The following is a 72,089-nucleotide window of genomic DNA, read 5'->3' as shown; positions in this document are numbered from 1 at the left end:
GGCCAGCACAGGCCCCAAAAATTAGCCCACAGGCATGCACCTGACAGCAAACAACTTTGTATTCTGTGGCTGGAGGTACATTAGGCATTCAGAGGATACAGAGGTAAGTGTCAGCCAGTACAGGCCCCAAAAATTAGCCCACAGGCATTGTATTCTGTGGCTGGAGGTTGCTGTGTGGAACAGGGACAGACTGTAGCAATTAGGCATTCAACGGGCATAAAAGGCCTTTTATGCCGCTGTATTTACCTAAGACAGGGACCATGAATTGTTATGGGTGGTGGAGGATATTTGTGGCCTGTCATGAGGAATTTGAATCAAACATGGTCTACTGATCACATGTGTTGAATTCCTCCGAGATCCATGCCTCATTCTTTTTTAGAAATGTGAGGTAGTCAACACTGTCGTGAGCTAGGCGAGTGAGCTTATCGGTCATGATCCCCCCTGCTGCGCTGAACGTCCTTTCGGACAGGACACTGGATGAGGGGCAAGCCAACAGTTCCATTGCAAATTGTGCAAGCTCTGGCCAGAGGTAAAGCCTGCCCACCCAGTAGTCCAGGGGTTCATCGCTTCTCAGAGCGTCCACATCGGCCATTAACCCAATGTAGTCAGACACCTGTCTGTCTATGCGTTCCCTGATGCTGGAGCCTTTGCAGTCAATGCATAAGTCGCTGTAAGCCCAACACTCACCTAGGGATGATCCGCTGGATGGATGGAAAATAGGGTTTCCATCCGTCCAGATTTGATGGATCAGATCGGATGTCAGCGGACATGTCTCCACTGACATCCGATGCCCCATAGACATGCATGGGGGGACTGTTCAGATCCGCCAAAAAACAGACAGGGGGATCTGAACGGTCCGCCTGTGTGAAAGGGGCCTAAGAAGGCACCTGGACTCCAATCACCGAGCCCAGTGGGAGCAACGCCGTCCGAACCCACAAAGCCACACTCCAGGCTTTCACCATCTAGCCTCTTCTCCTCTCTCCTCACGATTGTCCTCCACTCCACCTTCCATCATGCCGCCCTCAAGTTTTTCTAGAAAAAGGCAGGCTTCCGTGGCCCAAATGTTCGAGCATAAAAAAATGATGACGGCAGATAACCCTCTTGCCCAACGGTTGACCGCTGGCTTGTCGGAACTGATAGCCCGCCAACTACTGCCATATCAACTGGTGGACTCAGAGGCCTTTCGAAAATTTGTGGCCTTTGGAAACCACTATGGAAGGTCCCAGGGCGGAAATATTTCTCGCAGAAGAGCATCCCAGAGCTATATGGCCATGTTCAGCAGCAAGCGAATGTATCTCTGGCACACAGTGTCGGTGCCAAGATACATCTGACCACAGACACTTGGTCTAGCAAAGACGGGCAGGGAAGATATATAACTTTTACTGCCCACTGGGTGAACCTTCTGACGGCCGTCAAGCATGTAACCCGTGGCACCCGTGTAGATTTGCCTTTACCGCCAGGAATTGCATGCAGGCCTGTCTCTTCTTCTCCTCCTCCTACTCCATCCTCCCTCTCCTCCTCGGCTGACTCCTCCTTTTCCGCTGCTACCGCCTCTTCCACTGTGCCGCCCAAGATTCCCCAGAACCTATTCGGCATACCAGGAGAGATGTTGCCATGCTGTGCGGCGTCTGTTGTGCCTGGAAGCCAAGAGCCACACTGGTCCTGCACTCCTTTCAGTTTTGCATTCACAGGCAGATCAGTGGCTAACACCGCTCAATTTGACAGTTGGTATGGTAAAGTGGTGTGCGACAACCTTGCCAATCTGCTGAGCGCGCTGAAACAGGGCAAAATTACACACGTGCCATGCATGGCACACGTTCTGAACTTGGTCGTGCAGCGAGTCATTGTCAAATACCCTGGGGTCCAGGATGTCTTGGGGCAGGCCAGGAAAATCTCGGGCCATTTCAGAAGATCTTACACAGCCATGGCTCGCCTTGCTGACATTCAGACGTCTTATTTGTGACTGCCCGACGCGATGGAACTCAACCTTGTATATGCTTGATAGGCTGCTCCAGCAGAAACGTGCAGTTAACTACTACCTGTACGAACTCTGCGGCAGGACAAGTTCTGGGGAGCTTGGGTTTTTTTCACCGCGCCAGTGGCTGCTCATGCGCGACCCATGCAGACTACTGCGGCCATTTGATAAGATCACCAAACTGGTCAGTCGCAGCCAGGGCGCCATCAGTGACATCGTACCTTATGCCTTCTTCTGAAGCGTGCATTGCTTCGTGTCATTGATCAAGTGCCGGTTCACACTGATGCGATCACAGAGATCGCATGCAATTAGGAGCGCACTGCTCCTAAAATTACACGCGATATCTGTGCGGTGCAAATTCAGCCATACAGTTTGTATGGCTGAATTCGCACTGCAATCGCAGTGAACACGCACAGGACCCTTTTTTTTTGGTCTGCAGCAGAATCGGATCGCATGGTGGTTTACACCAGTGCGATCCGATTCTGTGCGAACTGTCAGCTCGCAATGCAATATGCGATCTGAGCTGGGGGTGTCGTTAACTTTGAATTGACACCCGTATCGCATATGGCAGTGTGAGCTGCCTGTGCTGAGGATGCGATGCGGGAACACGCAGATATATTCACAGTGTTTCCGCATCGCATCAGCGTGAACCGTTACTGACAGTCTGTCCCTGCTCCCCACAGAAAACCTCTCCCTACACCGACAAAAGACAGAATATAGACAGTACACCTATACCAGTTCTTAAAAGGACTTTTGTTGACCTATTACCAAGCAATCTGTGTACACTGACAATCTGTCCCTGCTCCCCACAGCAACCTCTCCCTACACTGAAAAAAGACAGAATATAGACACTTAGACAGTACACCTATACCAGTCCTTAAAAGGACTTTTGTGGACCTATTACCGAGCGATTTGTGTCACTGACAATCTGTCCCTGCTCCACACAGCAAACCTCTCCCTACACTGACAAAAGGCAGAATGTAAAATGGCAGCCAGGTCAGGTCTATTTATAAGGTAGGGGGTATGTCCATGTGCTGATATGTCTCAATTTGCTGTCCTGTACCACCTGATGGATGTGTCATGGGTCAAAATTCTTCACAATGTTAAAGAATATGGCGGCCGTGAACATCGCCATATGTTTGCATGATCAGCGGACAGCGAACGAGCAAAGTTTGCCACGAACCGACCGCCGGGCATCTTTATCTATGGGAATGTTTGACCATTCTTCCAGAAGTGCATTTGTGATGTTAGGCACTGATGTTGGAGAGAAGGCCTGGCTAACAGTCTGCGCTCTAATTCATCCCAAAGGTGTTCTATCGGGTTGAGTTTAGGACTCTGTGCAGGCCAGTCAAGTTCCTCCACCAAAAACTCCCTCATCAATGTCTTTATAGACCTCGGTTTGTGCACATACATATATATATATATATATATATATATATATATATATATATATATATATATATATAGATGTCAGCAACTTTCTGGTGATTTGTTGTGGACACCAGTTAGTTACAGCGCTGAGTGCCTAGGATCCATTTTTCCTCATGTATCTCCAGCTTGAAAACCTGTTGGTGGCAAATAAATAGTACAATTTGTGAAAGCCCAATTGCACTGAAAAGTAATGGACATTTATTGAAATATTTTAAATGCCAACCAAAACTAGATATTTACTTACAATTTTGCACGGTCAAACTGAATCGCATGGTGGTTTCCTAAATCTTAGAAGAATTTCTCTGGCTAGATACCCCATTACAATTTCCTGTTTGAGCCAATTGCTGCCATTGCAAGTGATGATAATGATAGGTGTCACGCTCCCCTGATTATTTTCTGTAATGTAAAATGCACAAATAATTAGGGAATCCAGCTAAGAAAAAAACTACTGGAGGAATTCTCACTATTTGAGTCTCTAAGAAATGCTCGTGAGTGAGTTGACCCACTGGAGTCTATGGAGTCTATGAAGACCTGAAATTTTGGGTGTAATTGATCTTTACATCGGCTAGATATGCCTAATCAAGTTTACACTAACCAACTTTCTCTCAGCTGCACCTCTCCTCAAACCCTTTTAACTCTTTTCTTGAATATCTGCTAAAGCCAGCAGCCATCTCTGCTTCCACTGGCTTACCGTCCTGCAATTCTTTGCCCATTCAACTCATAATGTGCATGGTGTAAACCCCCATATGCACAGACATTGCAGCAGACTCAGCATACAGTTCTTGAAGTATTGTCTGAACCCTGAAGTGAAGTACTCCACCATAGATACAGCATCTCCAAGATTTTGTGTGAGATTGATAGCCTCTGGGGAAGCCAGAAAAAATATACAAATATTGGGCACAGCCAAAGAGGGATTATGAAAGACTGGAGCCCTATGCAAAGTAGCAGCTTTAGCCCCTGATCCCTTTTACAGTGATTGATATGATTGCAATAGGCAAAGAGAAGCTATCTCATTTGCATTGTTTGTACTGACGTAGACTGAGCAACACTAGAAATACATCCTCCCAGGCAGTTGCACAGGTCTGACCAATTTTGTTATCACTCTTGTTTACTACAAATGCATGATGGTTGTATCTGGGCACCCTGGGCATAAACTGGCCCCTAGGCGCCTGAATAGGTCGCCTTGTAGAAAATTTGGCTCCAGGCACGGCACCGTTTTTTCCCACAGAAAAAAGGTCACATGGATAAGATCATGCAACTTCTCCAATTTATTTTATTCAAATTTATGCAGCTTACTTGAATTAGTACTACAGGTATTTTTTTTTTTTTTTAAATAAGAAACATGTCATACATACCTGCTCTGGTTTTGCACAGAACAGCCCAATATCCTCACCTTCTCGGGTTCTCTACCGATGCTCCTGGCTCTTCCCCCTGCTGAGTGCCCCCATAGTAAGCCACTTGCTCATGTGTGCTTGCTCCCAAGCCCCTAGCAAAGGAAGCCAATGGCTCCTGCTGCTGTGTCTGAGCCAATGAGGAGTGAGAGAGCCGCGAGAGCCTCTGCTCTCGTTCACATCGCTGGATCAATATTGGGCTCAGGTAAGTATTAGGGAGGCTGAGAGAGTGCATATTAAAAGGTTTTTCACCTTTATGCTTAGAATGCATGAAGATAAAAAAAACTTCAGCCTCTAGAATAATTTTAAAGCTTACTGTATATCAAGGAAAATAACAAAAACACATATGCAGAACATCTCTGCAATCAGGGCCTTTTTTCAGCTGGAACTTGGTGGAACTCAGTTCCACCACCTCTGGTTCAGAACCTCTGCTCCCTCACCACTATCACTTGTAAACACAGAAGTCCAGCTTCGGTGTTTACAAGTGACAGCTTTTCTCCTAATGGCTCCCCCAGATCTGATCTCCTGAGTGGAGGATGGGGACAGGGGAGATGCAGGTGCCCAGGGTGCATTGTAGATGCCTTCACCTTCACTGGATGATTTCTCAGAGTGTAAGAGAGGCAAAGACAAATACAGTGTGCGGGGAGGTACTAGAGCCAACTGGGTGCTTCAGCTTAATACAGTTCCAAAAGTAAGACATGTGGAAGATAATGGAGGTTTTAAAGATGTGAGGAGAAGATGAGGCAGTGGAGAGGGGGTTGCATGCAGAGGTCATAGCTGAAGAGGGGGTGAAAATGAGATGTGGATGGAAATGCAGAGGTAAGCAGCTGTGGAAGAAGGCTGAACTCTGTATTCTGTGTCTAGTGCACCCCTAAGTCTGCACTCTATATGGAGCACACCTCTAAACTGTGTATTATGTATGTTGCACTTTATTTACAATCATTAACATGCCAAAAGGGAGCAAATAGGATGCGTTCATTGTTAGGGTTTAAATTTTGATATGTCTTTCAAAATGTGTACAAGCATGTTGTTACATTTTATTATTGTAATATATAGAGAGAGATTTGGTATTGAGTTGTTAAAGTGTGCCTGTCTAACGCTTGCCAAACATGTAATGATTTGCGACCAGTGCATCTGAATTTCTGGTGATGGGTTGCTATTGAAAGGAGAATTTTGCTGGAGGGGATTTTCATTTGAGGGAGGGGGAGTTGCTTGGGGTAAAGAGGGTTCCTTTTTAGAAGAAGGGAGGAGAGGCTTTAGTGGGAGGGGGGATATTGTACCTTGTAAATGATATACTTCTCACCGCACAGGAAGGCAAGAAGTGGTTTATGGAGTTGTGTCTTTCAACACAATCCTACAATTTGTTTTATAATGGAAAAATTCTTTTTAATTGACCACAGATAGTCTGCATGTACTGTGAAATATATGAATGCAGCCCCGTTTTGCGAATGGCCTTAATAATGGACAGGCACTTTCTTTGAGGCAAATTCAGCTCCAGCTTCTCCAAAGATTCTGGATACAACAAGTTTCTGACTTGGCTTGTTAGTCCTTGTACACATTGTATGGATATCATCCTAAGAACTGTTTTAATGTTTCCTTGAAGATGATGGACGGAGGTTATAGAAGCATTGCCTAGTGGAAGGATACTGTTATATTTAAAGATAAAATTGTTATCTATGTATACAAAGATACTGACAGCTCTTGAGGAAGTAGAATTTGTCCAGGAAATGTGTCGAGCCACACCATATCAGTACCTTTGGAATGGATACACTTTGATGTTAAAGTCATTTTTTTTTTAAATATGTGGTTTTATCATATTTTGTACAAAAAGTAGAATTTTTCTATATACACTATATTACCAAAAGTATGGGATGCCAGCCTTTACAAGCACATGAACTTTAGTGGCATCCCAGTCTTAGTCCATAGGGTTTAATATTGAGTTGGCCCACCCTTTGCAGCTATAACAGCTTCAACTTTTCTGGGAAGGCTGTCCACAAGGTTTAGGAGTGTGTCTATGGGAATGTCCGCTCTAATTTATCTCAAAGGTGTTCTGTCGGGTTGAGATCAGGATTCTGTGCTGGCCAGTCAAGTTCCTCCACCCCAAATTCGCTTATCTATGTTCTTATGGACTGTGTTTTGTGCACTGGTCCAAATCATTTGGTAGAGGGGGGTATTAGGAGGTGGGGTTGTTTTTCAGGGGTTGGGCTTGGCCCCTTAGTTCCAGTAAAAGCAACTCTTAAGAAGTCAGCATACCAAGACATTTTTGACAATTTCATGCTCCCAACTTTGTGAGAAAAGTTTGGGGATGGCCCCTTCCTGATCCAACATGGCAGCGCGCCAGTGCACAAACAAGATCCATAAAACTATAGATGAGCGAGTTTGGGGTGGAGGAACTTGACTGGCCTCCACAGAGTCCTGATCTCAACACGATAGAACTCCTTTCGGATGAATTAGAGCAGAGACTGACCTCACAAATGCGCTTCTGGAAGAATGGTTAAACATTCCCATAGACACACTCCTAAACCTTGTGGATAGCCTTCCCAGAAGAGTTAAAGCTGTTATAGCTGCAAAGGGTGGGCCAACTCAATATTGATCCCTATGGACTAAGACTGAGATGCCATTAAAGTTCATGTGCGTGTAAAAGCAGGCGCCCCAATACTTTTGGTAATTTCGTGTATATTGAATATAATGGAGTGTGCCAGGTTAAGAATGGTAAAAAGAAGACAAAATTGTGAAGGTATAAACAAGTAAAAAGTACCTTCACTAAGCCCCCGTTCACATTAGGTCGCTCCGGCTTCAGGGGCGACCTGTGAAGTCGCGTGCAGCGCGACTTCGGCGCGACTTGCACGGACTTCACATAATGGAAGTCAATGCAAGTCACCTCCAGGTCGCCCCCCGAAGTAGTACAGGACCCTTTTTCTAAGTCGGATCGACTTGTATCGCTCCTATTAGAACGGGTCCTGTACTACCCAGTGGGAGTGGGAGGACCGCGACTTGTCAGGCTGACAAGACGCCTGACAAGTCGCGGCAGTGTGAATGGACTCTAATACTTTTGGTATAGTAGTGTAAATGCTGTATTTGTAATCAAAAATATCTATTTTATGTCAACATTGTGCCTCAAAAGTCCCATCTATATAACAAGTTTCTAGATTCATACAATTTTAAGGATGTGGCACCTAAGATGGTTTTAGTTTCCTTTTGGTATAAATAATGTTATCAGTATTATATTGTGTTTTTGTGCACTAAATATTAATTAAAGTGTATTTGATTTTTAAAAATTGCATTTGAAAAAACGCTGCTCAAATATTATGTGACAAAAAAATTGCAACAACCACCTTTTTTTTTCTCCAGGGCCTTTGCTTTAAGAAAAAAATATAATGTTTGGGGGTTCTAAGTAGTTATCTAGTAAAAAGAATGATGATTTTACATGTATATGAGAAGTGTCAGAATTGACTTGGTAGTCAAGTGGTCAATGCTTTGCAAAAGTAAAAATCCTCTTTACAATGTGACATTGTTTCTGTTTGGAAACGTAAATAGTAGCTACTGGTGAAGATTATAATAATTTCTTGACACAAACTGAAATATCTAAAAGGGGATTAGAAAACTGTTCTGTCTGCAGCATACAGCATAGCTTTGGATTTTGCATGCCATTTCTGTCAAACAAATGTCACTAAAGGACCTACGCATTGTTCTTAAAAGATGACTCACTGAGCTGGTGACAGGTCAAGAACTCGTGTTCTTTATTTCTCTATATCCTATGCATGTTTTAAAAAAACAACATTTAAACTGAGGATCATTGTAAAAAGTCATAAATTACTCCGAAACGTAAATGAACATTAGTATTTTCTTACTAACCACAAAGCTTTGGGAATAGCTTCTAAAGGAGAAAAATTATCTGTTAGCAGCTATCCAAATATTTTATAAGCTAGACCAGAAAAGCCAGATAAATTCAAAGTTTTGCAGAAGTGGATATACATGAAATGGAAGTGGCAGCCGGTTCACCCTTTGAAAGGTAACAGGTTAAAGAGTACACTCCTGTCAAAATTGAAAATTAAATCTTGAGAATCTTCTAGGGAGAATAGCCTACCTGCTTGTTTCTTCACTTTTTAAATCCTGGCATAGCTGCATTGCACCACTAAGTTCCATTTTCTTCTGTCAATAAACTGGCGATCCAGGAACAGGCAAGTTTAATATGGCGGAACACTCATACTACGGACTTTGCTATTTTTCATAAACAGAAAGTCTAATGTAACATTAAAGTGGTCTTATACTATAAGAGAATTTTTAACCTTAAAACATTAGGCACAAAATAATGAATGATCCCCAGCAAACTATTTGTTTTATACCAGTACTTGCAATCTATATCTTCAAATGCTGCTAGTTATTGCTCTCTAAATGCCTTCCTGAACTTCTGGTCTTCACAGAAAAGCATTAACAATGGGCAGTGCTGTCTCCAATCTGTCTGATAAAATGGAGAAAGTGTGGGAGAGTGAGGAGCAGGAGAGTGCTTTGCTATCCTAGACTACAGGGCTGTGTGTATCTATTGATGCCCATAGTGTCTCTAGCCCTTTCATGCAAGGGTGGTTCCATAGGATGTTGCAAGATAAAGGAGCTGCCCTGAAACTGGAAAAAGGAAAACTGGGTCAGTAGTCATGGCACCAGCTTACATGGGAACATAGGCAAAGATTAAAGGGAAAAAAGGCTGCATACTAAGTAGGTGATTAAATCAGCTGCTGAAAGTGTTTAAAAAATGTATGTTAACCATACACCAGTCAAAAAATAGTTTGAGCGCATTTTCGAAAAACAAACACACGGTTGTGAGAGCAAATGGTATTGACATCATGTAATGAGTGATATTGGAACAATAAATTGTTTTTATTATTGCATTACTTTCGCCTCTATTTTTCTTAATTACATTTTTCAGGGAACATTCACAGAAAAAAAAATGGGTATGTAAAAATTACCTATCTTGATGGTTGTATGTATGTGTGTACTATTGTTAGGCTCTTTTTTTTAGATATGACCTTGACACAAATATTTATTTTCCAGGTAAAAGTTTTTTCACATATGCGCAGTACCAACAGTCTGTTTTTTAATGGACAAGAAACACGTTAACCTTTCAATTTATCCTCTGTTTGGCAGAAGTTTTCCAAACTTTAACCAAAAATTAATAACCGCGCTCGTGAAAAATAGCAGCTGTAGCTTCCAGTGTGACAACACCCAAAGAAATTATTAAACAACAAGCTGCACTAAACAATAAATATGATTAATCATATAAGTGAGTAATCACATAACACTAACTAAATTGTGTAGTACAATCAAGGTGTCAAAATAAATGTGATTATTAAATAATATACACATAAAAAATGTACATATAAATAAAGTGCACTATATAGGTGCAAACAATAAACAAAGTCTCTAAATAGAGTCAATGAAAACTAAAAATGTGACTTGAGTGAAGAACCAAGTAATTGTGCAGTCCACCACGAGTGCTTAATCCTCCACCAATATCAAAACTGCTTACCAGAAAGTAATATACATGGGCCTGTAGAGCACGACTGGAGGTTATCAGGTTTCACAGCAGGATAGAAGAGGATGGCCTGGATTTTGGTATAAATACCGTAGAAGTCACCAAAAAGGCAGCCCGGCTCCACTATCACAATCCACACCAATGGACCACCATCATGCAATGAGAAGCAATAGAGGCTCCATACCGTAAAACCATCACATAAAGTTTATTTATAAAAGACATACACTTAAATAAAAAAGCTGGAATGTGCACAGTGAAAGATCAAAGCAAGCCGCCGGCCGGTCGGCTGCTCTGCCCGTCTTCCTGGATACGAGGGGTGACGTCAGCACAGATGACGTTGTCCAAGGGTACGGGCGGCGTGCTGACACCACCTCATATATATGGAACACATAAGGAAGTACCAAACTTTGCCTTCCTATTTTTCAAACTGATTATCGTTTTTATCCCATTAACTGGACAAAAAACAGACGAACTGTGGAAATGACATATTTTTTGAACGATTTTTCATCTAGTGTATGGGACCATAAGGGTTTAATGTCAGTTCTAAGAAGTTCATCACAGTCACTAGTCAATCTAAAACAATAGAAAATCAGCGCAATATTGAAGAAACTCTGCAAAAATTCTGTGCAAACTAATATTCAGTAGTCCTTAATTGAGGCTTATTGTTAATGCTGCCAACACCTATCAGAGTGTGTCCTCTTGTGACTCTCCAAACCAAAATCAGTACAGGCATACCCCGTTTTAAGTACACTCACTTTACGTACACTCGCGAGTACGGACACAGCCTGGTCAGCTTGGCATGGCATTACTCCCAGTTTTTAACATTGGCGTCTATGGGAAATCTTGGTCAGCTTGACATGGCACTACTCCCAAACCATAAGTGACAGGGATACCAAACTTAGGGAGCAATGTGAGGGGACCCAGGACTACAACATATCCTATTTGTAGCCAGCCAGCTTGCCTATAAAATGAAAAAAGGTATTGCTTCACTTTAAGTACATTTTCGTTTTACATACATGCTCTGGTCCCGTTGTGTACTTAAAAGCGGGGTATGCCTGTATAACATAATCAGTGTAGCACAACCAACATAAAATACAATCAATATTATAATCCAATAAATGAATACAAAAAAGTCCCAGTTTTGTGTATGAATTCTACCGTTGTGCAAATTAAAGTGATAGTTCAAGATAATACTTAAAAAAATAATGTGATTCAGTGAACTCAGGGACCACCACCTCTGGCTGGAATGCTCGTTAACCTCCAAATTATGACCCCACTATCGAGTCCCAATCGCCTGTTAGGATGTCTCTCAGGATGCCACAGGGGTACTCCTCCACAGGATGTCCCTGAACCACGCTGACCTCCTCTTGGGGTCTCAATCAATCATGTCCGGCCATAAAATAATGAGGGGAAACCATAGTGCTCGCTGCTTTGAATATTTATTATAAAAATCTTTACACAGGGATTAAAAATACTCACATAAATGTGTGAAAAACATGCATACCATCAGCTCTCCACACTAACACAAGCGAAAAAATGTCTTGAGTAACAGCTTCTCCCACCTGTACGCGTTACGTCCTTTATGGAGCTTCTTCAGCAGGTCCAACGTTTAAAAAAAGTAGGTGATTTATGGAATAAAGATGTATATGATGCTGCACAGCACATACTCCAAAAATAGATTACACAGCCATCAACGTTTGAGCAAAGCAGTTTCCAAATAATCAAATCAATCGAATGTAATCAATATATTAAAGCCCTAAGCCCCGTACATGGGCTGAAAGTCAGGCAGCATCGGCCGGGTCAATAGAGCATGACCAAAAAGGTCTGCCGATCGACTCTGGATTGGTGCTCCCAGCCACTGGCAGAGACTGCTGACTGGAGTGTCAGAACACAATAGAACAGCAGGGGAGATCACTGTACTAATGTCAGATAGTTAGTACAGTGACTCCGACCTGGGCTGTCAGTTTTTTTCATTCAGTCCGCTGGGTTGAATGAAAAAAATCTACATCTAAAGGATGTTTACAATACTTTCACAACCTGTCTTGGAAGCTTTTGTTCCATTTGATCCTAATTACAGCTACTGTTCAGAGCTGATCCCCATAGACATAGAGTGGACCATAAATAATACTGTGAACTATACCTTTAAGCTTGAAAGGTAAAAGGAAGTAAGAAACATGGTTGCTCCTGGCCAGATAACAGATAGGCAGAATTTATCAAATGATCAGCTATACCCTAGCTAGCTCAAAAGAATCTGGTACAAGCATGAAAAAAGATGCAAAAGCCTCCACAAAAATGATATAAGCCCCACTTGTCCCATTCTTGCCAGGTGCAGGGAGGCAGTACAGAGAGCCCAAGCTTTGGGTTCCTCCTGTGTCTCCTTTGGATTCATTTCAGAACCAGAGTCTACATAATGGCTTATATTCTAGATACGCCTTAGAGCGGGGTTTCTCCACCAGTTCCTCCAGAAGTTGCTAGGGGTGAGCAATTTCATCCTCACAGATAAGTTCCCACTGAGCCCCTGTGTGCTCCCCCGGTCCCCCCCAATGTGCTCCCTTCCCTCTCCTGCCGGCTGCTGCAGGGGATATTTCACAATAGAGAACCAGAAAGGGGTTGGTAAATATGTAATTTACCAGCTCCTTCCTTTTCTGAATGGACAGAGTCATAGTCAGTGACATTGTAAAAAATAAAATAAAATGATAAAAAATAATACAATTAAAATACCAACAAAAACTACTGACACCAGTAGGTCAACATCCAGGACCGAAAAAGGTCACACTTGCGACCTGGGCCCTGGCATTCCACCACCATGGGGAGGCCCCAAGGTGGCAGGAAGGGGGCCCACTGCAGAACTTGTGAAAGGGTCCCGCTGCGGGACCGTAATAAAGGGCCCCGCAATGAGAGTAAAGGGCCCCAGGATCAATGAGAAGAGCCCCAGGCTTGAAGGGAAGGGCCCCCGGCCAGGGATCCGGGGAAGGCCCTTCATGTTTTCTTGCACCGGGGCCCTGAAGGTTCTAGTTACACCTCTGACTGCAAGTGTAAGAATCAATCTTCCCACTGACCATCACACTAATGTATCATGAGTTGTAGATATTGTGATTTTTAGCAGGGGTTCCCCTGAGACCGGAAAGTTATTTTAAGGGTTCCTCTGTGTTGAAAAGGTTGAGAAAGGCTTGGCTATAAGCTTTAGGTACTGCTTAGCTATAAAGTAATAAGAAAATGGCAACAATATACTCCAACCAGATTTAATTTTATACTAATGATAATAGGAAATGTTTTTAAAGTTCAAGATAAAGTTGGTACACTCCAGAATCAGTGAGGTTCTCAGAAAAAGAGAACAGACAGGTTTCAATGCCACCTTGAGAATTTATGTTTCTGTCAGGTACCTGCAGGACTCTTTAAGCCTTTATTCCCAACTTGCACAGCCCTTACATAGCAAAGAAATATTTTTTTCTTTTCAATGCTTGTGATGCCCCCAATCTGAACCCTGCCAAACCAGTTGGTATACCCTCTGGTATTTGTTTTTCCTTAATGCTAGACATTTGAGACAATATTTGAGAACCTTTCAAAAATGTCATGGATTAAACCGTGATTGACAGTGGTTAATAGTATTGAGAGGTTTCACTTCATTGCACTTTCAGCATTTACAACTACCCTCTAGTAATTGTGTCGCTTAAAATAGCAAGAGTCTCTGCACAGGTGACTTTTGGTAGCACAGAGGATAGAGTCTTATTTTATGTATATGCTTAAATAATATCCCACACAGTTTTCCTATAATCAGCCTTTTGAACACAAGATGCCTTATTTATCAAGGCAATAAAAAGAGAAGTGAGGATGAAGAAAGTCATGTAACCTGTAACTTCCAGCAGGTAATGGGTAGCCAGATTGGGTAAATAACAGTTTTTGATTGGTTACTGTGAAGTACTGCATTTGGCAGATGCTAATTTCTGTTTGCATTGCTCTTTTATAAAATCTTTATTACATGCAAATTAATTCATTCACAAAAGGGAAACAATTATCAACAAGCTACATGAGATCATGGTCCAGGTAGTAGCTACCAAAGCTGATCTGATATTGTATAATATCTTAAATATATGAGGGAAGAATCTACAGTATATAATATTACAAATGTTAACTGAGCTATAAATAATAAGGAATATATAAATCCCTAAGAACGCTAATCATTGAAATACAGGGCACAATGTAAATTTAGGTTATTTATTCCAAATCAAAACAGAAAGAGAGAAATTGAGAGAAAGAACAGTGGGATCTGTTGGAATGGTTAAGGAACATTGCTATTCCCATAGGGAAGACAGGATCTGGTACATAGGAGATTGGAGATGAGACATAGGTATGGAGGGAAAAAGGATGGAGAGGAAGGGAGGGTGAAGAAAAAAACAAAGAGAGGGGATGGCTGGGGTGGGAGGGGGGGGGGGCGGGGTCGGAGGGAGGAGAATCTATGTGGTAGTAAATTTCAACATTTCTCTTTCACAATATTTTTTTTTTAATAATAAAGCAACCCTACAAAGCAGTGAATACACACCAAGGCCAGTGACTGAGAGTAGTTCCAGAGTGAAAACATAGACAAATAGTCCTCTTATATGGTATAACCAATGACAACAAGTAAAAACAAAAAGTAAGCAGGTGAGGGTGCCTCAATATCAATACGGTCCATTAGGGTAACAATGATCAGTGCAGCTGATCAAAACCTAGAGAATGAGCTACATATAAACAAATAATGTTTCTGAGATCAGCATGTATAATGCACTAAGCAGTACCTGAGATTGACCCATGTTCATATATACAAATATTGGGTCAAAGAGAGAGAGAAAAAAAAAAACTATCCTATAGGCCACCAGATGTACAAGAGGGCAATGCTCTCACCCAAGAGTGAGAAAACCATACCTGGAAAAAAATTTACACCAAAATTAAAACCAGTGAACAGTAAACAGGCTCAGCATACTGGCTACTGGCGGTAAATAACAAAAAAAAAAAAAAAAAATAGAAAAGGAAAAAAAAGAAAGAAAACGGAAAAAAGAAAGGAACAGGGGAGAGTAGGAGGAGGAAAACAAGGGAAGAGGAGTCACAAAGGAAGAAGAAAGTAAGCCCCACCCCAGGGAATCCAAAGCCATCACAGGTAGACTAGAGTAGAGAGACGTTCTATAGGTCTAAAAAGCGAGAAGGTGGGCTCATCGCTGGAAACTGGTCCAACCAGGTTTGCCAAATTTTGAGAAATGTATCTCTTTTTTTTTTATCTTAAAAAAAAAAGTTTTTATTGAACACAAATAAGATTAGGCAAAAACAGAGTCCAGAGCAAGCAGTCCACATTAAACTGTATCCTTGTTTCTTATTTTTATTTTTGATCAATAAAAAAAAGGACAGTAGCTATTGGTGCAGGGGTAAGTGCACACCTGTTCATAATACTGAATTGCAGTGAAACGCGCTGGTAGGGCCAAACAAGTGACTTCATCACCCACACCAGTGGGAGACCCAAAACGCAGATTGCTGTGTAATGCTGTTTGTATTTTTACCTATCTTGTATGTAATATTGCTCTAATAAACTGAAGCAGTTTTAAAGATTACTGCACCACGGCGGTCCCTTGTTTGCTTTTATCCCCTCTTTCTTGAGCACATCCATCTAGGACACAGGAGCTGGATTTCAAAGGCCAGAGTGTGTGATGTTGTGAGGCTGCAAGGCGCTTTTTGATCTCGATGGGATCAGATTTTATGGTAAGGAGCCTACCTAACACCATTGGTGGAGTGATCTTTTGGCACTTTTTTTTCCCTCTGCACTACGTGTATGTTGTTTTACTCCTGATTCTATTTCGGGGACCTTTTTTCTTAATTTTGGATTTTATTGCACATAAATAATTTTTTGGCTTGTTGATTTATGTATTTATTGCACTTTATTTTTTTTGTTTTCGTGAAACACTGTGAATGTATGTTTATTCATATAATATGAAATTAATATATGAGGCACTTTATGAAATAACATTTTATGAACTTTGGTTTATTTATAAATGATTGATTTTGTTTTATACCGAGCTGCGAGTCTTAAAGGGGTCATGCACCCAATTATTTATATTTATTATGAATTTTATTGATTGTTAATGAATTTATATAATTTTTAGAATATTTATGAAGATTTATGAACTCTTAAAGGGTCAGCGCATCTAATTTTTGGTTTAAATTGTATATGCACATCTTGTATCTAGATTGTGAATTTTCCTTATTTCACTAAGCGAAGGACTATTTTTTTTTATTTTTTTTTTTATTGGTAGTATTTGTAGGAGATAAAAGTCAAACATGGTGGTGGGAGTATCATAGTCTGGGGCTGCATGAGTGCTGCCAGCACGGGGGAGGTACGGTTCATTGAGGAAACCATGAATGCCAACATGTACTGTGACATACTGAAGCAGAGCATGATCCCCTCCCTCTGGAGACTGGGCCGCAGGACAGTATTCCAACAGGATAATGACCCCAAACACACCTCCAAAATGACCACTGCCTTGCTAATGAAGCTGAGGGTAAAGGTGATGGACTGGAAAGCATGTCTACAGACCTAAACCCTATTGAGCATCTGTGGGGCATCCTTAAATGGAAGGTGGAGGAGCGGAAGGTCTCTAACATCCACCAGCTCTGTGATGTTGTCATGGAGGAGTGGAAGAGGACTCCAGTGGCAAACAATGAAGCTCTGGTGAACTTCATGCCCAAGAGGGTTAAGGCAGTGCTGGAAAAAAATGGTGGCCACACAAAATATTGACACTTTGGGCCCCAATTTGTACATTTTCACTTAGGGGTGTACTCACTTTTGTTGCCAGCGTTTTAGACATTAATGGCTGTGTGTTGAGTTATTTTGAGGGCACAGAATATTTACACTATTAAACAAGCTGTACACTCATTACTTTACATTGTAGCAAAGTGTAATTTCTTCAGTGTTGTCACATTAAAAGATATAATAAAATATTTACAAAAGTGTGAGGGGTGTACTCATTTTTGTGAGATACTGTAGGTCAGTAGCTATATCTTTTTTTGGTATAGAAGTAGTGCTTCCCAAAAAAGCATATGAGGGTTTAGGATAATCATCCTGTATTTAAATCATTGCTTTAATAAAGTATGGGGATGTATTATAAAACAATAATTTGTGTGAATCAATCCGAGCCTGGGGCATTACCGCTCTTGGGTTTTTTAACAGCTACCTTGCTTCTGTGATATCTGATATTTTTTACTAATATCTGGTTTCCAAAATAGCTAACATTTGGTCAAAAAAATTCTGATTTTGATTGGGAAGGTATACATTGGGTTCATGCTATAGAGACTAGAGCAAAAGGAAGTGGGTAGAGAAAATAAGAGGAGAAAGATAGGATAGGAAGAGAAGGAGGGCATGAAAGGAGAAAGAGTAAAAAAACTCATGGTGTGGGCGAAGTTAGAAAGAAAAAAAACAGGGGGAGTTGGAAAGGATAGAGAAGTTAGGTAGGACAGAAAAAATATAAAAGGTGGGGGAGTATGGTAAAAAAGAAGTTTAAGAGCAAAAAAAGGGGTAAAACATTGTTTCAACTGGATAAAATATACACGTACAGTATATGTAAAGAAACATGAGATAATAGGGCATTTTGAAAGGAAACTTTTGCAGGAAAGAACAACTGGTAAACCAAAAAATATATATTTTTGCACTGCACTTACTTTGTTCACAAATCATGTCAATATGATAGTAATAAAAAGCTATCCCTTTCCAAGTTGTAAAATGTATTATGAAGAGTATTACTCTACAATTCACCATGTAGTACTTGGTCTTGTAATGATCCATGGCCCTCTTGTGCATTAAAAGCACATTTTTATTTCTGTTTGTCTTTTCCACCCCTGCCTGAAGCCCAATTTGTGGACGTTCCTATGGGGGAGCTACAGCACATCCTTTGGCTGCATCTTTTCTCTTGGGCAAGGGTCAGCAACCCATGGATCTCAATCCACCCATAGATTCCGGGCAGGTGAAGTGTAAATCATGTCCCTATCTTGCATCTCCCGGACCCTGGACAAGAGGGGCAGTGGGGGCGGCATTTACTGGAACCAATCAATCCTCTGTATTTTCCTCCTGTGGCAGTTGAAAGGTGGCTTCTCCTCTTCTCTCTGTCACAGAAGGAAAATACCAGGGATTGGTTCTAATAAATACCCCCCTGCCTCCCCTTCTATCCAGGTTTCCCTTTGTGAAGGAATGTGATGAACACTTGTGAATTAAGCAAAATGTCTATTTTTCTATGTGTATTCTTCTCTACATGTATATATATTTTTCCTCTGTCGTCCTTACTCAAAATGGCCGTTTCTAGATACCTACTCGCCCCCACCCACCGAGATGGAACGTGAAAAGAAAGATGGAACCTTGGCACAGTGCCTTCAAAAGAAGATAACATTCATGAACTCGAAGGGGACCACCTTATAACGGACCTGACTAATCAGAAAGCTGCAAATAATCAGTATTATGCTAATATTATGCTTATGACGTACTAACATATGACACCGCCTACTAACTATATAATATACTGTCCATTAGAAATAAAAGTAGTATCATTTACCTGAACAATATGTGTCAGTCTATGATATCCACGTGCATGCACTCTAATTACCTATTTAATCAGATGCAGCAGCAAGAAATCTATTTTGAACCTGATTGAGGTTCCTTAACCTTTACAAATGGCGCCCAATGTGGGGCTTCAGGTGTTCGTCTGCCGAAAAGCCGCGTAGGAGGTTTGGCGACTGGATGAGACAGACCAAGAGGGACTTGCGCACCCCTGAGAGTACGGTAGGTACTTTTACCTTACCACTGTACGACTTGTTTCTGTCTTATCTTAATCGCAGATCTCAGGTGCTTTTCGAAAGACGTTTCAATAGGTGGGTAATCCTCACCTGGGGCTGTTTTTATTAACCTGCCGTAAGATTTCTGCTGGCTGTATATTGTTTGTTCAGTGTCTGCCATCCTGAGTGAAGTGCGTCTCTGCAGGCTGGAAGGTTGCATTTGTGTGTCACCAAGTGAGCTGTTTTGCCCTTGAATTCAAGTGAGCTGTTTTGCCCTTGAATAAGACGGATATTTGCAACGTACGTCCTTTGAGACGGGATACTCAGAGGTTTGGATCCTCTGAGGGGAAAGCCCAGCTGCAGGTGGATGCCCGACACTAGGGGAGGCAGGAGTAATGTCTTCAGTGTCTGTCGTTTTGCTTGAAGTGTGTCTCAATAGGCTGATACACTAGTTGTAAGCGTGCCTTGGATTCAAGTGAGCTGTCTGCCCTTGAAAAGATGGACCTTACAACATACGTCCTACGGGACGGGTAGGAGGTTGACTGATTCGAAGGATCTCCTGAGGGTTAAACTCAGTTGTTGAGGTCACATGACAAGAGAGAGACGACAGGAGTTATGTTTTGCTCTGTGTGTGTTGTGAAATGAAACGTACATTGTTACACAGATAAATCCAGTCAGGTTTGAAGTTGCTACGGGCAACAGAGAGAGAGACAGAGAGTCCCTGAAAGTTTTTTTTTCCTCTTCTCTCTGAGACTAGCACTGTGTTGTTAGCTGGTACACCCCCACGCGCGCAGCTGGCATACTTTTGTTTCCCTCGTGAGAAAGAGGGAGGGGGTCACTCCTTGCGCGGAGTTTGGTGGACAATAAGCCTCAGCATTACTACATATATGCAATTATTACTTTTTTTTATGGAATTTTTGGAGTTTTGCCATTTAAACATTTGTGTATAAAGTGTAGACACCGTTGAGAACTTACATTTTGCAAATAGGTCCCTATGTAAAAGGCAGCTCTGGGACAAAAATTTTGAAAATTGGCTACTTACCAAGGGGGGGTTCGACTGTGAATATTTTTTGTTCCTGAAATAGTTATATAATTTATTTTTGGACAGAAAGGGTTACTGCAATTAGTGTGACCATTGAACCCTATTGGCACTGAGCCAAAAGTTTCAAATTAGATTAACTCTATATCTGCTTATAATATTTGAGAGATATTTAGGGGGCATCCTCTATTCCAGGAGGGGAACCTCTGATCAGCTCTGGTCATCCCTGGTCTGAGTTTTGAAAATTGGCACACAGCCAAAAGTTTTAAATCAAGTTGAGCGATTGGTTACCAGTACTGACCCCTCCGGCCGTCAGCTGAGACAGCGGCAGGAGAACAGAAAAGAGTAAGAGACCTTGCATTTGAGCTGGGTGGCCCAGAGAGAGGGGGGAGAGGAATATGGGTCAGCATATTAGCAAGCCGGAGAAGGGAATGTTTGCATATGATATTGTGAAGCGTGATGAAGGGAGTGAGGCTGTTAAACATTTATCCAAGATTGCAAAAGTCTGCAAATTAGAAGATCCCGTGGAAAGGCTTCAACCAGAATTCTGGCGTGTACTAATCAGGGATTACAAAGGAATTTTGTGTGATAAGGGCTTGTTGACCGTGGCAACAGCCTGGTATAAAACCGCAAAAGCTTTGCATTCTGAAGGATGGCTTGAGGAGACAATCAAGGTTGGAAACTCTATGATGTATGTATATCATAAAGTAGATCATAGAGACAATAAGCCCCCGCCCTATAATGGCGTCTGGAGAAATAAAGGGGAGGGTCCTTACTCTCCGCCTGCTGCCCATTATCTTCACACCACTCCTACTCAAACGCAACCCACAGGGACAGTTCCTGCGGACGGCCATCTTGGTGCAGCCATGCCTTCACTTCCTGCCCCACCCAGTACAGTTCCTGTAGACGGCCATCTTGGTATACCAGGAAGGCCTAACAAAGGCCTATATCCAATTCTTCCTGTTTTAAACCAGGATGGTTCCTACCACACTCCCATCCTCCCTGGATTACAGGTCCAATATACTAGTGATGAAGACACATCCGACTGGGACGACCAACCACAGGCAACAAGAGCACCCGCTGATTTAACCCCCAATCCAGCCCCGGACTCACAATTCCGAGGGTTTCGTCTACTCTCACCCCAACACCAGTCCCGGTTACCAGAAGGGGCACCAATGAAGTATGTCGCTTTTACCCCATCACAAACAGCGACCTTAATGACAAGTCTGCCTGACCCAGAAACACAGCCAATGCCCCTATACCACAGGATAGTACAGCTACAAGAAATTTACCTAGTCCTCTTACTGAGCCAATCCAAGTGGGGACATTTCCTGACTTGCTTGCCAGATTTGTAGTGTCTTCTACATGCCCCTTAAATCTGCTAGGAGCTGATGTACTGTCCAGACTACAGGCCTCAATCATTTTCACACCAGAAGGAGGAGTGAAGCTACATACTCCCCTATCCTTAGAAGACTCATCTGCCTTATGTTCTCTACCGCTCATGTTGACACTCCATGAAGCGACAACGCCAAGTTCAATCCCACAGGAAGTACTTGACAGGATCTCTGCAGGCCTATGGTCCACGGGACCGGAAGACATTGGTCACTTAAAAGTACCACCAGTCCTGGTACAACTAAAACCTGGGGCACTTCTGCCTAGAAAACCACAGTACCCCTTGAAGCCAGCTCAATCCGCAGCCATCTCAAAACAGGTAGAGACCCTTGTGTCTAATGGAGCTTTGATACCCTGTACTTCTGAATGCAACACACCCTTGTTCCCGGTGAAAAAACGGACCCCAAAAGGAGAACCTGAAAAATACAGAATGGTCCAAGACCTCTGAGCAGTTAATGAAGTGACAGTGTTGGAAACCCCAATTGTGCCAAATCCACATACATTGTTATCAGGTATACCTCCATCAGCTGAGTACTTCACTGTAGTGGACCTGGCAAATGCTTTCTACAGTGTTCCCCTGCATCCTTCCTGCAGGTACCTCTTCGCTTTTTCTCATGAACGGAAACAGTACACCTGGGCAGTTATGCCTCAAGGGGCGCAAAATTCTCCAAGCCAATTTGCCAAAGCCATAACCTCTGTCCTTGATACATGGCAACGGGAACACCCTACAGTAACTCTTCTCATATATGTGGATGACCTTCTCCTTTGTGCAGATGACTACCATGCTGCTGAAGAGAATTCAGAAAGTCTACTATGCTATCTTGCAGAACAAGGCTGTAAGGCCTCCAAAGAGAAAATACAGTGGTGTTCCAAGACTGTCACCTTTTTAGGACACTGCATTTCTAAAGGCACAAGACATATCACATTAGACCGAGTGGCTGCAATCCAGGATATTCTTCCACCAAAAGCAGCTAAACAACTGCATGCCTTTCTTGGACTCATATCTTACTGTAGGGCATGGATCCCTGATGCATCCATCCTCATGCAACCACTCTATGATGCTCTCAAGTCCGTGCCATTTACCCTGTCAAACGAGGCCCTGGACAATTTTATTCTGCTGAAGCAAGCAATATCCACAGCTCCTGCTTTGGGCCTTCCAGATTATGAGAAACTCTTCAAACTGTTTGTGTCGGAGAAGAATGGCCACGCCACAGGGGTCCTGGCTCAGGAACATGGAGGACGGACTAGACCCATTGGTTACTACTCTTGCCGTCTAGACCCCGTGGCTAGAGGTGGTCCTTCCTGTCTAAGGGCTGTCTTTGCTGCCCAAGCACTCCTAGACAAAACTTCAGACCTTGTCTTAGCACACCCCCTGCTTCTTCTGGCACCACATGACATTGCTGCCATCTTAAATCAGGTGCAACTCCGACACCTGTCCACGGCCAGACATCTACGGCTGCAAATCTCCCTCCTACTTCCGGACAACGTGACCCTCCAAAGGTGTCTCACTCTCAACCCGGCCACCCTTCTGCCGTTTTTCGAGGGGGGAGAAGGAGAAGGTGAAGAAGGAGACCCCTATGACACTCCACATGACTGCCTTGAAATGATGTGCTTGGAAACCTCATATCTCCCTACAGTGAGTGAAATTCCTCTGGAAAACCCTGACTACATGCTTTTTGTGGATGGCTCTAGATATGCAGATGAAGGAGGCAAGTACCACACAGGTTATGCTGTGACTTCTGAATTTGAAATCCTACAAGCAGAAGCATTACCACCAACCGTATCTGCCCAGGAAGCAGAGCTTCAAGCCCTCACTGCAGCGTGCAAGATAGCAGAAGGCAATAGAGCCAACATTTACACAGACTCAAGATACGCCCTTGGAGTAGCTCATGATTTTGGTATCATCTGGAGAGCTAGATGGTTCCTTACAGCGGCCGGAACACCGGTGAAACATGGTCCTGCCATCAAAGATTTAACGGATGCACTACTTCTACCGGAACAAGTGGCTGTCTTGAAGGTTAAAACACATGGCAAGCTGAATTCTCAAGAAGCCAGGGGAAACCACTTGGCGGATAAAGCGGCCAAACCAACGAAAAACGGCCGAAGCGGCTGAAGAGCAGAGTGAATCCTCAGTGCAGATGCCTTTGGCAGTGCATCTGCCATCTGACAGACTATACCTAGCTTCTATGCAAAGGCAGCCTACACAGATGAAAAGCTGGAATGGATCGACAAAGGAGAAGAATACGAAAGACGGGGAGGACTGAAAAGACATCGCAGAAACATTTGGAAAAACCCTTACGCAGTCACAAACATGAAAGCTAGAACCACGGCTAAAAAGAAAAAACGACTTAGTGAGATAGTACGTAGATTTGGGGTCCAAGAGGTGATAGAGAGCGATCAGGGCCCAGCTTTCACAGCAACCCTAACAAAAAGAGATTTGGGCAGCACTGGGAGTTCAGTTGGCTTTACGCACCCCATATCACCCTCAAAGTAGTGGGAAGGTAGAAAGGATGAATGGGATTCTAAAGAACAGGATGTTAAAGATGGCCCAAGAGACTAACATGAGTTGACCAGACAGTTTGCCTATTGCCCTGTTCAGTGTCAGACACACCCATTTTGTTTGGTTCAGCCCCCAGACTTGGCTGTTACTCCCCACAGCAGTCGCAGTTACAATCTGATATGTTAACTTGTTATGTTACATATTTGTCTAAAGCCTTAACTAATATCCATTCTCAAGTATTTTCCTCCATTCCAGATCCAGAAACAGACTCGGGAACCCACAGTCTTCAGCCAGGAGATTGGGTGTTAGTGAAGAAATACACAAGGAAAAATTCACTTGATCCCCGATACGAAGCACCTGGATACACGCCTTTCACTGCAAGAAAGCCCAATCTCCTGAAGACAAGATCCTGCTGGCAGCACAATGATTGTGCTGTATATCCTTTTTTCTTACAAGTTTGATAAAAGCTCAGCAGGTGATTATCACCAAAACAGGTACTCAAACGGGCGGCCATCGCTAAGACAAATGGTGTCGCTACATTTTGGTACAATTCATCCAGCACAAAAGTGGTTACGTTTATTTATTTATTTATTTTTTTTTAATTTTTTTTTTTTGATCTTTGTAGTATAATACCCCTGATAAATACACTGACTCAGCACCCAACCACCACAGGAGGAAGCAAGCAGCTCCCTCTGGAAGCTTTGATCCTCATGTGTACATAGATGCCATAGGGGTCCCAAGGGGGGTCCTAGATGAATTCCAAGCTAGGGATCAGGTAAAAGCTGGTTTTGAGTCTTTGCTCCCCATAATAACCTTCCTGACAACACTGGTCCAAATGGTAAGGTTACTCTAGCTATAAAGAAATTGGAAGATCTGTCATTTGAGTTGAAGTAGAACTCCGGTATTACAGACCCTTCGGATCAATATTTTAGCTGGATGAGTGGGTGGCAGAAGGCGCTCGCCCAGATAGGAGTAACAGTACTGATAATCCTAGTTCTTTTAGCCCTGATTGTATGCTGTATTCTAACATTTGTAAAGAAGCTAATGAGCAAAGCTGTAGACAATAGCACACCTACATTTCTCCACCAAGAAGAAGAAGACCGCCTTATGATGGAAGAGGACAAACCCTTCACCCCTCTACAGTCACTCCCTGTTCATAATTTCACAGTTCTATAGGGTTATAGGGATAGATAGCACCTGACTGCCCTCTCCAGGCTGTATCGAGGGGGGTAGTGAACTAGTTACTGCTCTTCTCTATGTACAGCCCTAAAAAAGTTCCGGAGGAGTTTGGGCCAGGTGAGTAGGTACTTTAGTATGAGGGACAGAAGAAAAATAGCCATTTTAGGGGGGCTTGTGAAGGAATGTGATGAACACTTGTGAATTAAGCAAAATGTCTATTTTTCTATGTGTATTCTTCTCTACATGTATATATATTTTTCCTCTGTCGTCCTTACTCAAAATGGCCGTTACTAGATACCTACTCGCCCCCACCCACCGAGATGGAACGTGAAAAGAAAGATGGAGCCTTGGCACAGTGCCTTCAAAAGAAGATAACATTCATGAACTCGAAGGGGACCACCTTATAACGGACCTGACTAATCAGAAAGCTGCAAATAATCAGTATTATGCTAATATTATGCTTATGACGTACTAACATATGACACCGCCTACTAACTATATAATATACTGTCCATTAGAAATAAAAGTAGTATCATTTACCTGAACAATATGTGTCAGTCTATGATATCCACGTGCATGCACTCTAATTACCGATTTAATCAGATGCAGCAGCAAGAAATCTATTTTGAACCTGATTGAGGTTCCTTAACCTTTACACCTTCACTCTGCTGCCACTCCCTGCTTCTTAGTGTCATTGACTTCCCCTCCTCTCCTCTACCGTTGGCTGCTTTGGGAATCTTCAGGATAAAGAGCAGGAAAGTGGCCAGTAATTTCCTGGCCCCTTCCTTTTCTGAATACATACAGTAAGTGATTGTTGGAGTTGTCTGGGTGACCTTATTAAGCGTGTTTTCCTGCTATAATGATGTAGCTACGCGTTCTGGTGAGTGTGGAGTGCTGCTGATGGTGTCTTCACAGTGGAAGTGTACAGGTCACTTTGTTAATGCAGATGAAAACAGAGGTGAAGCACTGCACTTTATTTATAATAATTGGTGTAATCACTAACTATGTATATTTGCACGGACTGGTCATCCTTATCACATTGAACAATTTGAATAACACACTTTTACTTTTAACTTGTATCTATATATGGATGAATTTATATTGTGCTTATTATTTATTGTGTTATTCTAGGTTTTTATTGCTTTAGACGCTGCACGTTTGTATTTACTTAAATCTAAAACATCTGAGGATCTTTTTGAAATTTGTAAATAAAAATGTTCTATGTCAAATAGGAGGAGGAGGTAAAATTCAGACCTAATCTTTGTCTATGGCCAAGCTATATTACTCATCAGTCAGCAAGTCAGCCTCTGAGATTTGAGAATGTAAGCCAAAACTACAAATTGCATAAGAACTAAAAAATATTTCGATTGAAAAAATCTATGATCGCTGTCCAAAATCAAGAAGAAAAAATACACTTGAAAGAGGGCATGACTAAGGTATCAGGGTATATTAATGACAGACGAAAGTAAGTAAACACTAATGTCTCCTCCTTCCCTGTGTTGGCTTACACAGCATTGTGCTGTCACTGTGCCACCAGCCTGGATACTATTAAGTCTACAGCGCCTTTTTCCCTTTCTCTTTCTTTGTCTTGGCTCCAATTGATCTTGTTTAGTCTGCATAACTTGAAGATTATGTCCTGGCCCATTGTCATCAACTATTATTCTATTTTTATTATTTGCACATGAATCTGTGCGAATGAATGAATAAAATGAATGGGCAGCACTAAAATGAGTGGGTAAGTACAGTAATATGTAGAAAAATAAAGATCATAAGAAATATATTACATTGATCTCTCGAGGTTAATTGAGTTTTCAGACGGCTGTGTGGAAGAACTATCAAATTACTAGTGAATGACAGCTAGTGTTTAAAAGCATTAAATGCATTTAACCTTGAAAAGATCATCAGCAGCAAATAGAACGGGCAGACCATAAAAAATGACATAATGTGTTCATGCCTTTCATTTCAGACTACAGAATAGCATTAAATTACAGGTTAAATCATTAGATGTCATGGTTAAGGTCACGTCCAGCTAGACTTTAGTCTTAGGGTAAAGACAACTGCTACAGAAAGCCGTGATAAGCCTTTTACTATTGTGATTACGGTGATAGAGATAGGTATATGTGGCATGAATTACAACACAGGCCTGTGTAAAAAATACAAGCATAGATACAGATATGGACAGCAGAGGGCACATCTGAGTATAGTGGTTATTAACAAAACATTTAAGTAAAGTCTTCACGCAGCAGAAAATGCTTCCTCAAATAAATATCAGCATCTGGGAGATTAAAGTGAATAAGTGCCTTGTGGTAACATAGAAAAATTGGCCTCACCACCACTGTCAATCTCTCAGCTCCTCCAGAAACAGGAAGGCCAGGCTGGGTTCCACAGCAGCTAGGACCCTGTACAAGTTATGAGAGGCCTTGGAGAGAACAGGAGGACAGGAAGTCAGCTGGTGGTGGAAGGCATGGGACTCTGGAAGCCAAGCCATTAGATTGAGAAAGAGGCGATCCCCGCCTTTAAATGTATAACCACAACCCCACGCATGTGACGTCACTTCCGGAGTCATCTGTGTTCCACCACCAGCTGACTTCCTGTCTTCCAGTGCTCTCCAAGCCTTCCCATATCATTTACAGGTTCCTAGCTGGTCATGGAATCCCAGCCTGGCCTTTCTGTTTCTTGAGCAGCTGGGAGACTGACAGACCAGCATGAGGCCAATTTGTCCATGTTACTACAAGGCAGTTACTCACCTTAATCTCCCAGAAGTCAATATTCTTTTGAGAAAGCGTGTCCTGCTGCGTGAAGACTTACCCCCAGAGGCTGACATATGTGCAATATATAAGTTGCTAGTTGTCTATTTAAATTAATGATTTTAATAAACTATACACTCAGATTCACCCTCTGCTGTCCATACAGTGCCTTGAAAAAGTATTTTCCAAATTTTGTCATTGTACAACCAAAAACATAAATGTATTTTATTGGGATTTTATGTGATAGACCAACACAAAGTGTCACATAATTGTGAAGTTAAAGGAAAATGAAAAATGGTTTTCAACATTTTTTATAAATACATATCTAAAAAGTGTGGCGTGCATTTGTATTAAGCCCCCTTTACTCTGATACCCGTAACTGGAACCAATTCCTTTTTGAAGTCACCTAATTAGAAAATAGAGTCCACCTGTGCATAATTCAATCTCTGTACAAATACAGCTGTTCTGTGAAGCCCTCAGAGGTTTGTTAGAGAACCTTAGTGAACCAACAGCATCATGCAGGCCAAGCAACACAACCAAACAGGTCAGTGATAAAGTTGTGGAGAAGTTTAAAGCAGGGTTAGGTTATATAAATATATCCTAAGCTTTGAACATCTCCCAGACCACTGTTCAATCCATCATCCAAAAATGGAAAGAGAATGGCACAACCGCAACCCTACCAAGACATGGCCATCCACCTAAACTGACAGGCCGGGCAAGGAGAGCATTAATCAGAGAAGCAACCAAGAGGCCCATGGTAACTCTGGAGGAGCTGCAGAGATCCACAGCTCAGATGGGAAAATCTGTCTACAGGACAACTATTAGCCGTGCACTCCACAAATCTGGCCTCTATGGAAGAGTGGCAAGAAGAAAGCTATTGTTGAAAGAAAGCCAAAAGAAGTTAAGTTTTCAGTTTGTAAAAAGCCACGCGGTGGACACAGCAACAAGTGGAAGAAGAAGGTGCTCTGGTCAGATGAGATCAAAATTGAATTTTTTGGCCTAAAAGCAAAATGCTACGTGTGGCAGAAAACTAACACTGGACGTCACCCTGAACACACCATCCCCATCGTGAATCATGGTGGTGGCAGATGCTTTTCTTCAGCAGGGACAGGGAAGATGGGAAGATGGATGGAGCCAAATACAGGGCAATTTTAGAAGAAAACCTGTTAGAGTCTGAAAAAGACTTGGGACTGGGGCAGAGGTTCACCCCCCAGCAGGAAAACAACCCTAAACATACAGCCAGAGCTACAATGGAATGGTTTAGATCAAAGCATAAGCATGTGTTAGAATGGCCCAGTCAAAGTCCAGACCTAAATCCAATTGAGAATCTGTGGCAACACTTGAAAATTGCTGTTCTAGATGCTCTCCATACAATCTTACAGAGATTTAGCTATTTTGCAAAGAAGAATAGGCAAACATTTCCCTCTCTAGATCCATTTTTGGATGATGGATTGAACAGTGGTCTGGGAGATGTTCAAAGCTTAGGATATATTTATATAACCTAACCCTGCTTTAAACTTCTCCACAACTTTCCCTCTCTAGATGTGCAAAGCTGGTAGAGACATACCCAAAAAAGACTTACAGCTGTAATTGCAGCGGTAGGTGGTTCTACAAAGTATTGACTCAGGGGGGCTGAATACAAATGCACGCCACAGTTTTCATATATTTATTTGTAAAAAATTTGAAAACCATTTATCATTTTACTTCTACTTCACAATTATGTGCCACTTTGTGTTGATCTATCACATAAAATCTCAATAAAATTTTATACATTTACATTTTTGGTTGTACCATGACAAAATGTGGAAAATTTCTGTATCTGTTGCTTTAGAGAATCTTCAGTTTCTCAAGAAGTGTTGCACTAAAGGGTCTTGGAATCATGCGAGAGCCATCCTGAAGCCTCCCAAGGCCACTCCCCTTGGGTTTTAGGTCATTGCACCCCTGCACCATAATCTCCCCTCTCCTAAGCATAGACTGTTTGGGGGTTAAAAGAAGGATTCATTGAAATTCACCTACAATCAGAGCCATTTTAAGGCATACAGGGTCTGAAGTAAACATCCCATGGGTTAAATAGTGACACATGAGGTTATTACAACAAATTGTGTTGTGGCTAAATTATGGCTTAAAGTGTTTGTTACGCCAACATTTCATTTTCCTAATATGTGTCTGTTGTATCATGTACTTACAGTATGTTAAAAAGTATCCAGTTCTCTTTGCATTGATTTCTTGTGTGAAATTCCTTGTGATCCTGTCAGTCACCCTGCTTACCTATTTCAAACTGACAGTGCTAGGCAAGTAACCTCATCCAGCATTGTCAGTTTTCTGGTTGTACTGGGAGCCTTTGACAGTCAGAATTGTGCACAGCCATTCACTGTGAAGATCAGTATACTGCCGTTTCTCTGCCTCTTGTTGACTTGCCCCACTGCAGTCTCCAACCCCACCTCTTCAAGCCCTTTATTCAACTGAGAACAGAGGTCATGTGATTACTTTTCAAAATAGAAAAAAATTTACTTGTCATTTTATTTTTAAATATATACACAAATGTTTTGCATTTACAGTATCTTCTGTTTTAAACTGAATGGGTTATTTAGCAAGTTAAGGGTTCACATATATTTTAGTGTGGTTATCCCTTAGCATGATAATATACAATATATAGAAAATAAACATAAACGAATAATATACTAGCATTACATTGGAAAATCTATTAAACACTACCTACAATAAAAATGACTCCAGTTATCAATGTCAGGCAAGGAAGTCTTCTGCTATACAGTGGGGATCGAAAGTTTGGGCACCCCAGGTAAGAATTTGTATTAATGTGCATAAAGAAGCCAAGGAAAGGTGGAAAAATCCCCAAAAGGCATCAAATTACAGATTAGACATTCTTATAATATGTCAACAAAAGTTAGATTTTATTTCCATCATTTACACTTTCAAAATAACAAAAGAAAACAAAAAAATGGTGTTTGCAAAAGTTTGGGCACCCTGCAGAGTTAATATCTTGTACTGCCCCCTTTGGCAAGTATCACAGCTTGTAAACGCTTTTTGTAGCCAGCCAAGAGTCTTTCAATTCTTGTTTGAGGTATCTTTGCCCATTCTTGATGTTCCCTGTGCCACTGGCTTCAATACAACCCCAAAGCATGATTGATCCACCCCCATGCTTAACAGTTGGACAGAGGTTCTTTTCATTAAATTCTGTGCCCCTTCTTCTCCAAACGTACCTTTGCTCATTCCGGCCAAAAAGTTCAATTTTAACCTCATCGGTCCACAGAACTTGTTTCCAAAATGCATCAGGCTTGTCTATATGTTCATTTGCAAAGTTCAAACGCTGATTTTTGTGGTGAGGACGTAGAAGAGGTTTTCATCTAAAGACTCTTCCATGAAGACCATGTTTGTACAAGTATCTCTTTATAGTGGAATAGTGTACCACAACTCCAGTGTCTGCCAGATCTTTCTGGAGGGATCGTGCAGTCAAACGTGGGTTTTGAATTGTTTTTCTCACAATCCTGCGAGCTGTTCTGTCTGATATTTTTCTTGGTCTTCCAGATCTTGCTTTAACTTCCACTGTTCCTGATGACTGCCATTTCTTAATTACATTCCGAACAGAGGATATTGACATCTGAAAACGCTTTGCTTTCTTCTTATAGCCTTCTCCAGCTTTGTGAGCATCAACTATTTTCAGTTTTAGTTTCAGTTTTAGTTTTCTAGACAACTGCTTAGAAGATCACATGATGCTGATTATTGAGGCAAGGTCAGATGAGTCTGGGCATTTAAAACCTTTGAGATTGACATCACCTGGTCTTCCCAGACGATGATTGAGAACAATCCATGACACTGGCAGGTCTCTGCCTTGCAAAGGGGGCAGTGCATAAATTCTGCAGGGTGCCCAGACTTTTGCAGACGCCATTTTTTTGTTTTCTGTAATTTTAAAAGTGCCAATGATGGAAATAAAATCTAACTTTTGTTGACATATTATAAGAATGTCTAATCTGTAATTTGATGCCTTTTGGAGTTTTTTCCATCTTTCCTTGGCTTCTTTATGCACATTAATACAAATTTTTACCTAGGGTGCCCAAACTTTCGATCCCCACTGTAGCAGTATCTGAGGAACTATCGGTACAGACTGTGGTGCCACTGCAAAGGGCTGCCGCTATGGCCAACAGCAAAAGGCATGCATAAGTGACAGTTAGAGTATATTCTGTATATCATGTTTTATAGTTACATAGTTAGTTTGGCTGAAAAAAAGGCATCCATCTAGTTCATATTGTGTGCATCATCTTTTATGTTCCAATGGTTTCTATTACAAATTTAAAGCATCATACAGAAGTTTGAACTTAAACAAATGTCAGAAAGTTATCAGAACAAGCATGCATTTTCCAATACGATCAGAGACCCTGACCAGTTAAACATAGTTAACCTATATCAAAAGTTTTAAGCCCAACAATCTGGCTCTACTCATTGGCATGTCTAAGACTTTGAGCCCAAGTATCTCAGCACCTAGTGGGCAAGAAACATCAATAGGTAATAATAAGTATCAAGTAACAGTACAGAAATCTAGATATAAAAGGAATGTCAATTAGGACCGGTCCCGATATCTCAAATCACATGGTCTCAATTTAAAAAAAAAAATTTGGGAGACTTTACGCCCCCTAGCAGCATCCTACCAAAATTATTATTATGGTATAACAGAACCATTAACAGGAAAAGTGTAAAATTAAAAACAAAGAGAGAAGAAAGGATCAGAATGGGATAGCGTAGTGCATCATCTTTTATAAACAGTAGTAAAGCTTTCTCTGGCTTCCATGCCACTGTCAGGATCATTGTGGGAGTGTAGACCTTAATCTTCCCTTTTTGACACTTTGTTTCATCATATCATGCTTCGTACATACCGAATACTCTATATTAATGCTATTCAGCCTTTAGACCCACCTTATTATGCATCCTCTTGAAATCAGTTGTTACACCTTCTTGTCATGTATATGGCTACTATTACACATTCTGAATCAATATAAGATAATTATATACATTTATTAGATCTTGCTAGTTTTTGTTGATTTTTGTTAAATGTGTTAGGTCTTAAGACATTTGTCATTAGTGAATCATAATGAACTTTGATGGTGGCTAAACTGTGCTGAAACAGTATGTTACAGGAGACTAACATGGATCCACATACAGTATGTAAGCCTAATTGGTGAGGCATTTATGTGCATCTGTAAAATAGTTTTACGTTTGTTTCTTTGTTTAAGCTATATGAGTGGGCAGAGCAGAGAGACTACAGACATGTTAGCACAATGGAGATGAAAGAAGACATGGCTAATTTGTGTTTGCCAATGAATTCTGGAATCCAGAGGAATTAAAAATCTTACTACTTAAAAGGGGGGAAGGGGGTCTGCAAAGGACTGTCTACTCAGAAAGTTTAGATCATAAAAATAACTGAAAATAAGCAAATATTTAACAGCATGGAAGAATGATTGACTTGCCCAATTTAGGAAGACGACAACAGACTTCTAAGCATCATTATATAAAATATTAGAAATAAATTTGTATGACAATTTTCATAATTAGCTACTTTATATCTTAGTATTCTGTTTAAATTATGACAAAAAAAGGTTTGATGTATAAAACTTTACTTTGTACTTGTTTGACAGTATTGTAATAAAAATACAAACAATAGTTGTATGTGAAAATCCAATATAAGCTTACTTGGAAAATCCCCTTTCATGTTGTGAGTTCTGCCTGTCTGCTGATAATTTCTTTCCCCAAAGTCCTGGATGCCCTTTTCCTCTTCTGTTTTCTTGCAATTTCTAAGGACTACATATCCCATGGTACTTTACTGCCTGCAAGAAGTGATTCCTGTACTGACTCCGCCTCTTGAAACTCCTCCTCTAAGCACCTCTATAGTTCAGAAGGCAGGCTCTGTGAAATGTGTGACACAGCAGTGCCTACTCACTGGGCATAGTAAATATGTGTCACAGAATAAAAAATTGACAAGTGAATCCAGACAAGGAGATTTTGAAGTAGGTATTCTACACTATCATTTAATGATCTCACCTGTGGAGGCAAAATAATTGCTACAAGTTTGTCCCATTGCAAAAATATTTTTATTCAGTATTATTTTTGGATAATATTTAATTTTTGACCTTTTACATGAGTGGGGATGCCCAACATACATGAGGTCACCAAAAGTATTGGTCCGCCTGCCTTTGCATGCACGTGAACTTTAATGGCATCCCAGTCTTAGTCCGTAGGGTTCAATATTGGTTTGGCCCACTCTTTGCAGCTATACCAGTTTCAACTCTTCTGGAAAGGCTGTCCACAAGGTTTAGGAGTGTGTCTATGGGAATGTTTGACCATTCTTCTAGAAGTGCAATTGTGAGGTCAGGCACTGATGTTGGACGAGAAGGCCTGGCTCACAGACTCCACTCAAATTCATCCCAAAGGTGTTCTATTGGGTTGCAGGCCAGTCAAGTTCCTCCACCCCAAACTCGCTTATCCATGTCTATATGGGCCTTGCTTTGTGCACTGGTGCGCAGTCATGTTGGAACAGGAAGGGCCATCCCCAAACTGTTCCCACAAAGCTGGGAGCATGAAATTGTCCAAAATGTCTTGGTATGCTGATGCCTAAAGAGTTCCCTTCACTTAAACTAAGAGGCCAAGCCCAACCCCTGAAAAAACAACCCTTTACCATAATCCCTCCTCTACCAAATGATTTGGCTCAGTGGAAAAAGCGAGGCCCATGAAGACATGGATGAGCGAGTTTGTGGTGGGGGAACTTGACTGGCCTGCACAGACTCCTTACCTCAACCCGATAGAACACCTTTGGGATGAATTTGAGCGCAGACTGCGAGCCAGGCCTTCTCATACAACATCAGTGCCTGGCCACACAGATGTGCTTGTGGAAGAATGGTCAAACATTCCCATAGACACACTCTTAAACCTTGTGGACATCCTTCCCAGAAGACTTGAAATTGGTATAGCTGCAAAGGGTGGGCCAACTCAATATTAAACTCTACGGACTAAGATTGAGATGCCATTAAAGTTCATGTGTGTGTAAAGGCAGGTGTCCCAAAACCTTTGGTAATATAGTGTATGTACAGTAGTGCAGTAGAGATCCTATGTATATCTGTGGATCTTACTTTTCAAATGTATTAGCAGAGAAAGAGTGTAAATCTAATCATTATACAATCAAACCTTGGGCATCGCCCTAATTGGTCCAAATTTTGTCAAACTTTTTTTGTCAAACTTCCTGGGGCAGTGGTAGGCGTAGGTCAATTTATGCAAAGGTAGCGCTTCAGTAGCTGCAGTCTTCCACCCCTGCACAGAAGGAGGAGATTAAGATTTCCATTTTAGCAGAATCTTCCTCCTGGCATAAAAGGCAGTGTAAAAAATAAGTTTAAGATACCGGTATCTCAAAGGTAACAAATGAAAGAGGTTAATTGCTGGGGTTTACAGTTAGTCCCTGTTCACACTAAGGCGACCTGTGAGGCGACCAGGTCGCCTCACAGGTCGCCGTAGGTCGCCTTCCATAGGGAAGCTGCGGACCCGTTCTAATAGGAGCGACACAAGTCGCTCCGACTTAGAAAAAGGGTCCGGAGCTTCTTTGGGGCGACCTGGAGGCGACCGTCATAGACTTGTTATGAAGTCCGTGCCAGCCGCTCCGAGGTCGCGGCGCGCTGCTCGCCCCGGGAAGTAGCGTCGCTTGTATGTGAACGGGGCCTTATAGTTTATATTAAGTAACAATGTAATGTATTTCTTTAGAATAAAAACATTTATTGAATTGGAAGTAGCTTGAGGGAAATCTGGAGTGAGGGCCAGTTCACCCCAGAACACAGTGCGGGGAACCCGCACGACACCAAAAATGCAAGTCTCAAATGCAGTACATTTGCCTGCACCAGATCACATGATATAGAAGTAACAATGGATCTGGTTGCTCATGGATAAAGACATGGATAAGCGAGTTTGGGGTGGAGGAACTGCACAGAGTCCAGACCTCAACCCAATAGAACACCTTTGGGATGAATTAGAGCCAAGCCTTCTCGTTCACATTGGTGCCTGACCTCACAAATGCATTCTGGAAGAATGGTCAAACATTCTCTCGCCCTCTCAGAAGAGTTGAAGCTGTTATAGCTGCAAAGGGTGGGCCAACTCAATACTGAACCCTACGAACTAAGACTGGGATGCCATTAAAGTTCATGTGCGTGTTAAGGCAGGCGTGCCAATACTTTTGATAATTTAGTGTATATTGAATATAATGGAGTGTGCCAGGTTAAGAATGGTATGGTAAAAAGAAGACAAAATTGTGAAGGTATAAACGAGTAAAAAGTACCTTCACTAACCAACCAGTGAAATGCTAGATTCTACCCCACATAATATTGTACTGTAGTTTGCAGAGAAAGAATAGTATGGTTTAAGAATAGAATGCACTGAAACAATGATAGTTTTTTTTTTTTATATTACTTGTTTCTCCAGTGTAATTCAGTGTTTCCATAATTTACCACCCACAAGTCCCTAAATTACAGCGTGTTATATGGTATCTTACTTTCATTGCATTGGTTTTTTCATGCACATATTGAAAAAGTATGTGTATCCTTCCACGCACAAATGTAATGAAGCGTTATGAATGTAAATAGGCTTCACTTTCCGTCAAGTGCACACAAGCTTTACTGTATGCAATAATTAAGATAAAACCACTAAATGCAATATGAAGGCACATGCAGTTGAAGCTATTCTTTAAAGATATAGTCAGGCTTGTTTATTAAATCCTATTTTAGTAAATTTAGTAAAGATACAGTGGGTAGAGAAAATAATTATCTCCTTTAAAATAATCACATTTTGTTGCTTTGCTGCCTGAAATGAAGACAAACACTGTTTTTGTTTAATCCAGCTGTATTTTATAATATCCAGGTGAAGATATAGCACCAACATGTCAGAAAAAAATAAAAAACATTAAAAAACAGAATCGCTGAGTTGGAAAAAGGATCGCCCCCTTGTGTCAGTATTTTGTTGAACCACCTTTTGCTTTAATTACAGCTTTTAGTCTGTTGGGATATGTCTCTACTAACTTTGTACATCTAGACTTGGCAATATTTGCCCACTCTTCTTTACAGAACTGCTCAAGTTCAGGTAAATTTGATGGTGACCATTTGTGGACTGCAGTCTTCAAGTCATTTCACAGATTTTCAATGGAGGTTAAGTCTGTGCTCTGGCTAGGAAGGTAAACTTTCTTCCTATTGACAACTTTCTGGCAGAGAAAAGAAATTTTCCTCAAGAATTTGATGGTATTTTGCCCCATCCATTTTTCCTTCTATCCTGACAAGTGCTCCAGTCCCTGCTATAGAGAAACACCCTCATAACAGGATATTACCACATCCATGCTTTACTGTAGGAATGATGTTATTTGGATGGTGAGTGGTATTGGATTTTTGCCAAACGTATGATTTGGTGTTCAGGTCAAATAATTCAGTTTTAGTCTCATCTGAGCATAACACCTTTTCTATGTGGCCTCAGAATCTTCAATGTGCGTTTTGGCAAAGCTCAATCCTGACTACACGTGTGGAGAATTTGTGATATTGTTGTCACATGCACACAATGACCACCCATTGTCATATATTCCTGCAACTGAATTTATTTAAATTCCTGCAACTGTTTCAGAGTTGCTGTAGGTCTCTTGGTAGCCTCTCTGACAAGTTTCTTCCTGGCTCTTTCATCCAGTTTGGAGCGAAGTCCTGATCCAGGGATATGTTGACATGAGTGGTCAAGTGACCGCTACTGTATGTGATCCCTGCACTCCCAGACTAGAAGATGATATAGCAGGCAGGATTACCTGAGGAAAAACTAAGAGATTACATTTGCAAATAATTATTGATACTGTAGGTTGTCTTACTATAGGTAAATGTTGTTATATGAAAAAGGAGGTTTTTCATCTATTTGAAGTGTAAGGGGAAGCAAACAATTGAGGCAATTTATTTCTAGTTAGGGCATGGTGAGGGTTAAAACTTCAGATTGGGTTAAAGATTAAATAAAGTTTAATGGAAAATTCCACTTTCATTAAAACATTTGTACAGCACATAAAAAAACTGCACAAGCCAATTTGTAATTTAAAGTTATTAAAATTTACCTTTCCCTTTTACAGTTTCTGTTATAGTTGCTGTAATTCTGTAAATCTAGAAATTTAATATGAAAAGGAAATGGAAAATGAAATTCTTAAAAAATACAGTTTGTCATTTACAGCAATTAACTAAAATATCACAACAACATAAACTAGCTAGGAGGGCCGCCAATAAGGGGGTATAGCTAGGCCCTCCTGTGTAGGTCCTGGGCCTCATCAGTTCAACAGGGGATCACAGGCATCTGCAGAGTTGGAGGACTGGCTGCACTGCTTTATCACTGAAACTGATCCTCCTGTGGCTCCCCCTTCAGTGCAGCTGGCCTCTCCCCCTCTCCCTCCGGCTACGCTGAAGAGGGAGCCACAGGAGGATTGGTTCTAGTATTTTCTCCCCTCTCCTCCCCTGCCACTCTAATCACCAGCTCCTTGTTCAGTTGTGCGGCGGTCCTGTGTGCCCCCCTCCCCCCCCAAAGATGCCGACTTCTCCTCCTTTTCCTCCCACAGGCTTCAGCTGCCGCGTGGCACACAGGTAGATTGTTTCAGGATGGAGAGCAGGGGGTGAAGGAGGGGTGGTAACTATGTCATATTTACTGGCCCTTTCCTTTCCTGAATTAGCACATTGTGGTGGGTACTGATCACTCTCTGTGTTCATTTAAAACTAAACCATGCTATAGCTTGTGAATGAACAGGAAGCCCCAGAGCACTTCCTATTCATTTATCTCTGCAGCCAAAAGAATTGGGAAATCTGTGTTCTAAGTTCCTTTCTCTCCTTTATCCATACAGGTACGTCGTTTCGCGGGACAGAGCCGACCTGGCGCAATATAGGTACGGCAGCTGGTCGGCTTTGTCCCACGAAACAACGTACCTGTACGTCACTTCGCGGGACCACTAGCGGGGCGGGCCGCGAGCCCATTTGTCAAAGGGGAAGCCAATTCGCGGGTCCAGCGGCTGTGATTGCTGTCGGGCACCCGTGATCGCTACCCGTGGAGACAGAACGGCGATCTGCCATTGAAAAAACACAGCAGACCGCTGTTCTCTCAGTTATGAACACAGGGATCCTCTTATTTAGGAACACAGGTTTCTGTTTTCATGCAGCAAGTCAGCCCCCCCCCACAGTTAGAAAGCACCCCCTAGGGACACATTTAACCCTTTGATCGCCCCTGGTGTTAACCCCTTCCCTGCCAGTGTCATTAGTACACTAACAGTGCACTGTTTACTGTAGTAATGTCACTGCTCCCCCCAAAAGTATCAAAAATGTCAGCAAGGCGTCCGATCTGTCCCGCAAAAAATTGCAGATTGCCGCCATTACTTGTAAAAAAACAAATAAATAAAAATTACATAAATCTTTCCCCTAGTTTGTAGACGCGATAACTTAGGCGCAAACCAATCAAAATACGCTTATTGCAACTTTTTCACCAAAAATATGTAGCAGAATACAAATTGGCCTAAAACGATGAAAAAATTCGATTTTTACATTTTTTTATTGGGAATGTTATATAGGAGAAAAATATTGTTTTTTTTTTTTTTTCAGAATTCCTGCTCTTTTTTTGCTTATAGCGCAAAAAATAATGGTGATCAAATATCACCAAAAGTAAGTTCTATTTATGGGGAAAAAAGGGCATCAATTTTATTTGGGTACAGTGTTGCACGACCGCACAATTGTCAGTTAAAATAACGCAGTGTTGTATCGCAAAAAATGGCCTGGTCATTAACGGGGTAAAGCCTTTCCGGTCCAGAAGTGGTTAAAAAGTCCAACATCAAGAGTCTGTTTACACCCCAGATATTTCACAACAGGGCAATTAAAAAATGTAAAAAAAAAAAAGAAATGTAAAAAATAATTTAAAAAAATGAACGGCTAGTTCACATGTATGTTGCCCTAGAAGACCAATCAGCATTTGGACCATTCTTTAGACAGCATTTGACAGGCAGCGACACGCATGCTGTAACCCCGCACTAGCATGCTGCAGCCACGTGCATTGCACTCTGTTGCAGGGTGCTTGCAGAGCAGGGCAATTCATTTAAATTGGTTGCATTCAACAGGGGATATAATTCCTGCACCGGCTGAGAAGCAAAGCATCGTGGCCACTGCATATGTACACTCCTAGCAACCTTTTGAATTACAAAGATTAAGCACTTAAGGGCCAAGCCTATTTCTGACACATGTTGTTTACAAGTTAAAATCAGAACCCCCAAACATTATATATATGTATATATATATATATATATATATATTTTTTTTAGCAAAGACTCTGGAGAATAAAATGGCGGTCATTGCAATATTTTTTGTCGCGCGGTATTTGCGCAGCGGTCTTTCAAACGCAATATTTTTGGAAAAATACATTTCACTGCATTTAAAAAAACTAAGCGGTAAAGTTAGCCCAATTTTTTTTGTATATTGTGAAAGATGATGGCATGCTGACTAAATAGATACCTAACATGTTACAGTTTTAAAATTGCGCATACTCGTGGAATGGCGACAAACTACGGTACTTAAAAATCTCCATAGGCGACGCTTTAAAACATTTTAACGGTTACCAGTTTAAAGTTACAGAGGAGGTCTTTTTCTACAATTATTATTACTTATGATAGTGGCGATACCTCACATGTGTGGTTGGAGCACCGTTTTAATTTGCGGGCGTGACTTATGTATGCGGCTTCTTTCGTGCACGAGCTCACGGCGACTGGGGCACTTTAACATTTTTTTTTTCCTGATTATTTTATATCGTTTTTTATTTTTAGCACTGTTTTAAAAAAAATAAAAATATGATCACTTTTATTGCTGTCACAAGGAATGTAAACATCCCTTGTGGCAGTAATAGGCAGTGACAGGTACTCTTTATGGAGACCCCAAACCCCTCCACTGCACTTCAAAGTCTTCAAAATGCCGAAATCTGCATTCTTGAATACTGACACTTTTTTAAAATTGGCGCTGTCAGCAGCCGAGTAAACTGGAAGTGACGTCGCGTCCGGGTTACTACATCAGAGACCCAATCAAAGCCGAATTCGGCGGATGTGCCGGGTGGTTGCTCGGCTCTCCCGGTGGGACGGGAGACCTGGGCAGAGCCGCGGAAGGAGGCGGGGGGGGGGGGGGAGACATTCCCACCTGCTCACTGGGATAATGGCCAAGTGACTGCTGAGCCGCATTGGCTGTTATCTCCTGAAAGCCAACCGCCAGCTCTAAAAAACGGTACCTGCAGGTACGGCAGCTGCAGGCATCACCCCGGTACAACCACTTCTGCAAGCCGACGTACAGGTACATCGGTTTGCGGGAAGTGGTTAAGGGGGAGAGTTATTTTTGGAACCTTTTAGTAGTGGCATGCATATCATATCTGTAGACATTGTCTACACGATCTAAGATTATAAAATTATTACTAGATTTTTTGCTTGTAGCTAGGTTAACGTGGACTCTATTAAAGGAATACAGATGATGCAGCTTCCTTCATTGTGAGTGCACTAGGCGATTATAATGAAGGCTGACCTTCCCATTTAGGAATCAGTCTGGAAAGACCAAGGTGAAACAAACGGCCATTCCATTAGAGCAGAAACAGGTAGGAATCTGCAATAAAGCTTGCTAAAATCCTAGCAAAGTACATAGATAATCAAGAGGGAACATAGGTTTGCACAGCCTATTGCATTAGGGTGTGCACCCCAAAGCTCAAACACATATGAACGCCACCTGCTGTCACAGGGAGGAGGTTTTGGTGGTGGGAGGCAGTTGATTAGGAGCATATTACATTACACCCTTAATACGGGTGAAGTGTTTCTAAAGTTGAACCTAGCCTTTAATATAATGGGGACATTTACACTGACACTGGCACCCCCAACCACCCACCTGGTGTTGCCCCTGGATAATACTAATGCACATGGGGTGATTAGGGTGTGCCCAGGCACACCTGACACACCCTGTGCGCACGCCTATGAGAGGGAACAGTCTTTTTATCATCAAAAGTGGAGTTACACATTCAAATAAGCCGCTTTAGGGCTTGTGTTAGGGTTATGGTTAGGGTTAAGTGGGTGCTTTAGTTTTAGGAACACTTTAAAAAAAAATATAGGGGCAGTTAGTGGAGCTACAGGATTAGTTCTTGGTTCCAAAAGCTATGTCCTGAAAGATACCAGCACTATGGTTTCACAATGGGCCAAGACCATAGCATATCGGTAGTGCTTCTGATCGTTGCATTACTAAATAGTAATTAAGAGTGCCATGTTATTTTTATTCATGTCTGAGTTATCTATAGAGATGTGTGGTATATGGGGTAAATGCAGTATACCAACCAATTACCAATAACAGCACAATCCTACCTGGCAGGGAATAGGGTCTGTTCTTACTCTGCTGTTCTTTCACTTACAGGTCTCCTCCCCACCAGCACCTTGCGACTTGACAGTGAAAGTAGAATCAGCAAGCTGATAAGCTTATCTCTCTATCACTCTGCTCTCTCCTGCTATTAGCATGCTCCTTGCTCTGGAGTACATTTAAAGGGGCTCCTTGTACTGCTTCTCTCTCCCCCATCTGATCTCTTTTATGCGGTACCTTTGAAGAGACTTATACCAAGTCAGATTCAGGTACTGACACTGCTTGAATTTACTTATACATAATTGTAGTGATTTTTTTCATGGATGCAGAGCTGCATTAATATGTGCCTTTTATTACTACCTAGAGTTCAGCCTTAAAAACTTCTGGATGGAGATTAGTTTAAACATTTACTTTGGGTCAGCTTGAATCAAGCAAATTATCTAGATTCCATCTCCATGTGGCCAATGGTGAAGCTGTAATTCGTCATTGTAGCCTAAGCTACCTGTGGGTGCACATGAGACTCCCCCTCTGTGCACTAAACATAGAGTAGCTTGCTCCCACACCTCCACCACTGAGTAGAACCCTTGTATTTTTTGCAATAAATACAAGGATTGCCTGAGGCAGAAATAGTGATACCATCCAAAAGGTTTCTCCTGAATGGTGGAGGTGCTGAAGTGAGCAACTCTGTGTGTAGTACACAAAGGGGAAGTCTCTTGTGCACCCACTGGAAGAGTATGCCACTTACTGTATATACGTAGGCTACAACAGTGAAATAAAATCTTCACTACTGGCCACACAGAGGTGGCATCTCAATAGATTGTTTCAGCCAATCTGGCCCACAGTAAATGTTTTTTACCCAATTTATTTACTGGCGATCTTCTTTAAGCCACATGCAAGCTCCTAATCAACCAATCATTTTGACATGCAGTTTTTTACTAAAGTTAAACCCTGATTTTTCATTTTATATTATATGTTCAGTCTGACTATATTATGACAGGTTTATTTTTAAGTACCGGTATATTATTACCTAAATAAACATTGTTCACTTCAGCATTTCATGACCAGCTTGATAAGATTCTACAGATAGTAGTATGTGACATTTTTACTATAGCGTGGAAAGAAATAGTTTGTATTTTTAGTGTAATTTCTGTCCTATATTTTCTGATACCTGTTCTGTCTATCAGCATCCTTACATTGGCACATTTTGTAATGCTAAATATGGAATTTACCATCAAGAACTGTTCCATTATTACAGCCCTTTGCTGCTACTGTATTGGAGCAATATATTTATAGTGACATTAATGAGTGTAGTAAAAAGTCTGTTTCATGGAACCCATCAAAAAGTTAGAAAACTGCAAAATTGAATCCAAACCCCATTGCAGTAGCAAATCTTTAAAATTAATTACAGTAATTTCCATTGCTAATATGGAGGGGGTTGTCAAACAAAGGGGCGCTGGTACATGAGACATGTATCAATGCAAAACAAAAGGAGAAGGTCCTCCTTTTTATGTAAGGTAACCATGGGAAAAATACCAATCCCTTTGGTTACATGCTTAGATGATCCCTTTGGGCAATATGGGGTGTTACGGACCAGTACAATACTCTTGGACAGCATCACATATTGCAAGTGTATAGATTTTTTTTAACTTTAAGATTACTGCATTGCTTAAAAACAGCAGCAACCTAATATGTTTAATTTCAACTTTAAAAATTGATTTTTTTAGGTAGTGGTTGAACTGTATAGTTTGTGAGCTTTTGTTTTTGTTCTACCCCACTGTCTTAATAGTATAAAACAATCTCAAAATAGAGTCAAAACGGAGTGCACAAAAATGCTTCAAAACCACAGACCCAGATTTAGGCGTTGAGGCAGAAAAAAAATTAAAGTATATTATTTCATAGACAATAGCCACACATACATGGGCATCCACAAGGGGGAGCAAGTGTCCCCCCCATAGAATCTCAACTTCCCCTTTAAAGTGGTTGTTAAGCCACTATATATTATCCTGTCTGGTCTATTTAACAATCCTGTGTGCCTATGCCCTTGTGTCTGTGTATGCGTCTTAAAAGCCGTTCTTTACCAGTTTTCAGAGAGCTGATCGCCGCTCACATGACCTGCCAGCTCTCTCCGTAGTCAGTTTACAGAGGGGAGGACATAGCCAGGCAGGATCAGCCAGGTATTTCCGGTTATAGACAAATGCTTTCAAAATTAATTCTGCCTTTTCCCCTTTAAAAATAAATACTCACGAGTTGCGGCTCGCGCAGTGACTGACATCGCCTTCATGACATTGTCGAAAAGGGGAGGAGCATGGGTGACCTTAAAATGATGCCCCCCTGAACAAAAGTTCTGCGGACGCCCATGAACAAATATACTACAATGGCTGGAGTGGAGGTAGGATCAGTATATTTACCTGGGTCACCTGCACTGTGGCACTGTTGTTCCTGGACCCAAAGGGCCATAGTTCCGGTTGCCACCAGCGGGTGTCTCCCAGGAGCTGGTCTATGCAAAGAGTTAGGCTCCTGATGTGAACTGCTGGGGGTATATAAGTCTGCCCTTCACTGAGGTCCAGGGCTTCAGTATTCTTCCTGCAAGCCGTGCTTCCCTGTCTGAGCCTGAGTCTTATCTGTTCCTGGTCCTTGTACTCTGATCATGAGACCTGCTCCCTGTACCCTGCTTCCTGCTCCCAGTTCCTGGCTTCCTGTTCCCCTTGTCGCCTGTCCCTGTCCTGTCTTGCTTGAGTGTGCTCCCTCCATTTTGTATATAATAAGTTAGGTTATTATTTGGGTTTCGCACTGTCACATTTATTTTCACTTACTTGTTTATTTTGTTTATAGTTTACTGGTGTTGGTATTGGAGTGTGTTATTTGGCTAATTAAACCTATTTCAACCTTATTCAGTCTGGGTCCTGATTCCTTTAGTGCAGCCAATTCATCTGATCACCCTTGCTGGATGCCTGACATAATACTAAAGCACCTACAATCAGATCGGCTGCACCTGGGAATTAGGTCTCAGCATTTGCTACTTGCTGCAAGATCCAATACTGAGGAGGTTTTGTATTTTGCACTGCTTGTAACAGAAGACAGGGAATATTGCCGCCAAATTTTGAAAGAGCAGACTAGGGAACAGTTGTTGTAATGCATCTGTCTGGCTCAAGGTCTTGTTGATCTTGTTGAGTTTTGTTTGGAGAAATTCAGCCACTCATTCAAATCTGTGCAGAGTTGGCTTTGTCTAGTATCCTTAACAATGATGATTATTCTCCTTCTTTTAGTGTGCCTTAGATGGAATCTCTTGTGTGGCTATTGGAAGATGATAAACCCTATTTTTTTACTTTATTTGGAAAAAACCCTTCTACTACTCCATTTCCCCGGCCACCCTTCAGAAATCCTCCTCTGTAACGGCTTCTCCTTTTCCACTATCTCTCAGTGCTGTTATTACTCCTCCATCTGCTGTACAAACTACTCATATCCCTGCAAACACTTGCAAGATTCCAGTGTCTAAACCTAAAAAGAAAAGGAAATTCTTCCCAACTCATACAATTCTGCCTTTGTCCTCTCCTGCCTCCACACCAGCCAATCGGCTCCAGTCTGCCTCCACACCAGCCGATCTGCTCCAGTCTGCCTCCACACCAGTCATTCTGGTCCAGCCCGCCTTGATGCCAATCGCTGATGTGCCTCTGTCCGCTGCCGAGCCTGCAGTGCCTCTGCCGAGGCTGATATGCATTTGCCCGCTGCCCAGCCTGCTGACCCGGTGCCTGCTGCCCAGCCTGTTGATCTGATTCCTGCTGCCCAGCCTTCTGATCTTGTGCCTGCTGCCCACTCTGATGATCCGGTGCCTGCTGCCCAGCCTGCTAATCCAGTGCCTGATGCCCAGCCTGATGAGCCAGTGCCTGCTGCCCAGCCTGCTGATCTGGTCCCTGCTGCCCAGCATGATGATCCATTGCCTGCTACCCAGCCTGACGATCAGGTGCCTGCTGATCTGGTGCCTGCTGCCCAGTCTGACGATCCATTGTCTACCGCCAGACTGATGGTCTGGTGCCTGATGCCCAGTCTGATGATCCAGTGCCTGTTGTCCAGTCTGCTGATCCAGTGCCTGCTGCTCAGCATGATCATCTGGTGCCTGTTGCCCAGCCTGATGATCCGGCGCCTGCTGATCTGATGCCTGCTGCCCAGCCTGATGATCCGGTGCCTGCTGCCCAGCCTGCTGATCTGATGCATGCTGCCTAGCATGATAATCCGGTGCAGGGTGCCCAGCCTGATGGTACTCTGCCTGTTGCCCAGCCTAATTGTACTCTGCCTGCTGACCAGCCTGATGGTCCTCTGCCTGCTGCCCAGCCTGATGGTCCTCTGCCTGCTGCCCAGCCTGATGGTCCTCCACCTGCTGCCCAGCCTGATGGTCCTCCACCTGCTGCCCAGCCTGATGGCCCCCCACCTGCTGAATAGCCAGATGGTCCTCCGCCTGCTGCCCAGCCTGATGGTCCTCCATCAGCTCCCCAGCCTGATGGTCCTTTGCCTGCTGCCCAGCCTGATGGTCCTCTGCCTACTGCCCAGCTTAATGGTCCTCTGCCTCCTGACCCGCCTGATGGTCCTCCACCTGCTTCCCAGCCTGATGGTAATCTGCCTAATGGTTCCCTGAATTATAATTACCAGACCCTGGTGGCACGCCTTCCAGCAGGTTAAAAGACTCTGGCCTGAAGAGTGCAAGAAAGTCCTCAGACACAGAGAAATCTTTTTGGACTTTTGGGGCAAATGCAGAATGGAGCGTCCGGAGGCGGCGCCTCAAGGGGGGGCGGGAACTGTCAGGATCGGTGTGAATACTTGTGTCGCCTGCTGGTGGCACTGTTGTTCCTGGAACCGACAAGCATAGTTCTGGTTGCCACCAGTAGGTGTCTCCCAGGAGCTGGTCTATGCAAGGAATTAGGCTGCACCTGATGTGGATTGCTTGGGGTATATAAGCCCGCCCTTCACTGGGATTCAGGACTTCAGTATGCTTCCTGCAAGCCGTGTTCCCTGTCTGAGCCTGATCTGTTCCTGATCCATGTACCCTGATCCTGAGACCTGCCCCCTGTACCCTGCTCCCTGCTCCCAGTTCCTGACTTTCTGCTCCCCTTGTCTCCTGTCCCTGTCCTGTTTTGATTATGTGTGCTCCCTCCATTTTGTATATAGTAAGTTATGTTATTATTTGGGTTTTGCACTGTCACATTTATTTTCACTTACTCATTTATGGTTTACTGGTGTTGGCATTGGAGTGTGTTATTTGGCTTATTAAACTTATTTTAACCTTATTCAGTCTGGGACCTGATTCCTTTAGTGCAGCCAACTGATCTGTCTGATCACTGTTGCTGGATGCCTGCATGTTGTATCCCTGACAGATCTTGATTGTGCTACAATGAAATAAGGTAAGACAAGGCAGTTTTTATTGTGTATTATTTAACAGACAGTACCCATAAACTATGAACAGGTGCTGCACAATATGTAAGCTTTTTTAGACCCAAATTTAAAAGGGAGAGATGAAGTAGGTTTTACTAAGAAATAAGAATTGGCATGTATTATTTCAGAGACAATAGCCAGAAAGATTTACCAGTCGCTGCACACTATGTAATCAGATTGATTTGGAAGCAATGTATGAGGGAAAGGAAGGTTTTATCATGAAAAAATAAGAATATATTATTTTTGAAACAATAGCCAAGAGATTCACTCTCTTTATTTATCCGGTTTACCATTATCACTGAGAATGAAAGTAAAAGAAAATTCAAAATTTTGGGTTGTCACCAGAACAGAAATAGATGGGAAATCTTCCAATGAGGAGTTCTGGTGACCCGGTCAGCAAGATTAAGCCTCCTTTCTTCTAATCTCAAATCGTGGTCCTCTTCAGAGACCTTAGAGTAAAAAGTTTATGGCAGTTACTGAAGTCACCTTTGATGAATTTGTATATTGTAATCATATCCTCTTCGGCACCTTTTCCCCAGAGTGAATAGCAGTAATCTATGTAAGTGATCCTCATAGCTGAGGTCCTCCATCCCCTTTATTAATTTTGTTGCCCTTCACTGAATTCTTTTGAATTCAACAATGTCTTTCATGAATATTGGCAGAGTTGTATAAAGTACTTGAAACCCATACTTGAGTAAAAGTACAAGTGCTCAATCAAAAAGGGACTTGAGTAGAAGTGGAAGTGCTCGATCAAAAAGTGACTTGAGTAGAAGTACAAAAGTATTCAACATTTTTTGTACTTAAGTATTGCAAGTAGTTTTTTTTTTTAAATTTGCTACTCAAGTACTGAAAGTAAAAGTACCAGTAGTTTTGAAAAAAAATGCTACTCAAGTACTAAAAGTAAAAGTACAAGTACTGTGTTATGTAGTTAGTTATTAAAGAAAGAAGTCAAAAGTTTGAACATCATATTGTTTTTTATTATTTCAAATGCAGCTTTTATTTATACATACAGTAGCTTTTATTTTCGTATGCGCTGATAATACACATGTTTTGAGCTTCATGAAACCTGCCATCTACTGTTCTGGCAGTGGTCATTTTTATAATAGTAAAGAGTAACTATGCAGCACAAAAAAAAAAATATCGGAGTAGAAGTAAAAGGAATAAATCGTCTATGCTTTGCCACGTATCATGTCTAGTGTCCTCCATCCCTGTAATCATATACATAAAAAATAAAAACAAGAGTGTGGGACTTTAAATGAGGTTAACTGGACAAGGAAATTTATTAAAAAAATAATACAAAAACATATAAGAAAATATTTTTGCAAAGACACACACGGAGATATAACAACCAATCAAAGTACAATATTGATACAGGTAAGTACAAATAAATTATACAATACATTTCTCGGATCATTACGGATCTCTCTGGAATATATAGGTACAATGAAAACTCATAATCTCTGTGTGGACATAATGTAAGTATATCATGATACTTTGGACTAATTGAGTAATTGTAGGCTCGACGCGTTTCATGGACCTCCGTCCATTCATCAGGAGCTTAAAGATTTGTCTATGAAATGAAAATATGGAATAAATTAGTGTATTGGTTAAAACCTGAATTAATTTGGAAGGTATAAAGAAAAAGACACTACCTTGTGCAGTGTCAGAAATCATGAGCTGTCCAGTCCAGGGATGAGGGATCAACTGAAACCCGGAAGAAGCCTGATCCGGGGCTGAGGCACGGAATATGTCACAGCAGGGGGACAACAGGAGGGGAGGGAATAGGATCATGATCATAGCTACTCCGGGACTCCTGGTGCGTTGCTGAAAATTGTGTTGGTAAAGGCACGTTGTAGGCCAAAAGGCAGGGTCTGTAAGTATGTATAAAAACCTTCAATAAATATACTGGAAAAATTAATTAGATATACTGAGAAAGCATCTCAGGGACACATTTGTCAGCGGTATTGAATACATGTACTAAAATGAATAGACCCAAAACAAAATGGTGCCAGTAAGAAAAATCATAGAGAAACCACCAGGAGAAATTAATTATTGGAATTGGATAGGGCTTAATATGGAAGCCCATCACGAAAAGTGCCAAAAGAGAACCAATGAAGAACCACCAAGGGGATGTGAGTATGATAAAAATGAAGTAAACAGGACTTACTAATGAAGTCCATAACGGGATCCAAATGCAAGAGAAAGTAGGAGGAGAAAAGAAGAGAGAGACCCAAGAGAGGAGAGAAGGAAAAACCTCTGTGGCGAAGGGAGGGTAACTGTGAGAAGGGTGAGGAAACGAAAATGTGCCAAAAGAAAACCACAGTGACAGAAGTGCTACTGATTGGCTTAGCGAGAAGTGAAAAAGTGATCCATGCATAAGGGATATACCCTGGCCGAAAAAAGGAGGGGCGCCAGGGAAATGGAGAGACTGTGAAAAGAAATAAGGTGCAAAGACAAGCCCGATGTAACAAAATTATAGTGCGCTAGAGAGCCAGTGTGATGAGGATGTGCTGCGGGGCAAGTATGGACCGAAATGGTGTGGAGGTAAGGAGCTTGTGTAAGATAGAGTTGTACCTGTTAGCCCGAGGTTGGCGGTAGGTGTAGTAAACCTAGAGGAGTGAGGGTTGGTCCGGTCCCGTCCGTGTCCACAGTTGCTGGGATAATGCCACGCCAGCGCCATGCTGGCGTCAGTCTAAATAGGCGGCCAGGGAGCCTCCCACATCCGGTTAAGTAAACCGGACATGAGTCGGCACAGCCCGCCACTGACGCTTGAGGATGGAAGTCGCCTTGGCACCGGGACGCACAAGGGCCGTCACGTACCAGGTGTAATGGGCATGGCGCCGATGGGGGGCGTGACGCCCCGCCCCCAACCCGGATGCTTGTGCAGAGACAGGCACAGGGGGGGAGGCGGCTGGCCATCCATCGCAGCCCCGGACCAGGAAGTCCGGATCAGCTGAGTCCCCCACACCTGGTCTGGAAGAGGGAAGCTCAGAATTCAAAACTTAGGATATATTGAATCGGATTAAAAAAAAAATGATGTAAGGTTCCATGATCACCTGTGCAATGAAAATTGGACAAGGGGGGCATAGCAACCTTAGAATATATAAATATATGAATAATCATGTTTGTAATAATATAATATAAATGTTAATATATAGCTAAATATTTCCTGAACGACAGTGGCTAAGGCATAAGACAGAAATATGGGTGTCTTCCACCCTAATCGTATATGCAAAAGGAATAAATCGTCTATGCTTTGCCACGTATCATGTCTAGTGTCCTCCATCCCTGTAATCATATACATAAAAAATAAAAACAAGAGTGTGGGACTTTAAATGAGGTTAACTGGACAAGGAAATTTATTAAAAAAATAATACAAAAACATATAAGAAAATATTTTTGCAAAGACACACACGGAGATATATCAACCAATCAAGGTACAATATTGATACAGGTAAGTACAAATAAATTATACAATACATTTCTCGGATCATAACGGATCTCTCTGGAATATATAGGTACAATGAAAACTCATAATCTCTGTGTGGACATAATGTAAGTATATCATGATACTTTGGACTAATTGAGTAATTGTAGGCTCGACGCGTTTCATGGACCTCCGTCCATTCATCAGGAGCTTAAAGATTTGTCTATGAAATGAAAATATGGAATAAATTAGTGTATTGGTTAAAACCTGAATTAATTTGGAAGGTATAAAGAAAAAGACACTACCTTGTGCAGTGTCAGAAATCATGAGCTGTCCAGTCCAGGGATGAGGGATCAACTGAAACCCGGAAGAAGCCTGATCCGGGGCTGAGGCGCGGAATATGTCCATACTTGCCCCGCAGCACATCCTCATCACACTGGCTCTCTAGCGCACTATAATTTTGTTACATCGGGCTTGTCTTTGCACCTTATTTCTTTTCACAGTCTCTCCATTTCCCTGGCGCCCCTCCTTTTTTCGGCCAGGGTATATCTCTTATGCATGGATCACTTTTTCACTTCTCGCTAAGCCAATCAGTAGCACTTCTGTCACTGTGGTTTTCTTTTGGCACATTTTCGTTTCCTCACCCTTCTCACAGTTACCCTCCCTTCGCCACAGAGGTTTTTCCTTCTCTCCTCTCTTGGGTCTCTCTCTTCTTTTCTCCTCCTACTTTCTCTTGCATTTGGATCCCGTTATGGACTTCATTAGTAAGTCCTGTTTACTTCATTTTTATCATACTCACATCCCCTTGGTGGTTCTTCATTGGTTCTCTTTTGGCACTTTTTCGTGATGGGCTTCCATATTAAGCCCTATCCAATTCCAATAATTCATTTCTCCTGGTGGTTTCTCTATGATTTTTCTTACTGGCACCATTTTGTTTTGGGTCTATTCATTTTAGTACATGTATTCAATACCGCTGACAAATGTGTCCCTGAGATGCTTTCTCAGTATATCTAATTAAATTTTCCAGTATATTTATTGAAGGTTTTTATACATACTTACAGACCCTGCCTTTTGGCCTACAAAGTGCCTTTACCAACACAATTTTCAGCAACGTACCAGGAGTCCCGGAGTAGCTATGATCATGGTCCTATTCCCTCCCCTCCTGTTGTCCCCCTGCTGTGACATATTCCGCGCCTCAGCCCCGGATCAGGCTTCTTCCGGGTTTCAGTTGATCCCTCATCCCTGGACTGGACAGCTCATGATTTCTGACACTGCACAAGGTAGTGTCTTTTTCTTTATACCTTCCAAATTAATTCAGGTTTTAACCAATACACTAATTTATTCCATATTTTCATTTCATAGACAAATCTTTAAGCTCCTGATGAATGGACGGAGGTCCATGAAACGCGTCAAGCCTACAATTACTCAATTAGTCCAAAGTATCATGATATACTTACATTATGTCCACACAGAGATTATGAGTTTTCATTGTACCTATATATTCCAGAGAGATCCGTTATGATCCGAGAAATGTATTGTATAATTTATTTGTACTTACCTGTATCAATATTGTACTTTGATTGGTTGTTATATCTCCGTGTGTGTCTTTGCAAAAATATTTTCTTATATGTTTTTGTATTATTTTTTTAATAAATTTCCTTGTCCAGTTAACCTCATTTAAAGTCCCACACTCTTGTTTTTATTTTTTATGTATCGGAGTAGAAGTATTGAAATCTTTGAAAAAATGTAGTGAAGTAAAAGTGGAAGTAGGAGAAAAAAATTCTACTCTAGGAAAGTACAGATACCGCCTTTCGGTACTTAAGTACTGTAGTGAAGTAGTTCTACTTAGTTATTATACATCTCTGAATATTGGTGATTAAAACTGAACTGCATATTCAAGATGAGGTTGAACCAGTGTTTTGTAAAGGAGTAGAATTAATGAGTTTTCTTTGGAATGTATTCCCTTTAAAATGCATGAGAATTTTGCTAGCATTGTTAGCTGTGTCTTAGTATTGCATGCTATTGCTAAGTCTGCGATCCAAGAGCACCCTAAGATCCTTTACCCCTCACTGATTCTCCTAAGAGATTCCCTCCTAATGTGTAATTGCTAAGTCTATGATCCACGAGCACCCTTAGATCCTTTACCCCTCACTGATTCTCCTAGGAGATTCCCTCCTAATGTGTAATTTGTGTATTTTTGGCAACTTTACCAATCTTTACATTTCTCAAAATTGAACCTCATCTGCCATATAGCTGCCCAGCCCTCCTATTTTGTCAAGGACTTCCTGCAATGTTATATCCCTGCCAATTTTTTTCCTGCATAATTTTGTATCATCAGCAAACACTGAAACTGAGCTCTTGATTCCAACCTCTATATCGTTAATAAACAAATTGAACAGCATTGACACTATGGCAGAATGTAGCATGACTCTCTGGACCCTTTCATAAACATATTTCTTATCCATGTACATGCAATTTCATTAACAAACAAACCTTATTTCAAAGATTGAATGGTTATTGAGTACTTCCACCATCCAATTTCTCACTTTCTTCTTCCTAAAACAATAACAGGTTGGTCTGACAAGAACAGTCTTTCATAAATCCTTGCTGATTGTCATTTATGATACCTTTGTGGCAGTCATATTCCTGTATAGAGTCCTTTACCATTCCCTCAAACACCCGATGTACTATTGATGTTGTCATTCAATAACAGGTAGTACCTTAACAAGGACCTACATGGTGGATGACCAGGTATTATTTTTTTTATCAAAGCTGCATATTTAAAAAGACTGAAAACTATTTCTGAATTTATATTAACATTTTGAAACTTACAAGAGATTATAGTGATTGAGTTTAAATGCACTTTAAGGCTGAGTCAGAAGAACTAAATGTTTGAGGTTTGTAAATGCATTATATTCAAAACAACTATACCCTGAAAATGACTGGCAACATTCCTTTCATGTGCCATTACCAGGTACCATGCACTTGAGGATTTCATAGCTATAGAGTTGTAACAACAGGCACGGCACTTGGGCACACACTTAACTGCTCAAAGACTCTGCAGTCTGGAGCCAGCTCTGGAAAGTTCTGACTGCTAGAAGACAATGGGATCTCAAGACTTAATGCAGTGTGACAATGACAAGAGGAACATTCCTTCAAACCACTGTGTCAGAAAAAAAGTATCAGTTTTAAGTTGGGAAAATAGGAACAATCAGAATAAAATCAAAACTTAAAGGTAATATTATTGTAGCACTGTCCCTGCAGGGCCCGCAGAATAATGAATTGATGGGCTCCCCCTGATTACCAGCACACGGTTACCTTGAGATATAGTTTGTTGATCCCTCTGTGCTCCTGATGGCTCGTCACACAAATAAACAGTCGAGGGGTGTTTCTTTTTTTAATGTTTATTTGAAACTTGGATAGGAGAAGGAAATAGTGGGATACTCCAGTTTGAACTATTCACATTAGTTGAGGACTTCTATCTTTAAGCCTTCTAGGTTGATTGGAAACAGCTAGGCTGCTTAATCCACACTGCCACAAGTGTAGAACTGACACTCGTCCACTGACTATCCTAGGAGCAGGGGTGGCCCCCTTCAGGTCAGGCCCCTTAACACAAGGTTCTGTACTCACTGTACTGCAGAGCCAGATCCTCCAGTGTCTCCCCTCTCAGTCAGCTCCTCTGGACCTCCGGGTTCAGTTCCTCACTGCTACTCTCCAGACCCTCAGGACAACCCCCTGAGGCCGCATGGCACCTCTACAGAGGAGGAGGAAGCTTCCCCCTCCCTCCGGGACTCCGCTATCCAGACGAAAGACCTCAAGCACATGTGTTCCTGGCTTTTATACAGTATTCCAACATGCACCGAGACACTTTCCCTCTGCCAATGATCAGGACTGTATCAAAAGCCTGTGCACCCATTCATCAGGTTTCCTACCACTGTCCAACATGCCTCCCTATTGGACGAGTGTGAAACATTCTATAGACAAAATGAGTTGCATCCTGAGCACAATGAGCAGACCTCACTAACAGTTCCTGCTCTCTGGTAGGAAGAGAACAATATAGATTTACCTGCAGCCCCTCTGGTAAGCAGACAGAGCTCAAAACTATGCTTTCTCACTAGCACTCAGCTAGAAGAGTGCTACATAATTCTAAAAGTTTCATAGATTAAGCTGAAGATTGGCCCAAAAATGTACCTGTGCAATGGGCAACATAATAGTTTTATTGAAATAGACTTATATATCCCATGCAGTATATGAAGGAAACTTTTAGGTGAACACGTGTCACCTCCAACAATAATTTACCTAAAGCATCACAGAATGTGTGAAACCATGTACAGTATTTATAGAAGAATATATATATATATATATATATATATATATATATTTATACGTAATGCAGCTAAAGTCCACGATCATTTATTTGTCACATTGCTTGCTTCATTGGGACACTCTGGAAATTAAAATCCTTGCCTGCAACATTTTGTTTTGTGTATTTTGTTCTACACTACACTACACTACACTACACAATATTCAATCTATTTATCCACTTTAAACATGTGAAACATCTATTTGATTTAAGACAGAAGGTGCACATAGGCTTCATGTTTCTTTAATATATGCATTTCACTCCAGAGTACTGATATGATTATATCATGTGTATACATTTGATGTATTATTTACTGGCGTGTACAGTACATGCATTCATTATCATAGTCTCGTAAAAATGGATATTTCCAACAAAAGTAACACTACCATGGTTTTATGTTTTTTACTAAAAGGTTTCTTTTAATATTAGTTATGCTCAGTACTATGTGAATAAATAAATCCGCGCTAAGGATGTCAAGGGATTAATAAAGTATGTGCACAAATAAGCTGCAGCCTCCCTTAAACTATAGCCAAAGGCTATAAAGATAGATAAATAAAATGGAAGGTGATGGCGCTGCTTATTTTATAAAGTGCAAATAAATATAAGATGTTTAAATATACAATGTTAAAACATAAATATGATTGAGGAATAAGTAAATAGATAAAAGATGCGGGGGTAAAAAAACCAATAACCAAGTAAAAAGATCAAACGTATGGTGTTTTAAGGGATATGAAATAATCTAAAAATGTTTTAGAGGTATATAAGAGAAACAACCACCAGAGGGCGTAATAAATAGCAAGATATGACAATAAATATGCTTGTGTATATGCCAAAAAATAAAAATAAAAATATAAATATATGACAATACTAAATGAATTGATAAAACTAATAAAAGGTGTTAGTTCCGCAAGTGATAATATAAATAATAGTGGATAAATTAAATAATAAATAAATAGTGAAAAGGTGATAAATGTGCGGGAAACTATTATGCACGGGATGGGTGTGCAAAAAAGCGGTTGGTATAAAGTGCAACTAAAGGTGATAACAAATCAATAAATATATCAAGGTGAATCAAAAATAAATGTGCCAAAATTTTTTTTAAATAAATATGCAGGTGGATACAAAGGTGCGGGAAATCTATTTGTGCAACGTGCAAAAAAATATTGTGGTATTAAATCAGTCCATATAATAAAAATGAGTCCATAAAATAGTGGTGATAACAAAAATATAGGTGTACAGGATGTCTTACGGTGACCCCCAAGGTGGGTGACTGGTGAGTGGTAAAATGGCCCCTGGTAGAAAGACCTACTCACCAGATGTACCCACCCCACACAGGGGTATAGAGCGGGTACTGAAGAGGTATCTTTTACTCCTGGCTCTGTGTAGTAGTTCCCTTCCTAGGGGAGATGTGATATGGGGTCCGGAGTGTCCTAAGTGGGGTCCGGTAGTGGGGTCCTGTGTCCTGCAGAAGACGTCACATGACGAAACGCGTACAGCGCCGTCACGTCACTTCCGGTTCCGGTCTCTAGTTGGAACGCACTGCGTTCCGGGACGCCGATACCTCGCTGTTTTCCCATTTTGTATATGTGAGTACCCATTTTGCTGCTGGAATTAACATTAAACTTTTTAGCAAAACGATAATACACTATCGAGCTCTCTTTTTCCTTCCATCCATATACCCTTGAGTGGCCATACTTGATCTATCCACGAGGCTTTGGATACCACAGCATTAACACAGGACCCCACTACCGGACCCCACTTAGGACACTCCGGACCCCATATCACATCTCCCCTAGGAAGGGAACTACTACACAGAGCCAGGAGTAAAAGATACCTCTTCGGTACCCGCTCTATACCCCTGTGTGGGGTGGGTACATCTGGTGAGTAGGTCTTTCTACCAGGGGCCATTTTACCACTCACCAGTCACCCACCTTGGGGGTCACCGTAAGACATCCTGTACACCTATATTTTTGTTATCACCACTATTTTATGGACTCATTTTTATTATATGGTCTGATTTAATACCACAATATTTTTTTGCACGTTGCACAAATAGATTTCCCGCACCTTTGTATCCACCTGCATATTTATTTAAAAAATTTTTTGGCACATTTATTTTTGATTCACCTTGATATATTTATTGATTTGTTATCACCTTTAGTTGCACTTTATACCAACCGTTTTTTTGCACACCCATCCTGTGCATAATAGTTTCCCGCACATTTATCACCTTTTCACTATTTATTTATTATTTAATTTATCCACTATTATTTATATTATCACTTGCGGAACGAACACCTTTTATTAGTTTTATCAATTCATTTAGTATTGTCATATATTTATATTTTTATTTTTATTTTTTGGCATATACACAAGCATATTTATTGTCATATCTTGCTATTTATTACGCCCTCTGGTGGTTGTTTCTCTTATATACCTCTAAAACATTTTTAGATTATTTCATATCCCTTATAACACCATACGTTTGATCTTTTTACTTGGTTATTGGTTTTTTTACCCCCGCATCTTTTATCTATTTACTTATTCCTCAATCATATTTATGTTTTAACATTGTATATTTAAACATCTTATATTTATTTGCACTTTATAAAATAAGCAGCGCCATCACCTTCCATTTTATTTATGCTCAGTACTATGTTATTGCATGTTATTCTCTTCTTCAAAGCCAGAAGAGATGCATTCCTTGAACAGGTTTTCATTTAAAGGAGGCATAATCACAGGCTTGAAGCCTCCAATATTCATCATGGAATTTAGCTTATGCCATTGGCTGGAAGGTGAAGTAGCATTTCTAAATTGAAAAAGGGATGAATCACAAGTATTAACTACCACAAGAATGTACTTAACAACATTCTTGTTAGACTTTGGGTACTAAGCTCTCCAATGAGGCAGTGGTGAGGCACAGAAGCGTCACCAGTCCCTCTTAGGAAACCACACAGTGTCCAGGACTTGAGGTAAGTATGTTTTCTTTATTTTTCTAATAGTTTATGTTTTTACCCTTTTTAATTTGGGGTGAGGTTGAGGGGCTACCAGGCTGGTGCAGCTTACAACCTTACAAGGTCCACTTTTAAGTAATATATGTCTTGAAATAGCTACAGTAAGTACTTTTTTTGCCAATAAACAAGTTATGTAAAAAAGGATTTGGATACTTTTATTTATATGCAACCTTTAAGGTACATGCACACGGACATAAATACAGGTATACCGCATAAAACACGCTTGTATTTACAAAACCAGGGAACTGTAGCTGCGGCATATTTCTGTCCATATTACTGTATTACAAAGTATGCTGTGGTGCTATAATCTCATGTAAATATTGCTGCTCACAATGACATACGCATGGACATGCAAAACTTGCCCATTCGGGAATTGTGTCCATGTGCATGTAATCATTAAATGGAGTTTACATGAGGCTAAAAGTTATTTTTTCAGCATTGTGGTTGCCTGGGCAAATATGATAGGCTCTGGGGGGATTGGCTAGCAGTACCAGGTCTTGCACCAGCTGATCTAGTAATGGATAGACTTCAGGGTTAAATTGATCTACTGTTGATCAACTGTTGTTGCATCTTTTTCTTAACATGTGTACATTATGTAATTCTGCATCCTTAATGTGATTGGGTTCTAAGAGTATTTACCGGTCATTGGTTTCCATGTGTTATGTATGGTGGAAATTGTGGATCCACAATACTGACCCATATGTGTTGGTTGTACTTGTTGTATTCATTGGTAAAAAGCCAATAAACTTTATTTCTGTTTTTAAAAAAAAGAACAAAGTACCAGGAAAAAACTTGTAAGTTTTGAGACATAAAACTTACACGAAAGAACACATTTAGTCAAATATCAGGATGACTACAAGTGTGAATATAACAGCATAAATAAAAGTCAGCCATCAATGGTAAACACAATGTTATAATAAAGCTGGAGGCTACACTAGGATAATGTAGTCTGCCAGTGGGATAGGGGAGACGAAACTTACAAGGATAATTTAGTCGATAAGGTCATGTGAGTAGGCTTCTACTGTGTAGGGGCCAGCATGCATAATTAGGAAAGACAGACTATATGAGAAGACTGTGGTTCTTAACAGGGCTAAATAGGACATAAGGATAATAAGGGAAAAAGGGAAGTGGTGAGTACGAATAGAAGAGAGAGAGGGAACATGTTTTTAGGAAGAAGGAAGAAAAGAAAGGGGGGGGAGAAGAGAAGGAAGGAAGTGGGTGTCCCCGAAGGGAGACTGGAGCTCCAAACAGGTGATGTCAGACATTATACGGTGGGTACTTAAGAGTACTCAGGGAAGCAATAGTGTGGGATCAAATTTAGGGGGCAAGAAGTTGGTCACCCATGGGTCCCAGAGCTTCTCATATTTGCATGGGCATCCGCAGGTAGGGGCAAGGGGGGCAAATGCCCCCCCTTGGAATCTCAACTTCCCCTTTTAAGTGGTTGTTAAGCCACTTTATACCATCCTGTCTGTTTTGTTTAATAATAATGTGTGCCTGTGTGTCTGTGTTTTAAAAAAATAAGCTGTTCTTTACCAGTATTCAGAGGGCCGAGCACCGCTCACGTGACCCGTCAGCTCTCTCCTCTCTCCGGCTGACAGCTGCCTGCAGCGGGCGGGGCCAAGGATTCCTCACTGATGTCAGTTGGGAGGGGAGGAGGCTGGGAAGAGGAGAGAAGGAGAGAGGTGGCGGGTCACATGAGCTGCGAGTGACAATCTATACTTGTAAAGAATGGCTTATTTTTATAAAAAACAGACACAGGGGCACACAGGGTTATTAAACAGACTGTAGACAGGACATGAAACTTTAAAAGAAACTGCAGCAGCAGGAGAGGAGGGAAGGTGGGCACTGACACAGGAGCAGAGAGGACAGGAGGGCTGCGGATGATGAAGGCATGTAAACTGACCACGGTGTCAGGGTACAGCAGCCATGGTATACCGTGGTCAGTTTACAGAGGGGAGGACATAGCCAGGCAGGATCAGCCAGGTATTTTAGGTGATAGAAGGGGCCAAATTACACAGCAAAGCACTGTGCTGTATAACATGCTTTAAGGGAATATACTCAAAATAAGTATAATGACTAAGCCCCTCCCCTTCATGACATTGTTGAAAAGGGGTGGCGCATGGGTGACATTAAAATGATGCCCCCCCCCCCCCCTGAAAAAAGTTCTGCGGACGCCCATGCATATTTGGCTAATACAGGTGTATTTTATGCTTTAAGGCCATATGCCAGTGATTACCTCTGTGTGCATGTAGCCTAAATTGCCTTTAGCAAAGCTATGGCTGTTTACAAAAATGTGTGTGGTCTTTGTGAAAGGATATCTGTTTTTTTTTTTTTTGTTGCATTTTGAGTGGAGTGGAGAAGGGTAGGAATTTTTGTCAGATATGCCCCTGCTGGGGAGAATTACTCTCTCTATTTACCTGGGTCACCTTTGTCACCTAGAATTAAAGTGATGGGGAAGTCTAAAATTTTGAGCTGCCACTGTGGAAATCTTCCAATTGGAATCTTGAGACAGTAGGGTTAATTTAATAAAGGCCAATAGGCTGTTCGCTTTGCAAGGGATTTTTCCTGAGAGCTTAGTGAATGCAGTGAAATTTCATATTGCAAAGAATACCCAATCATGTGCAAGGAAAATGCATTTTTTTCTTTGTACATGATTGCCTTGTTCATTAGGCTCTGGGGAGAATTACCTTGCAAAGTGTAACTTCCCTTGCAAATTGAATAGACTTTTATTGGTAAATCGGTCCCTGTAAGCAAAAAGAAATCTCCCCAAAAGGAATGAGATGGCAAACCCCCTCTTACGGGAGTTTTAACAATTCCCTACTCCATCAGAATGAAAATAAATGATGGCTTCAGATGTACTGTTTATATTTATTACAATGAAAGGACTTAGATTACGATCAGATCACATTTTAGGAGCCATTGATGTGGAAATTCAGAAAATTCCTACAAGTTTGTAATGTTTTCTTACAACTGTATATATTGAAAAATAATCATCAAATCATACTTTAAGACACATGCCTGACCTATGCCTACCCAGGATAGGGATTAGAACTACTAGGATATGGCAGAATGTACTATAAAAATAAAAGCCAGCATAACTGAGTGATCCCATTCTACTACAAGTCAAATGGGACATAACTACATTCCATGTATTCTTCTGTAGACTGAGTAGTATCATATATAAGCTTGCCTTCACTTGCTTCCATGTGCTATACTTGACTTCTCTAAACATCCTATTATGTGGACTAATCATACATTTGTGTGTCTGCATACAAAATAGGTTCTTTCAGCTTCCACAGTAAAACCTGCCCTTTGTGTTGGCAAGAGTTATAAAGTTCACTGATTGTTGATAGGATAAAAGCAATACTTCGCACACAGGAAACATATTTACAACATACCACAATTATTATATTGGGTTTATTCAAAGTATAAAAAGGGAATACTTTTTCTTTGCTTCTTAACAAAAGCTAACCATGGATAGGAGGACATGTAACCCACATCAACATAAAATCTGACTTTCCCAGTAGGCTGGGATTTCCCTTTGTATGACATTTCTAAGAATACAATACTCAGCATAATCCTCCAGAATACTCACTGATGATCCCTAGCCAAAGAGCTTTTACTTCCCATGCCTATATGAATGGGACTGATAAACCTGAGTACCTGTCCTTAATCCAACAAATGCTGCGCAACACTGTGACTACTTGGTAGGTGACATTCAGAACGATGCCACATGTCAATCTGATGTGGGTGGGGAGCGGTCATTCTAAATCACTGACAGACTTTTTGCTGAGGGATAAGACAGGTGAGCATTAGGTTAAAAGGGCGGAAGTTCAATTATTTAGCCACTAGTTATATGACAATTGTGGATACTGTTGTGTCACCATAATTTGGACTGGTTATGGCTTGAGGACATACTCATCTCGTCATGCTGTTACATTTAAACTGTCCAAAGAAGGTGGAAGATTAGTAGGGTCAGCCCAAACTTGTTTTTTAAGTTCCATGTGGACTTTATCACTTAACTATTCGGATATGCCCTATGATTAAAGACCTCAAGTGGGACAATTAGGAACGTTAAGTGTAAGTGGCCTTTATATTTTTTATGATACAGTTCACTTTTTTTTTTAATTTATTATTGTTATATAACCTTTTCAAGTTTATTTGAATCAGCTTTTATTAAAGGAGGCAAGATGCAAATACGGATACAGGTCATATCATTTGACATGTATATCCACAATATTTGAATATACAATTATTGAGACGGAGGTCGTAAACCTTCTCAAGTTTATAAAATCACATACTCCTTGATAACATCAAATGTTTATTAGGTAAGCCCTGGTTCTGGTTTACTTATAAGTTATATACACCGATCAGCTATAATATTATGACCACTGACAGGTAAAAGGCAATATCTCGTACAATGGTATTTAAGTGCCGGTTCACACTGATGCGGCTGCGGCGATCACATGTAATGTCGGAGCGCACTGCTCCTTCATTACATGTGATCGGCTGTGCGGTGCGAGTTTAGCCATACACTTTGTATGGCTAAATTCGCACTGCACCCGCAGCAAAGACGCACAGGACCCTTTTTTGCAGCTGCATCAGGATCGGATCGTACAGCGGTTCACACTTGTGCGATCCGATCCTGTGCGAACTGCAAGATCGCACTGCGATATGCGATCAAACTGGGGGTGTCGTTAAGATTACATTGACACCCCCAGCGTATCGCATATGGCAGTGTGAACTGCCAGGGGTGCATTTGCGATGCGGGAACAGGCTGCAAATTCGCAGACGTGCAGGGTGCAATTATGCCATTTGCATTTCAGTATTTATTTACAGCTGTCTACAATTTAAGGAGGCGATGGCATACTTGGGATTTGAACTCATGCTCTCAGTGTTTATAGATAGGAGCACTAACCACTAAAACCATTGAGCTGAGCATGATTACCCTTGGAATATTTAGTCCCATGTTTCAATAGTTTACCACTTCCTTAAAGGGCAGTTACACCCCCCTTTCTGCCCAGGCCAATTTTCAGTTTTTTATGCTGTTGCATTTTGAATGACAATTGCTCGGTCATGCAACCCTGTACCTAACCCAAATTTATGACATTTTTTTCACACAAATAGTGCTTCCTTTTGGTGGTATTTTATCACTGCAAGGTTTTATTTTTTTTTTCTAAAAGAAGACCTAAATGTTTGACCCCTAAAAAAATTAGTTTTTGATAATGTAATAACATTTTGTAAATCAATATGTTTTTTGTTGCACTGACGAGCATTGATGAGGCTGCACTGGCAGGCACTGATGAGGAGGCAATGATGAGACACTAATATGCAGCACTGATGGACACTGATAGGCGGCACTGATATGCAGCATTGATGGGCATTGATAGGTGGCACTGCTAAGCACTGGTGGGCAGCACTGATAGATGGTAATGATGGGCAGCAAAAATGACAGAGAAATATTTCCCTTAGTTAGTAAACGCAACAACTTTTGCGCAAACCAATCAAAATACGCTTATTGCGATTTTTTTTACCAAACATATGTAGCAGAAAACAAATTGGCCAAAAGTGTTAAAAAAATTGTGATTTTTACATTTTTTTGGGGGGAATTTCATATTAAAAAAATGTGAAAAATATTGTTATTTTTTCAAAATTGTCGCTCTTTTTTTGTTTATAGCGCAAAAAGTAAAAATCGCACAGGTGATCAAATACCACCAAAAGAAAGCTCCGTTTGTGAGGAAAAAACTACGTCAATTTCATTTTGGTAAAGCGTCGCACGACAGCGCAATTGTCCATTAAAGTCACACAGTACGGAATCGCAAAATAGGGGGTAAAATCTTCCGGGGCTTAAGTGGTTAAATTGAGCTCTTTTGCTATTTTTTTCCATTTTCTTTTCTGAACATATAATGGTACTTCTGTGTTCCTTTGTTGTACATTTAACTTCCCTACAGAGGTCACTTATTTACTTTCTTCATTTTATTTATACAATACTTGTAACTTTGTAACAACAGCAACAGATACAATGCTCTATTAAAAACATATAATAGTGTACAATGCACAATGTCTAGCAAGAATGGTGATCATGTCACCAAGTACAGTGAGAAGCATTAGTAAGATAGGCCATGTTGCACAAAATAAACAAAGCCTAAAAACAACACTGCTGTTTTGAAAAGAGCTTCTTTGTGTATTTATCATGTGAAACATTGAACCACTTTGGATAAACACTACATGGGTACTAAAGTGGATTATTACCATATGTAAAGCAAATGTAGGGAGACACTACAAACTTGTTTTTATAAATGTATTTGAAGCAAAACAGATATTGCCAGTGGGTATCCATTAACACCAGCACCATCCATAGCTGCTCAGATAGTATCAGCCATTGCCTGTCATTTTGTTTCCACTTTTAATTGTGTTGTCTTAACTAAATACACTTGTTTTAAAAGAGATACAAAAAAGTGGTAGATATCGTAATCAACAGATGCTGTGTACAATATAAGAGAATTTGTAAAAAATGTAGCCCAGTACTTGACCACTTGCCTACTGGGCACTTTCAATTCTGAAACCCCCCCCAAAAAAATACTTTCCATAGTATGTTATAAAATTTTGCAAACAGGTAATTATTCTCATTCACTGATGTGCGCTGATGAGACAGCACTGATGGGCACTAATAGGCTGCACTGATGGGCACAGATAGGCTGTACTGATAGGCACTGATGGGCACTGATGAGGCGGCACCGCTGGGCATTGATGGGCACTAATAGCCTGCACTGATCAGCACTTATGAAGAGGCACTGATGAAGCTGCACTGATAGGTGACACTGATGGGCACTGATAGGCAGCACTGATAGGCGGCACTGATAGGTGGCACTGATGGGCACTAGGAGGTGACACTGATGATGGACACTGCTAGGTGACACTGGTGCGCACTAGCAGGTGGCACTGATAGGTGTTATTGATCAGGAGGCACTGGTGGGCCCTGATTGTCAGCAGTGGTTGGCACTGATTGGCAGCAATGGGCACTAAATGACAGCAGTGGTGGGCACTGATTGGCAGCAGTGGTGGACACAGATTGGCAGCAGTAGTGGACACAGATTGGCAGCACTTTTGCAAAAGCTGATTATCGGCTCTTTTCTGACAGCTTGAGAAGGAGCAGTGAAGAGAGCCGGTAACCGGCTTCTGTTGACATCGTGATCAGCTGTGATTGGACACAGCTGATCATGTGGTAATGAACCGCTGATTGGCTCTTTACCTCAATCTGTGTTTGGCAGTGTATGGAGGACACTGAAAACACAGAGCGTGCCATCTGCTCCCAATTACAGGAGGCCGCCATATGATGGTCTCACAGAATTGAACAACCGCGCTGTAGCCATCATTCAGCTATAGCGCAGTCGGCAAGTGGTTAAAGAGGTTGTAACCTTGAAAAAAAAAGAGATGCTGTTCACTTAAAGCAGGTAAAACAGCATAGTGCTTATGCTGTTTAACCTGTCTCTCTCTATGCTGTAAAAAACCTGGTTAATCCTGCCTGTTCCTGTGTCCCCCTGTGTGTGCTGACCACGATAATCATGGCTGCTGATCTCTGATTACCATGCTCAGTTTACGTGCCTCCGTCATTCGCTGATCTCCTCTCTCCCCCTCACTCTCTGCCTGTCAGCTCCTGTGTGTGTAAGCCATCTCTGCCCCTTCCTCCTGCCGCTATTAGCAGTGGTGTAATTAGGTTTTGTGCTGCCCTAGGCCTGACTAAACTCGTGCACCCCTTAATTTAACTACGACCCACCCCTTCCTGTCAAGGCCACACCCCTTCCTGTTTCAGACCCGCCCTGTCATCTGTAAACCACACCCCTTCCTCTTTAGGCTCCACCTTTTCCTCTTAGAGCTCCACCTCTTCCTCTCTGTACAATAAAAGTGGGCACAAAGTGCCTACTTGTATATTTTGTGGCAATCAGTGCAGCCTCATCACTTTCAAAATTTCCCAGCTTATTAGTAATTATTATTATGTATTTAACCACTTGCCGACCGCCTACCGCAGATATCCTGCGGCAGGCTGGCTCGGCTACGCGAACCGACATATGGGTACGTCAGTTCGCGGAAGCGCTCCTGAGGGCAGGGATGCTAATCCAAGGGCCGAATAATTTTTAAAGGTTTCTCCCACGCTATCATGGGTGTAGATGTGAATTAAATGTGTAGCTGTTGAGTGGGGGGCTGCTGCTAACACTTAAAAGCTTATCCTTAGCCTTTTTTACAATTCACGATAAATAATATAGTGCTGCGCTGCCTCTTAAATGAGCGTAATGTGATTTGCATATATTGTCCTTTATTTCCTACAAATAGAGCTTTCTTTTGGTGGTATTTGATCACCTCTGCGATTTTTATTTATTGCACTATAAACAAAAAAAAAAAACAAATTTATTTTCACATTCTGCTATATAACATTCCCAAAAAATGTAAAAATCAAATTTTTTTCATTCTTTTAGGCCAATTTGTATTCTGCTGCATATTTTTAACTGTACCTGTACCTGTAAATTTAGTTGCTAAAATGACCAAACGGTGGTACAGTAGTGCAGAAGCCTACAGTATACTGACCATGTCATATGAGAGCGATGGGGAAGCCTCACTGGCAGAATCAGGGTCAGTATATGAACCTGAAGAGACCAGTGGCTCCCTGACAGACAACTCTGATGAAGGATGGGTCCCTGTTAGAACCAGGCGTACCCGACCCCATTCTGGAGTTGCTGAGGTGCAGAGATCGCAACGTGCTCATATGGAGCAAAGTGTTGGTACTAGTGCCACCAGTGGCGGCCTGTCTATAGGGCGCCGCCCCCCCAAAAAAAAGAACAAAAAAAAGATTAAAAAAAAATTCAATTTTTAGTCCACTTAGCCGGACCTAGTGGTGGGTATGGGGGGGGGGGGTTTGCCACCCACATGAGGGAGACAGAGGCACCGATTGGTGGCCCTCTGGGGGTCATCGGGGTGCAGAGTAATGCGCCCCGACACTCCCCACTTTCCTGATGTCCTGCTTGTGATTGGTCCAGACTTCAGCCTGGACCAATCACACAGGAGGACATCCTGGGACCTGGTGACATCACGTGATGCGTCCCGACATCAGGTGAACACCTTCCTGCCCGCCGGCGCCATTGGAGACTGAGAGAGAGACGCTCAGCAGTGCGAGTGCAGTCGCTGCAGTGCAGAAGAAGTTTACTACTATGTGAGCCGAGTAGTCGACTCAGCAACAGGCCAGCAGCAGCATGCAGGTTACCATCCGGTCCGTCCGACCGTGACTCTGAGTCAGGTAAGTTAGTAATGCCTGGGGGGGGCAGCCCGACCAGCCCGGCCAGCCAACACGGCCAACAACACACTGTCTGTCATGATGATCATCATTCATCATCATCATGTCACTGACACTGACAATGAGTCACTGTCAGCTTTGAAGGGGGCACGCACGCACGCTGGTCTCTCTGCATTGATGGGGGGGGGGCTGGGGGGGGGGGGCAGGGCAGACAAGCTGGTGGACTCACTGAGACTGACTGCATTGCCATTGATGATGGGGGGCACGGCAAGCAGGTGGTCAGGTCAGTGCATTGATGATGGGGGGCACGGTAAGCTGGTGGTCAGGTCACTGCATTGATGATGGGGGGCACGGCAAGCTGGTGGTCAGGTCACTGCATTGATGATGGGGGGCACGGCAAGCTGGTGGTCAGGTCACTGCATTGATGATGGGGGGCACGGCAAGCTGGTGGTCAGGTCACTGCATTGATGATGGGGGGCACGGCAAGCTGGTGGTCAGGTCACTGCATTGATGATGGAGGGCACGGCAAGCTGGTGGTTAGGTGGTCACTGCATTGATGATGGGGGGCACGGCAAGCTAGTGGTCACTGCTGCATTGATGATCATGGGGCACGGCAAGCTGGTGGTCACTGCTGCATTGATGATGGGGGGCACGGCAAGCTGGTGGTCACTGCATTGATGATCATGGGGCACGGCAAGCTGGTGGTCACTGGCACTGCATTGATAATGGCCCTGGGGGCATGGCAAGCTGGTCACTACATTGAAGGGGGCATGTACGCTGGTCACTATATTGAAAGGGGGCATGTATGCTGGTCACTACATTGAAGGGGGCATGTACGCTGGTCACTGCATTGAAAGGGGACATGTACGCTGGTCACTACATTGAAAGGAGGTCTGTACTCTGGGGTTTGTGCTAGGGGGCCTGTACTGTTGGATTAGTGCTAGGGGGTCTGTACTGTGGGATTAGTGCTAGGGGGTCTGTACTGTGGGGTTTGTGCTAGGGGGTCTGTACTGTGGGGTTTGTGCTAGGGGGTCTGTACTGTGGGGTTTGTGCTAGGGAGCCTGTACTGTGGGGTTTGTGCTAGGGGGCCTGTACTGTGGGGTTTGTGCTAGGGGCCCTGTACTGTGGGGTTTGTGCTAGGGGGCCTGTACTGTGGGGTTTGTGCTAGGGGGCCTGTACTGTGGGATTAGTGCTAGGGGGTCTGTACTGTGGGGTTTGTGCTAGGGGGCCTGTACTGTTGGATTAGTGCTAAGGGGCCTGTACTGTGGGGTTTGTGCTAGGGGGCCTGTACTGTGGGATTAGTGCTAGGGGGTCTGTACTGTGGGGTTTGTGCTAGGTGGCATGTACTGTGGGGTTTGTGCTAGGGGGTCTGTACTGTGGGGTTTGTGCTAGGGGGTCTGTACTGTGGGGTTTGTGCTAGGGGGCATGTACTGTTGGATTAGTGCTAGGGGGTCTGTACTGTGGGGTTTGTGCTAGGTGGCATGTACTGTGGGGTTTGTGCTAGGGGGCCTATACTGTTGGATTTGTGCTAAGGGGGTCTGTACTGTGGGGTTTGTGCTAGGGGGCCTGTGTTGTGGGGTTTGTGCTAGGGGGCCTGTACTGTGGGGTTTGTGCTAGGGGGTCTGTACTTTGGGATTAGTGCTAGGGGGCCTGTACTGTGGGATTAGTGCTAGGGGACCTGTACTGTGGGGTTTTGTGCTAGGGGGCCTGTACTGTGGGGTTTGTGCTAGGGGGTCTGTACTGTGGGGTTTGTGCTAGGGGGTCTGTACTGTGGGGTTTGTGCTAGGGGGCCTGTACTGTGGGGTTTGTGCTAGGGGGCCTGTACTGTGGGGTTTGTGCTAGGGGGTTTGTGCGGGGTTTGTGCTTGAGGGGCTTGTGCTGGGGGGGTCTGTACTGTGGGGTTTGTGCCGCTCTCAGTCAGTGTATCCCATAATAGGGTGTCTCTCACAGTATATCCCATAATAGGGCCCCTGCTCCCTATTATGGGATATACTAGTACTGATGGACCCCTTAATATGTGATATATTGGAAGAATTTGTTCACACAAGCAAAATACAGGGGGCAAAATGGGTGGAGTCGATAAGGGGTGGGGCTTCTGAGAAATGGGAGGGGTCAAAATGGAAGGGCAGGTTCTTGCGCCCCACCATCTTAAAACTTCACCAGCTGCCACTGAGTGCCACTCAGCTTTCTGGTGATCTGGCAAGCACCAGCGGCCCAGTACACCCTGGACGTAGAACAACCAGCACTGCAGTATCACTTGGTGATGTGGCGAGTCTCATGAGTGCAGTGGAAGCTGGTGCTGTGGCTAGCACAAGTAGTGGCCCGCAGCCACCACGTATTCGAAGACAGGCCCGCAGAGCCCATAGTGCCCTCCCTGATGCGCTGGCATATCCTGATTGGCAGCCCACTGATACTACAGCGCCCGTACTTCCCCCATTCACTGCCCAACCTGGAATTCACGTGGAAACAGCCAATTTTACTCCCCTGAATTTTTATGAGCTGTTTTTCACGGAAGATCTTTTCAGATCTATTGTGGACCAAACTAATTTATACGCTGGTCAATTCATCGCCATCAACCCAAATTCTCCCCTTGCCAGACAATTTGGCTGGAAAACTGTAACAGTTTCCGAGTTTAAGACTTTTCTGGGCCTTTCCCTCAACATGGGTATAAGCAAAAAGAGTGAATTGCGGTTATATTGGTCCACTAGCCCAATTCACCATATGCACGTGTACTCTGCTTCCATGTCCAGGGCGAGATACGAGCAAATTCTGCGGTTTATGCATTTCAAGACAATGAAATCTGTCCTCCTTGGGGAGACCCTGAATATGACCGGCTCCACAAAATTCGGCCCCTCGTAAACCACTTCAATCAGCAGTTTGCAGCCTTGTTTACCCCCCCAACAAGTTTTCTGCGTTGATGAGTCCCTGATTAGGTTTACTGACCGCCTTGCTATGAAACAGTATCTCCCAGGGCCGGAGTGGGACTCATTTTCAGCCCTGGAGTTTCATGCCTTAGACTGGCCCACTTTAGTTCACGACTCGCTATATTAAAATAATGTAATTAAAACCTCTGAATATAAGTTTGCAATGGCGCACTGTTCTCTACAGCCTTGTAATTCATTCAGTGAGAGAGAGAAGGAGTGAAAGAAAGAGGGAAGGAGAGGCTGGGAGCAAGAGAGAGAGAGGTGGACAGAAAGAGGGAAGGAGAGAGAGGTGGAAAGAAAGAGGGAAGGAGAGAGAGAGAAAGAGAAGGTGGGGTGGAAAGAAAGAGGGAAGGACTGACCCCCCCTACATTGACACCTAAACTGACCCCCCTACACTGACCCCATCACTGACCCCCCTACACTGACCCCCCCTTCACTAAACCCTTACACTGACCCCCCCCTACATTGACCCTTTCACTAACACCTACACTGACCCCCCCCCACATTGAATTGACACCTACACTGACCCCTTCACTGACACCTACACTGACCCCCCTACACCGAACCTTTACACCGACCCCCCCTACATTGACCCCCTTCACTTACACCTACACTGATCTCCCTACAAAATATAAAATCAATTAATGCCTATGTAGCATTATGCTGAATAGCTGTATATACTAATTACCAGATCACGGAGAATAGCAAGCCCTCAGGTGCAAATCACGTCGCTCCTTCCCGGCTAGGCGGCTACTAGTCCGGCATCCGGCGTGCGTTCCAGCTAAACTCTGCAGTGAGGCAGATCTTGGTTGCCATAAGGTAACAGGGATCATATCCCTCTGGTAAGCGCACACCCCAGAGATAATACTGCACGGGTGAATAGGAGATACCCACCACCACTGTTCCCCTGCATGGTCGCGAATACTTCACTGGGAGAATATTGGACAATTTTTTTTGCACTGAACTTTGAGTGATCAAATTATAGTAGCACTGAGCACAAAAGCACTTTTATTTGTTTGAAGTGTTTCTTAGTAGATCACTGCATTGTACCTGTAATTCTTCAGTGTTCTTGGGTTTAATCTGGGCATCTTCTGTCTGCTTCTGTCCCCGTCTGTCAGCCCGCCCACCACCTGAATTGCTTTACTATTCTTAGCTCTGCGTGTCAGGGATGTAGTCCCGACATTTTCTTCATCTTCTGCCGGCCTCTATCCCCGCCCACTGGCCCGCCCACCACGTACAGCACTTCCCTAGACCATTACCTACAGGTCTGATAGGAGGTGGGCGGGG

The sequence above is a fragment of the Pelophylax lessonae genome, assembly GCF_965119305.1.
Source record: "Pelophylax lessonae genome assembly, chromosome: 1".
NCBI lineage: Eukaryota > Metazoa > Chordata > Amphibia > Anura > Ranidae > Pelophylax > Pelophylax lessonae.
This window is presented reverse-complemented; position numbering follows the sequence as displayed.